The sequence below is a fragment of the Loxodonta africana genome, unplaced genomic scaffold, assembly GCF_030014295.1.
Source record: "Loxodonta africana isolate mLoxAfr1 unplaced genomic scaffold, mLoxAfr1.hap2 scaffold_57, whole genome shotgun sequence".
Classification (NCBI taxonomy): domain Eukaryota; kingdom Metazoa; phylum Chordata; class Mammalia; order Proboscidea; family Elephantidae; genus Loxodonta; species Loxodonta africana.
In genome coordinates, this window is record NW_026975294.1 from 819449 (window position 1) to 890720 (window position 71272).

Below are 71272 nucleotides of genomic sequence, written 5' to 3' on the forward strand. Positions count from 1 at the left end.
GGAAGGAAGGCCTGGTGACTGTACCCAGGGGTAACTCGGAAGGAAGGCCTGGCGACTGTACACAGAAGCACCTCGGAAGAAAGGCCTGGTGACTGTACCCAGTGGTACCTCGGAAGGAAGGCCTAGTGACTGTACCCAGAGCTAACTCAGAAGGAGCGCCTGGTGATTGTACCCAGAGGTACTTCGGAAGGAAAGCCTGGTGGCTTAACTCAGAAGTGCCTCGGAAGGAAGGCCTGGTGACCGTACCCAGAGGTACCTCGAAAGAAATGCTTGGTGACGGTACTTAGAAGTACCTGGGAAGGAAGGCCTGGTGACAGTACTCGGAGGTACCGCAGAAGGAAGGCCTGGTGACTGTACCCAGGGGTATCTCAGAAGGAAGGCCTGGTGACTGTACCCAGAGGTACCTGAGAAGGAATGCCTGGTGACTGTACTCAGAGGTATCGCGGAAAAAAGGCCTGGTGAGTGTACCCAGAGGTACCTCGGAAGGATGGCCTGGTGACTATACCCAGAGGTACCTCCGAAGGAAGGACTGGTGACTGTACCCAGAGGTATCTCGGAGGGAGGGCATAGTGACTTTACCCAGATGTACCTCGGAAGGAAGGTCCAGAGACTGTACCCAAAGGTACCTCGGAAGAAAGGCCCCGTGACTGTACACAGAGGCACCACGGAAGGAAGGCCTGGTGACTCTACCCAGAGGTACCTTGGAAGGAAGGCCTGGTGACTACCCAGACGTACCTCCGAAGAAAGGCCTGGTGACTGTACTCAGAGGTACCCCAGAAGAAAAACCTCGTGACTCTACCCAGTGGTACCTCAGAAGGAAGGCATGATGACTGTACTCAGAGGTACCTCGGAAGGAAGGCCTGGTCACTGTACCCAGAGCTAACTCTGAAGGAATGCCTGGTGACTGTACCCAGAGGTACCTCGTGAGAAAGGCCTGGTGACTGTACCCAGAGGTACCTCAGAAGAAAGGCCTAGAGACTGTTCCCAGAGGGACCTCAGAAAGAAGGCCGTGTGACTGTACCCAGAGATACCTCTGAAGGAAGGCCTGTTGACTCTACCCGTAAGTACTCAGAAGGAAAGCCTGGTGACTGTACCCGCAGGTACGTCGTAAGAAAGGTCTGGTGAGGGTACACAGACTTACCTCGGAAACAAGGGCTGGTGACTGTATCCAAAGGTACCTCAGAGGGAAGGTCTGGTGACTGTACCCAGAGGTAGATCGGAAGAAAAGCCTGGTGACTGTACCTAGAGGGACCTCAGAAATAATCCCGGGTGACTGTACCCAGAGGTACCTCAGAAGGAAGGGCGGTGACTGTACCCAGAGGTACCTCCTAAGAAAGGCCTGGTGACTGTACCCAGAGGGACCTCAGAAATAAGCCCGGGTGCTGTACCCAGAGGTACCTCAGAAGGAAGGCCGTTGACTGTACCCAGAGGGACCTCGGAAGAAAGGCCTGCTGACTGTACCCAGAGGGAACTGAGAAAAAAGGCAGGGTGACTGTACCCAGAGGTACCTCAGAAGGAAGGCCTTTCACTGTACCCAGAGGTACCTCTGAAGGAACGCCTGGTGACTGTACCCAGAGGTACCTCAGAAGGAACGACTGGAGACTGTAACCAGAGGTACCTCGCAAAACGGCCTGGTGAGTGTACCCAGAGGTACCTCGGAAACTAGTCCTGATGACAGTACCAACAGGTACTTCGGAAGGAAGGCCTGGAGACTCTACCCAGACGTACCTCGGAAGAAAGGCCTGGTGACTGTAGTCAGAGGTACCTCGGAAGGAAGGCCTGGTGACTGTACCCAGAGGTACCTGGGAAGAAATGCCTGATGACACTACCCAGAGGTACCTCGGAAAGAAGCCCTGCTGACTGTACCCAGAGGTACCTGGAAAGGAAGTCCTGGTGACTGTACTCAGAGGTACCTCAGAATAAATACCTCGTGACTGTACCCAGAGGTACCTGAGAAGGAAGGCCTGGTGACTGTATTCAGAGGTACCTCGGAAGAAAGGCCTGGGGACTTTACCCAGGGATACCTTAGAAGGAATGCCTGGTTACTGTACCCAGATGTACCTCGGAAAGAAGCCCTGCTGACTGTACCCAGAGGTACCTGGAAAGGAAGGCCTGGTGACTGTCCTCAGAGTTACCTCAGAAGAAATACCTCGTGACTGTACCCAGACGTACCTGAGAAGGATGGCCTGGTGACTGTACCCAGGGGTACCTCGGAAGGAAGGCCTGGTGAATGTACCTAGAGGTAACTCCGAAAGAGGCGTGGTGACTGTACCCAGGGTATCTCCCAAGGAAAGCCAGGTGACTGCAGCCAGAGGTACCTCGGAAGAAAGGCCTGCTGACTGTTCCAAGAAGTACCTCAGAAGGAAGGCCTGATGACTCTACCCAGACGTACCCCTTCAGAAAGACCGGGTGACTGTACTCAGAGGTACCTCGGAAGGAAGGCCTGGTGACTGTACCTAGAGATAACTCGGAAGAAAGGAGTGGTGACTGTACCCAGGGTAACTCCCAAGGAAAGCCTGGTGACTGTAACCAGAGGTACCTCGGAAGGAAGGCCTGCTGACTGTAGCCAGAGTTACCTCCGAAGGAAGGCCTGGTGACTGTACCCAGAGGTAACTCGGAAGAAATGCCTGGTGACTCTAAACAGAGGTACCTCGGGAGGAATCCCTGGTGACTGTACCCAGAGGTACCTCAGAAGGAAGGCCTGGTGATTGTTCCTAGAGATACCTCCGAAAGGAAGGCCTGGTGACTGTACACAGAAGTACCTCGGAAGAAAGGCCTGGTGACTGTACCCAGAGCTAACTCAGAAGAAAGACCTCGTGACTGTACCCAGAGGTACCTCAGAAGGAAGGCCTGGTGATTGTACCTAGAGGTACCTCGGAAGGAAGGCCTGGTGACTGTACCCAGAGGGACCTCAGAAATAAGCCCGGGTGCTGTACCCAGAGGTACCTCAGAAGGAAGGCCGTTGACTGTACCCAGAGGGACCTCGGAAGAAAGGCCTGCTGACTGTACCCAGAGGGAACTGAGAAAGAAGGCAGAGTGACTGTACCCAGAGGGACCTCAGAAGGAAGGCCTTAGACTGTACCCAGAGGTACCCCTGAAGGTAACGCCTGGTGATTGTACCCATAGGTACCTCAGAAGGAACGACTGGAGACTGTAACCAGAGGTACCTCTTAAGAACGGCCTGGTGAGTGTACCCAGAGGTACCTCGGAAACTAGTCCTGATGACTGTACCCACAGGTACTTCGGAAGGAAGGCCTGGAGACTGTACCCAGACGTACCTCGGAAGAAAGGCCTGGTGACTGTAGTCAGAGGTACCTCGGAAGGAAGGCCTGGTGACTGTACCCAGGGGTACCTGGGAAGGAAGGCCTGGCGACTGTACACAGAAGCACCTCGGAAGAAAGGCCTGGTGACTGTACCCAGTGGTACCTCGGAAGGAAGGCCTAGTGACTGTACCCAGAGCTAACTCAGAAGGAGCGCCTGGTGATTGTACCCAGAGGTACTTGGGAAGGAAAGCCTGGTGGCTTAACTCAGAAGTGCCTCGGAAGGAAGGCCTGGTGACCGTACCCAGAGGTACCTCGAAAGAAATGCTTGGTGACGGTACTTAGAAGTACCTGGGAAGGAAGGCCTGGTGACAGTACTCGGAGGTACCGCAGAAGGAAGGCCTGGTGACTGTACCCAGGGGTATCTCAGAAGGAAGGCCTGGTGACTGTACCCAGAGGTACCTGAGAAGGAATGCCTGGTGACTGTTCTCAGAGGTACCGCGGAAAAAAGGCCTGGTGAGTGTACCCAGAGGTACCTCGGAAGGATGGCCTGGTGACTATACCCAGAGGTACCTCCGAAGGAAGGACTGGTGACTGTACCCAGAGGTATCTCGGAGGGAGGGCATAGTGACTTTACCCAGAGGTACCTCGGAAGGAAGGTCCAGAGACTGTACCCAAAGGTACCTCGGAAGAAAGGCCCCGTGACTGTACACAGAGGCACCACGGAAGGAAGGCCTGGTGACTCTACCCAGAGGTACCTTGGAAGGAAGGCCTGGTGACTACCCAGACGTACCTCCGAAGAAAGGCCTGGTGACTGTACTCAGAGGTACCCCAGAAGAAAAACCTCGTGACTGTACCCAGTGGTACCTCAGAAGGAAGGCATGATGACTGTACTCAGAGGTACCTCGGAAGGAAGGCCTGGTCACTGTACCCAGAGCTAACTCTGAAGGAATGCCTGGTGACTGTACCCAGAGTTACTTCGTGAGAAAGGCCTGGTGACTGTACCCAGAGGTACCTCAGAAGAAAGGCCTAGAGACTGTTCCCAGAGGGACCTCAGAAAGAAGGCCGTGTGACTGTACCCAGAGATACCTCTGAAGGAAGGCCTGTTGACTCTACCCGTACGTACTCAGAAGGAAAGCCTGGTGACTGTACCCGCAGGTACCTCGTAAGAAAGGTCTGGTGAGGGTACACAGACTTACCTCGGAAACAAGGGCTGGTGAATGTATCCAAAGGTACCTCAGAGGGAAGGTCTGGTGACTGTACCCAGAGGTAGATCGGAAGAAAAGCCTGGTGACTGTACCTAGAGGGACCTCAGAAATAATCCCGGGTGACTGTACCCAGAGGTACCTCAGAAGGAAGGGCGGTGACTGTACCCAGAGGTACCTCCTAAGAAAGGCCTGGTGACTGTACCCAGAGGGACCTCAGAAATAAGCCCGGGTGCTGTACCCAGAGGTACCTCAGAAGGAAGGCCGTTGACTGTACCCAGAGGGAACTGAGAAAAAAGGCAGGGTGACTGTACCCAGAGGTACCTCAGAAGGAAGGCCTTTCACTGTACCCAGAGGTACCTCTGAAGGAACGCCTGGTGATTGTACCCAGAGGTACCTCAGAAGGAACGACTGGAGACTGTAACCAGAGGTACCTCGCAAAACGGCCTGGTGAGTGTACCCAGAGGTACCTCGGAAACTAGTCCTGATGACAGTACCAACAGGTACTTCGGAAGGAAGGCCTGGAGACTCTACCCAGACGTACCTCGGAAGGAAGGCCTGGTGACTGTACCCAGAGGTACCTGGGAAGAAATGCCTGATGACACTACCCAGAGGTACCTCGGAAAGAAACCCTGCTGACTGTACCCAGAGGTACCTGGAAGGAAGTCCTGGTGACTGTACTCAGAGGTACCTCAGAAGAAATACCTCGTGACTGTACCCAGAGGTACCTGAGAAGGAAGGCCTGGTGACTGTACCCAGAGGTACCTCGGAAGGAAGGCCTGGTGACTGTACCCAGAGCTAATTCTGAAGGAATGCCTGGTGACTGTACCCAGAGGTACCTCGTAAGAAAGGCCTGGTGACTGTACCCAGAGGTACCTCAGAAGCAAGGCCTGGTGACTGTACCAAGAGGTAACTCGTAGGGAAGGCGTGGTGAGTGTACCCAGGGTAATTCCCACGGAAAGCCTGGTGACTGTAACCAGAGTTACCTCGGGAGGAAGGCCTGGTGACTGTAACGAGAAGTTCCTCAGAAGGAAAGCCTGATGACTCTACCCAAACGTACCCCTTAATAAAGGCCGGATGACTGTACTCAGAGGTACCTCGGAAGGAAGGCCTGCTGACTCTACCCAGAGGGACCTCGGAAGGAAGGCCAGGTGACTGTACCCAGAGGTACCTGGAAAGGAAGGCCCGGTGATTGTACCCAGAGGTACCTCGGAAGGAAGGCCTGCTGACTCTACCCTGACGCACTTCGGAAGAAAGTCCTGGTGACTGTATTCAGAGGTACCTCGGAAGGAAGGCCTGGTGACTGTACTCAGAGGTACCTCGGAAGGAAGGCCTGGGGACTTTACCCAGGGATACCTTAGAAGGAATGCCTGGTTACTGTACCCAGATGTACCTCGGAAGGAAGGCCTGGTGACTGTACCCAGAGATACCTGGGAAGAAATGCCTGATGACACTACCCAGAGGTACCTCGGAAGGAAGCCCTGCTGACTGTACCCAGAGGTACCTGGAAAGGAAGGCCTGGTGACTGTCCTCAGAGGTACCTCAGAAGAAATACCTCGTGACTGTACCCAGACGTACCTGAGAAGGAAGGCCTGGTGACTGTACCCAGGGGTACCTCGGAACGAAGGCCTGGTGACTGTACCTAGAGGTAACTCTGAAAGAGGCGTGGTGACTGTACCCAGGGTATCTCCCAAGGAAAGCCAGGTGACTGCAGCCAGAGGTACCTCGGAAGAAAGGCCTGCTGACTGTTCCGAGAAGTACCTCAGAAGGAAGGCATGATGACTCTACCCAGACGTACCCCTTCAGAAAGGCAGGGTGACTGTACTCAGAGGTTCCTCGGAAGGAAGGCCTGGTGACTGTACCCAGAGGTACGTCGGAAGGAAGGCCTGGTGACTGTACCTAGAGATAACTCGGAAGAAAGGAGTGGTGACTGTACCCAGGGTAACTCCCAGGAAAGCCTGGTGACTGTAACCAGAGGTACCTCGGAAGGAAGGCCTGCTGACTGTAGCCAGAGTTACCTCCGAAGGAAGGCCTGGTGACTGTACCCAGAGGTAACTCGGAAGAAATGCCTGGTGACTCTAAACAGAGGTACCGCGGGAGGAATCCCTGGTGACTGTACCCAGAGGTACCTCAGAAGGAAGGCCTGGTGATTGTTCCTAGAGATACCTCCGAAAGGAAGGCCTGGTGACTGTACACAGAAGTACCTCGGAAGAAAGGCCTGGTGACTGTACCCAGAGCTAACTCAGAAGAAAGACCTCGTGACTGTACCCAGAGGTACCTCAGAAGCAAGGCCTGGTGATTGTACCTAGAGGTACCTCGGAAGGAAGGCCTGGTGACTGTACCCAGAGGGACCTCAGAAATAAGCCCGGGTGCTGTACCCAGAGGTACCTCAGAAGGAAGGCCGTTGACTGTACCCAGAGGGACCTCGGAAGAAAGGCCTGCTGACTGTACCGAGAGGGAACTGATAAAGAAGGCAAAGTGACTGTACCCAGAGGGACCTCAGAAGGAAGGCCTTTGACTGTACCCAGAGGTACCCCTGAAGGAACGCCTGGTGATTGTACCCATAGGTACCTCAGAAGGAACGACTGGAGACTGTAACCAGAGGTACCTCGTAAAAACGGCCTGGTGAGTGTACCCAGAGGTACCTCGGAAACTAGTCCTGATGACTGTACCCACAGGTACTTCGGAAGGAAGGCCTGGAGACTGTACCCAGACGTACCTCGGAAGAAAGGCCTGGTGACTGTAGTCAGAGGTACCTCGGAAGGAAGGCCTAGTGACTGTACCCAGAGCTAACTCAGAAGGAGCGCCTGGTGATTGTACCCAGAGGTACATCGGAAGGAAAGCCTAGTGGCTTAACTCAGAAGTGCCTCGGTAGGAAGGCCTGGTGACCGTACCCAGAGATACCTCGAAAGAAACGCTTGGTGACGGTACTTAGAAGTACCTGGGAAGGAAGGCCTGGTGACAGTACTCGGAGGTACCGCAGAAGGAAGGCCTGGTGACTGTACCCAGGGGTATCTCAGAAGGAAGGCCTGGTGACTGTACCCAGAGGTACCTCACAAGGAATTCCTGGTGACTGTACTCAGAGGTACCGCGGAAAAAAGGCCTGGTGAGTGTACCCAGAGGTACCTCGGAAGGATGGCCTGGTGACTATACCCAGAGGTACCTCCGAAGGAAAGACTGGAGACTGTACCCAGAGGTATCTCGGAGGGAGGGCATAGTGACTTTACCCAGAGGTACCTCAGAAGGAAGGTCCAGAGACTGTACCCAAAGGTACCTCGGAAGAAAGGCCCCGTGACTGTACACAGAGGCACCACGGAAGGAAGGCCTGGTGACTCTACCCAGAGGTACCTTGGAAGGAAGGCCTGGTGACTACCCAGACGTACCTCCGAAGAAAGGCCTGGTGACTGTACTCAGAGGTACCCCAGAAGAAAAACCTCGTGACTGTACCCAGTGGTACCTCAGAAGGAAGGCATGATGACTGTACCCAGAGGTACCTCGGAAGGAAGGCCTGGTCACTGTACCCAGAGCTAACTCTGAAGGAATGCCTGGTGACTGTACCCAGAGGTACCTCAGAAGAAAGGCCTAGAGACTGTTCCCAGAGGGACCTCAGAAAGAAGGCCGTGTGACTGTACCCAGAGATACCTCTGAAGGAAGGCCTGTTGACTCTACCCATAGGTACCTCAGAAGGAAAGCCTGGTGACTGTACCCGCAGGTACCTCGTAAGAAAGGCCTGGTGAGGGTACACAGACATACCTCGGAAACAAGGGCTGGTGACTGTATCCAAAGGTACCTCAGAGGGAAGGTCTGGTGACTGTACCCAGAGGTAGATCGGAAGAAAAGCCTGGTGACTGTACCTAGAGGGACCTCAGAAATAATCCCGGGTGACTGTACCCAGAGGTACCTCAGAAGGAAGGGCGGTGACTGTACCCAGAGGTACCTCCTAAGAAAGGCCTGGTGACTGTACCCAGAGAGACCTCAGAAATAAGCCCGGGTGCTGTACCCAGAGGTACCTCAGAAGGAAGGCCGTTGACTGTACCCAGAGGGACCTCGGAAGAAAGGCCTGCTGACTGTACCCAGAGGGAACTGAGAAAAAAGGCAGGGTGACTGTACCCAGAGGTACCTCAGAAGGAAGGCCTTTCACTGTACCCAGAGGTACCTCTGAAGGAACGCCTGGTGACTGTACCCAGAGGTACCTCAGAAGGAACGACTTGAGACTGTAACCAGAGGTACCTCGCAAAACGGCCTGGTGAGTGTACCCAGAGGTACCTCGGAAACTAGTCCTGATGACAGTACCAACAGGTACTTCGGAAGGAAGGCCTGGAGACTCTACCCAGACGTACCTCGGAAGAAAGGCCTGGTGACTGTAGTCAGAGGTACCTCGGAAGGAAGGCCTGGTGATTGTACCCAGAGGTACCTGGGAAGAAATGCCTGATGACACTACCCAGAGGTACCTCGGAAAGAAGCCTTGCTGACTGTACCCAGAGGTACCTGGAAAGGAAGTCCTGGTGACTGTACTCAGAGGTACCTCGGAATGAAGGCCTGGTGACTGTACCCAGAGCTAATTCTGAAGGAATGCCTGGTGAGTGTACCCAGAGGTACCTCGTAAGAAAGGCCTGGTGACTGTACCCAGAGGTACCTCAGAAGCAAGGCCTGGTGACTGTACCAAGAGGTAACTCGTAGGAAAGGCGTGGTGAGTGTACCCAGGGTAATTCCCACGGAAAGCCTGGTGACTGTAACCAGAGTTACCTCGGGAGGAAGGCCTGGTGACTGTAACGAGAAGTTCCTCAGAAGGAAAGCCTGATGACTCTACCCAAACGTACCCCTTAATAAAGGCCGGATGACTGTACTCAGAGGTACCTCGGAAGGAAGGCCTGCTGACTCTACCCAGAGGGACCTCGGAAGGAAGGCCAGGTGACTGTACCCAGAGGTACCTGGAAAGGAAGGCCCGGTGATTGTACCCAGAGGTACCTCGGAAGGAAGGCCTGGTGACTGTACCCAGACGCACTTCGGAAGAAAGTCCTGGTGACTGTATTCAGAGGTACCTCGAAAGGAAGGCCTGGGGACTTTACCCAGGGATACCTTAGAAGGAATGCCTGGTTACTGTACCCAGATGTACCTCGGAAGGAAGGCCTGGTGACTGTACCCAGAGATACCTGGGAAGAAATGCCTGATGACACTACCCAGAGGTACCTCGGAAGGAAGCCCTGCTGACTGTACCCAGAGGTACCTGGAAAGGAAGGCCTGGTGACTGTCCTCAGAGGTACCTCAGAAGAAATACCTCGTGACTGTACCCAGACGTACCTGAGAAGGAAGGCCTGGTGACTGTACCCAGGGGTACCTCGGAACGAAGGCCTGGTGACTGTACCTAGAGGTAACTCCGAAAAAGGCGTGGTGACTGTACCCAGGGTATCTCCCAAGGAAAGCCAGGTGACTGCAGCCAGAGGTACCTCGGAAGAAAGGCCTGCTGACTGTTCCGAGAAGTACCTCAGAATGAAGGCCTGATGACTCTACCCAGACTTACCCCTTCAGAAAGGCCGGGTGACTGTATTCAGAGGTACCTCGGAAGAAAGGCCTGGTGACTGTACCCAGAGGTACGTCGGAAGGAAGGCCTGGTGACTGTACCTAGAGATAACTCGGAAGAAAGGGGTGGTGACTGTACCCAGGGTAACTCCCAAGGAAAGCCTGGTGACTGTAACCAGAGGTACCTCGGAAGGAAGGCCTGCTGACTGTAGCCAGAGTTACCTCCGAAGGAAGGCCTGGTGACTGTACCCAGAGGTAACTCGGAAGAAATGCCTGGTGACTCTAAACAGAGGTACCTCGGGAGGAATCCCTGGTGACTGTACCCAGACGTACCTCAGAAGGAAGGCCTGGTGATTGTTCCTAGAGATACCTCCGAAAGGAAGGCCTGGTGACTGTACACAGAAGTACCTCGGAAGAAAGGCCTGGTGACTGTACCCAGAGCTAACTCAGAAGAAAGACCTCGTGACTGTACCCAGAGGTACCTCAGAAGGAAGGCCTGGTGATTGTACCTAGAGGTACCTCGGAAGGAAGGCCTGGTGACTGTACGCATAGGTACCTCAGAAGGAACGACTGGAGACTGTAACCAGAGGTACCTCGTAAGAACGGCCTGGTGAGTGTACCCAGAGGTACCTCGGAAACTAGTCCTGATGACTGTACCCACAGGTACTTCGGAAGGAAGGCCTGGAGACTGTACCCAGACGTACCTCGGAAGAAAGGCCTGGTGACTGTAGTCAGAGGTACCTTGGAAGGAAGGCCTGGTGACTGTAGTCAGAGGTACCTCGGAAGAAAGGCCTGGTGACTGTAGTCAGAGGTACCTCGGAAGGAAGGCCTGGTGACTGTACCCAGGGGTAGCTGGGAAGGAAGGCCTGGCGACTGTACACAGAAGCACCTCGGAAGAAAGACCTGGTGACTGTACCCAGAGGTACCTCGGAAGGAAGGCCTAGTGACTGTACCCAGAGCTAACTCAGAAAGAGGGCCTGGTGATTGTACCCAGAGGTATTTCGGAAGGAAAGCCTGGTGGCTTAACTCAGAAGTGCCTCGGAAGGAAGGCCTGGTGACCGTACCCAGAGGTACCTCGAAAGAAATGCTTGGTGACGGTACTTAGAAGTACCTGGGAAGGAAGGACTGGTGACAGTACTCGGAGGTACCGCAGAAGGAAGGCCTGGTGACTGTACCCAGGGGTATCTCAGAAGGAAGGCCTGGTGACTGTACCCAGAGGTAACTCGTAAGGAAGGCCTGGTGACTGTACCCAGAGGTACCTGAGAAGGAATGCCTGGTGACTGTACTCAGAGGTACCGCGGAAAAAAGGCCTGGTGAGTGTACCCAGAGGTACCTCGGAAGGATGGCCTGGTGACTATACCCAGAGGTACCTCCGAAGGAAGGACTGGTGACTGTACCCAGAGGTATCTCGGAGGGAGGGCATAGAGACTTTACCCAGAGGTACCTCGGAAGGAAGGTCCAGAGACTGTACCCAAAGGTACCTCGGAAGGAAGGCCCGGTGACTGTACCCAGAGGTATCTCAGAAGCAAGACCTGGTGACTGTACCCAGAGGTACCTCAGTAGGAATGCCTGGTGACTGTACTCAGAGGTACCGCGCAAAAAAGGCCTGGTGAGTGTACCCAGAGTTACCTCGAAAGGAAGGCCTGGTGACTCTACCCAGAGGTACCATGGAAGGAAGGCCTGGTGACTACCCAGACGTACCTCCGAAGAAAGGCCTGGTGACTGTACTCAGAGGTACCCCAGAAGAAAAACCTCGTGACTGTACTCAGTGGTACCTCAGAAGGAAGGCATGATGACTGTACTCAGAGGTACCTCGGAAGGAAGGCCTGGTCACTGTACCCAGAGCTAACTCTGAAGGAATGCGTGGTGACTGTACCCAGAGTTACTTCGTGAGAAAGGCCTGGTGACTGTACCCAGAGGTACCTCAGAAGAAAGGCCTAGAGACTGTTCCCAGAGGGACCTCAGAAAGAAGGCCGTGTGACTGTACCCAGAGATACCTCTGAAGGAAGGCCTGTTGACTCTACCCGTACGTACTCAGAAGGAAAGCCTGGTGACTGTACCCGCAGGTACGTCGTAAGAAAGGTCTGGTGAGGGTACACAGACTTACCTCGGAAACAAGGGCTGGTGACTGTATCCAAAGGTACCTCAGAGGGAAGGTCTGGTGACTGTACCCAGAGGTAGATCGGAAGAAAAGCCTGGTGACTGTACCTAGAGGGACCTCAGAAATAATCCCGGGTGACTGTACCCAGAGGTACCTCAGAAGGAAGGGCGGTGACTGTACCCAGAGGTACCTCCTAAGAAAGGCCTGGTGACTGTACCCAGAGGGACCTCAGAAATAAGCCCGGGTGCTGTACCCAGAGGTACCTCCGAAGGAAGGCCGTTGACTGTTCCCAGAGGGACCTCGGAAGAAAGGCCTGCTGACTGTACCCAGAGGGAACTGAGAAAAAAGGCAGGGTGACTGTACCCAGAGGTACCTCAGAAGCAAGGCCTTTGACTGTACCCAGAGGTAGCTCAGAAGGAATGCCTGGCGACTGTACTCAGAGGTACCGCGGAAAAAAGGCCTGGTGTGTGTACCCAGAGGTACCTCGAAAGGATGGCCTGGTGACTATACCCAGACGTACCTCCGAAGGAAGGACTGGTGACTCTACCCAGAGGTATCTCGGAGGGAGGGCATAGTGACTTTACCCAGAGGTACTTTGGAAGGAAGGTCCAGAGACTGTACCCAAAGGTACCTCGGAAGAAAGGCCCGGTGACTGTACCCAGAGGTATCTCAGAAGCAAGACCTGGTGACTCTACACAGAGGTACCTCAGAAGGAAGGCCTGGTGACTCCACCCAGAGGTACCTTGGAAGGAAGGCCTGGTGACTACCCAGACGTACCTCCAAAGAAAGGCCTGGTGACTGTACTCAGAGGTACCCCAGAAGAAAAACCTCGTGACTGTACCCAGTGGTACCTCAGAAGGAAGGCATGATGACTGTACCCAGAGGTACCTCAAAAGGAATGCATGATGACTGTACCAGAGGTACCTCGGAAGGAAGGCCTGGTCACTGTACCCAGAGCTAACTCTGAAGGAATGCCTGGTGACTGTACCCAGAGGTACCTCGTGAGGAAGGCCTGATGACTGTACCCAGAGGTACCTCAGAAGAAAGGCCTAGAGACTGTTCCCAGAGGGACCTCAGAAAGAAGGCCGTGTGACTGTACCCAGAGATACCTCTGAAGGAAGGCCTGTTGACTCTACCCGTACGTACTCAGAAGGAAAGCCTGGTGACTGTACCCGCAGGTACGTCGTAAGAAAGGTCTGGTGAGGGTACACAGACTTACCTCGGAAAGAAGGCCTGGTGACTGTCCTCAGAGTTACCTCAGAAGAAATACCTCGTGACTGTACCCAGAGGTGCCTGAGAAGGAAGGCCTGGTGACTGTACCCAGGGGTACCTCGGAAGGAAGGCCTGGTGACTGTACCTAGAGGTAAGTCCGAATGAGGCGTGGTGACTGTACCCAGGGCATCTCCCAAGGAAAGCCAGGTGACTGCAGCCAGAGGTACCTCGGAAGAAAGGCCTGCTGACTGTTCCGAGAAGTACCTCAGAAGGAAGGCCTGATGACTCTACCCAGACGTACCCCTTCAGAAAGGCCGGGTGACTGTACTCAGAGGTACCTCGGAAGGAAGGCCTGGTGACTGTACCCAGAGGTACGTCGGAAGGAAGGCCTGGTGACTGTACCTAGAGATAACTCGGAAGAAAGGAGTGGTGACTGTACCCAGGGTAACTCCCAGGAAAGCCTGGTGACTGTAACCAGAGGTACCTCGGAAGGAAGGCCTGCTGACTGTAGCCAGAGTTACCTCCGAAGGAAGGCCTGGTGACTGTACCCAGAGGTAACTTGGAAGAAATGCCTGGTGACTCTAAACAGAGGTACCTCGGGAGGAATCCCTGGTGACTGTACCCAGAGGTACCTCAGAAGGAAGGCCTGGTGATTGTTCCTAGAGATACCTCCGAAAGGAAGGCCTGGTGACTGTACACAGAAGTACCTCGGAAGAAAGGCCTGGTGACTGTACCCAGAGCTAACTCAGAAGAAAGACCTCGTGACTGTACCCAGAGGTACCTCAGAAGGAAGGCCTGGTGATTGTACCTAGAGGTACCTCGGAAGGAAGGCCTGGTGACTGTACCCAGAGGGACCTCAGAAATAAGCCCGGGTGCTGTACCCAGAGGTACCTCAGAAGGAAGGCCGTTGACTGTACCCAGAGGGACCTCGGAAGACAGGCCTGCTGACTGTACCCAGAGGGAACTGAGAAAGAAGGCAGAGTGACTGTACCCAGAGGGACCTCAGAAGGAAGGCCTTTGACTGTACCCAGAGGTACCCCTGAAGGAACGCCTGGTGATTGTACCCATAGGTACCTCAGAAGGAACGACTGGAGACTGTAACCAGAGGTACCTCGTAAGAACGGCCTGGTGAGTGTACCCAGAGGTACCTCGGAAACTAGTCCTGATGACTGTACCCACAGGTACTTCGGAAGGAAGGCCTGGAGACTGTACCTAGACGTACCTCGGAAGAAAGGCCTGGTGACTGTAGTCAGAGGTACCTCGGAAGGAAGGCCTGGTGTCTGTACCCAGGGGTACCTCGGAACGAAGGCCTGGTGACTGTACCCAGAGGTACCTCGGAAGGAAGGCCTAGTGACTGTACCCAGAGCTAACTCAGAAGGAGCGCCTGGTGATTGTACCCAGAGGTACTTCGGAAGGAAAGCCTGGTGGCTTAACTGAGAAGTGCTTCGGAAGGAAGGCCTCGTGACCGTACCCAGAGGTACCTTGAAAGAAATGCTTGGTGACGGTACTTAGAAGTACCTGGGAAGGAAGGCCTGGTGACAGTACTCGGAGGTACCGCAGAAGGAAGGCCTGGTGACTGTACCCAGGGGTATCTCAGAAGGAAGGCCTGGTGACTGTACCCAGAGGTAACTCGTAAGGAAGGCCTGGTGACTGTACCCAGAGGTACCTGAGAAGGAATGCCTGGTGACTGTACTCAGAGGTACCGCGGAAAAAAGGCCTGGTGAGTGTACCCAGAGGTACCTCGGAAGGATGGCCTCGTGACTGTAGTCACAGGTACCTCGGAAGGAAGGCCTGGTGACTATACCCAGGGGTACCTCGGAAGGAAGGCCTGGTGAGTGTACCCAGACGCACCTCGGAAGAAAGTCCTGGTGACTGTACTCAGAGGTACCGCAGAAGGAAGGCCTGGGGACTTTACCCAGAGATAACTTAGAAGGAATGCCTGGTGACTGTACACAGATGTACCTTGGAAGGAAGGCCTGGTGACCGCGCCCAGAGGTACGTCGGAAGGAAGGTCTGGGGACCGTACCCAGAGGGACCTCGGAAGAAATGCTTGGTGACGGTACTCAGAAGTACCTGGGAAGGAAGGCCTGGTGACTGTAGTCGGAAGTACCGCAGAAGGAAGTCCTGTTGACTGTACCCAGAGGTATCTCAGAAGGAAGGCGTGGTGACTGTATCCAGAGGTACCTCGGAAGGAAGGCCTGGTGACTGTACCCAGAGGTACCTCAGAAGGAATGCCTGGTGACTGTACTCAGAGGTACCGCGGAAAAAGGTCTGGTGAGTGTACCCAGATGTACCTCGGAAGGATGGTCTGGTGACTATACCCGGAGGTACCTCCGAACGAAAGACTGGTGACTGTACCCAGAGGAATCTCGGAGGGAAGGCCTAGTGACTTTACCCAGAGGTACCTCGGAAGGAAGACTTGGTGACAGCACTCAGAGGTACCTCGGAAGGAAGGCCTGGTGACTGTACCCAGAGGGACCTCAGAAATAAGCCCGGGTGCTGTACCCAGAGGTACCTCAGAAGGAAGGCCGTTGACTGTACCCAGAGGGACCTCGGAAGAAAGGCCTGCTGACTGTACCCAGAGAGAACTGAGAAAAAAGGCAGAGTGACTGTACCCAGAGCTACCTCAGAAGGAAGGCCTTTCACTGTACCCAGAGGTACCTCTGAAGGAACGCCTGGTGACTGTACCCATAGGTACCTCAGAAGGAACGACTGGAGACTGTAACCAGAGGTACCTCGCAAAACGGCCTGGTGAGTGTACCCAGAGGTACCTCGGAAACTAGTCCGGATGACAGTACCAACAGGTACTTCGGAAGGAAGGCCTAGAGACTCTACCCAGACGTACCTCGGAAGAAAGGCCTGGTGACTGTAGTCAGAGGTACCTCGGAAGGAAGGCCTGGTGACTGTACCCAGAGGTACCTGGGAAGAAATGCCTGATGACACTACCCAGAGGTACCTCGGAAAGAAGCCCTGCTGACTGTACCCAGAGGTACCTGGAAAGGAAGTCCTGGTGACTGTACTCATAGGTACCTCAGAAGAAATACCTCGTGACTGTACCCAGAGGTACCTGAGAAGGAAGGCCTGGTGACTGTACCCAGAGGTACCTCGGAAGGAAGGCCTGGTCACTGTACCCAGAGCTAATTCTGAAGGAATGCCTGGTGACTGTACCCAGAGGTACCTCGTAAGAAAGGCCTGGTGACTGTACCCAGAGGTACCTCAGAAGCAAGGCCTGGTGACTGTACCAAGAGGTAACTCGTACGAAAGGTGTGGTGAGTGTACCCAGGGTAATTCCCACGGAAAGCCTGGTGACTGTAACCAGAGTTACCTCGGGAGGAAGGCCTGGTGAGTGTAACGAGAAGTACCTCAGAAGGAAAGCCTGATGACTCTACCCAAACGTACGCCTTAATAAAGGCCGGATGACTGTACTCAGAGGTACCTCGGAAGGAAGGCCTGCTGACTCTACCCAGAGGGACCTCGGAAGGAAGGCCAGGTGACTGTACCCAGAGGTACCTGGAAAGGAAGGCCCGGTGATTGTACCCAGAGGTACCTCGGAAGGAAGGCCTGGTGACTGTACCCAGACGCATTCGGAAGAAAGTCCTGGTGACTGTACTCAGAGGTACCTCGAAAGGAAGGCCTGGGGACTTTACCCAGGGATACCTTAGAAGGAATGCCTGGTTACTGTACCCAGATGTACCTCGGAAGGAAGGCCTGGTGACTGTGCCCAGAGATACCTGGGAAGAAATGCCTGATGACACTACCCAGAGGTACCTCGGAAGGAAGCCCTGCTGACTGTACCCAGAGGTACCTGGAAAGGAAGGCCTGGTTACTGTACCCAGAGGTACCTCGGAAGGAAGGCCTGGTGACTATACCTAGAGGTAACTCCGAAAGAGGCGTGGTGAATGTACCCAGGGTATCTCCCAAGGAAAGCCAGGTGACTGCAGCCAGAGGTACCTCGGAAGAAAGGCCTGGTGACTGTTGCGAGAAGTACCTCAGAAGGAAGGCCTGATGACTCTACCCAGACGTACCCCTTAGGAAAGGCCGGGTGACTGTACTCAGAGGTACCTCGGAAGGAAGGCCTGGTGACTGTACCCAGAGGTACGTCGGAAGGAAGGCCTGGTGACTGTACCTAGAGGTAACTCCGAAAGAGACGTGGTGACTGTACCCAGGGTATCTCCCAGGGAAAGCCAGGTGACTGCAGCCAGAGGTACCTCGGAAGAAAGGCCTTGTGACTGTTCCGAGAAGTACCTCAGAAGGAAGGCCTGATGACTCTAGCCAGACGTACCCCTTCAGAAAGGCCGGGTGACTCTACTCAGAGGTACCTCGGAAGGAAGGCCTGGTGACTGTACCCAGAGGTACGTCGGAAGGAAGGCCTGGTGACTGTACCTAGAGATAATTCGGAAGAAAGGAGTGGTGACTGTACCCAGGGTAACTCCCAAGGAAAGCCTGTTGACTGTAACCAGAGGTACCTCGGAAGGAAGGCCTGCTGACTGTAGCCAGAGTTACCTCCGAAGGAAGGCCTGGTGACTGTACCCAGAGGTAACTCGGAAGAAATGCCTGGTGACTCTAAACAGAGGTACCTCGGGAGGAATCCCTGGTGACTGTACCCAGAGGTACCTCAGAAGGAAGGCCTGGTGATTGTTCCTAGAGATACCTCCGAAAGGAAGGCCTGGTGACTGTACACAGAAGTACCTCGGAAGAAAGGCCTGGTGACTGTACCCAGAGCTAACTCAGAAGAAAGACCTCGTGACTGTACCCAGAGGTACCTCAGAAGGAAGGCCTGGTGATTGTACCTAGAGGTACCTCGGAAGGAAGGCCTGGTGACTGTACCCAGAGGGACCTCAGAAATAAGCCCGGGTGCTGTACCCAGAGGTACCTCAGAAGGAAGGCCGTTGACTGTACCCAGAGGGACCTCGGAAGAAAGGCCTGCTGACTGTACCCAGAGGGAACTGAGAAAGAAGGCAGAGTGACTGTACCCAGAGGGACCTCAGAAGGAAGGCCTTTGACTGTACGCAGAGGTACCCCTGAAGGAACGCCTGGTGATTGTACCCATAGGTACCTCAGAAGGAATGACTGGAGACTGTAACCACAGGTACCTCGTAAGAACGGCCTGGTGAGTGTACCCAGAGGTACCTCGGAAACTAGTCCTGATGACTGTACCCACAGGTACTTCGGAAGGAAGGCCTGGAGACTGTACCCAGACGTACCTCGGAAGAAAGGCCTGGTGACTGTAGTCAGAGGTACCTCGGAAGGAAGGCCTGGTGTCTGTACCCAGGGGTACCTCGGAAGGAAGGCCTGGTGACTGTACACAGAAGCACCTCGGAAGAAAGGCCTGGTGACTGTACCCAGAGGTACCTCGGAAGGAAGTCCTAGTGACTGTACACAGAGCTAAGTCAGAAGGAGCGCCTGGTGATTGTACCCAGAGGTACTTCGGAAGGAAAGCCTTGTGGCTTAACCCAGAAGTGCCTCGGAAGGAAGGCCTGGTGATCGTACCCAGAGGTACCTCGAAAGAAATGCTTGGCGACGGTACTTAGAAGTACCTGGGAAGGAAGGCCTGTGACAGTACTCGGAGGTACCGCAGAAGGAAGGCCTGGTGACTGTACCCAGAGGTAACTCGTAAGGAAGGCCTGGTGACTGTACCCAGCGGTACCTCAGAAGGAATGCCTGGTGACTGTACTCAGAGGTACCACGGAAAAAAGGCCTGGTGAGTGTACCCAGAGGTACTTCGGAAGGATGGCCTGGTGACTATACCCAGAGGTACCTCCGAAGGAAGGACTGGTGACTGTACCCAGAGGTATCTCGGAGGGAGGGCATAGTAACTTTACCCAGAGGTACCTCGGAAGGAAGGTCCAGAGACTGCACCCAAAGGTACCTCGGAAGGAAGGCCCGGTGACTGTACCCAGAGGTATCTCAGAAGCAAGACCTGGTGACTCTACACAGAGGTACCTCAGAAGGAAGGCCTGGTGACTCTACCCAGAGGTACCTTGGAAGGAAGGCCTGGTGACTACCCAGACGTACCTCCGAAGAAAGGCCTGGTGACTGTACTCAGAGGTACCCCAGAAGAAAAACCTCGTGACTGTACCCAGTGGTACCTCAGAAGGAAGGCATGATGACTGTACCCAGAGGTACCTCGGAAGGAAGGCCTGGTCACTGTACCCAGAGCTAACTCTGAAGGAATGCCTGGTGACTGTACCCAGAGGTACCTCAGAAGAAAGGCCTAGAGACTGTTCCCAGAGGGACCTCAGAAAGAAGGCCGTGTGACTGTACCCAGAGATACCTCTGAAGGAAGGCCTGTTGACTCTACCCATAGGTACCTCAGAAGGAAAGCCTGGTGACTGTACCCGGAGGTACCTCGTAAGAAAGGCCTGGTGAGGGTACACAGACTTACCTCGGAAACAAGGGCTGGTGACTGTATCCAAAGGTACCTCAGAGGGAAGGTCTGGTGACTGTACCCAGAGGTAGATCGGAAGAAAAGCCTGGTGACTGTACCTAGAGGGACCTCAGAAATAATCCCGGGTGACTGTACCCGGAGGTACCTCCTAAGAAAGGCCTGGTGACTGTACCCAAAGGGACCTCGGAAGAAAGGCCTGGTGACTGTACCCAGAGGGAACTGAGAAAGAAGGCCGGGTGACTGTACCCAGAGGTACCTGAGAAGGAAGGCCTTTGACTGTACCCAGAGGTACCTCTGAAGGAACGCCTGGTGACTGTACCCAAAGGTATCTCAGAAGGAAAGCCTGGTGACTGTACGCAGTGGTACCTCAGAAGGATGGCCTGGTGAGTCTACCCAGAGGTACTTTAGAAGGAAGGCCTGGTGACTCTACCCAGAGGTACCTCGGAAACAAAGCCTGATGACTGTACTCAGAGGTACCTCGGAAGGAAGGCCTGGGGACTATACCCAGAGGTACATCGGAAGGAAGGCCTGGTGACCATTCCCAGAGGTACCTCGGAAGGAAGGCCTGGTGACCGTACCCAGACGTACCTTGGAAGAAAGGCCTGGTGACTGTACCCAGAAGTACCTCGGAAGGAAGGCCTGGTAACTATACCCAGACGTATCTCTGAAGAAAGGCCTGGTGACTGTATTAAGAGTGGCCACGGAAGGAAGGCCTGGTTACTGTACCCAGAGTTGCCTGAGAAGGAAGACCTGGTGGGTGTACCCACAGGAACCTCAGATGGAAGGCCTGGTGACTGTACCCGGCGGTACCTCAGAATGAAAACCTGGTGATTGTACCCAGAGTTCCCTCTTAAGAAATGCCTGGTGACTGTACACAGAGATACCTCGGAAGGAAGAGCTGGTGACTGTACCCGGCGATATTTCAGAAGAAAGACCTGGTGACTGTACCAAGAAGCACCTCAGAAGAAAGGCATGGTGACTATACCCAGAGGTACTTCGGAAGGAATGCCTGGTGACTGTACCCACAGGTAACTCGGAAGGAAGGCCTCGGGATTGTACCCAGAGGTACATCGGAAGGAAGGCCTGTTGAGCGTACCCAGAGATACCTCGGAAGGAAGGCTTGGTGACAGCACTCAGAGGTACCTGGGAAGGAAGGCCTGGTGACTGTACTCCGAGGTACCGCAGAAGGAATGCCTGGTGACAGTACCCAGACGTACCTCGGAAGAAAGTCCTGGTGAGTGTACTCAGAGGTACCTCGGAGGGAAGGTCTTGTGACTGTACCCAGAGTTACCTCGGAAGGAAGGCCTGGTGACTACACCGAGAGGTTCCTCGGAAGGAAGGCCTGGTGAGTGTACCCAGACGCACCTCGGAAGAAAGTTCTGGTGACTGTACTCAGAGGTACCGCAGAAGGAAGGCCTGGGGACTTTACCCAGAGATAACTTAGAAGGAATGCCTGGTGACTGTACACAGATGTACCTCGGAAGGAAGGCCTGGTGACCGCGCCCAGAGGTACGTCGGAAGGAAGGTCTGGGGACCGTACCCAGAGGGACCTCGGAAGAAATGCTCGGTGACGGTACTCAGAAGTACCTGGGAAGGAAGGCCTGGTGACTGTACTCGGAGGTACCGCAGAAGGAAGCCCTGTTGACTGTACCCAGAAGTATCTCAGAAGGAAGGCATGGTGACTGTACCCAGAGGTACCTCGGAAGGAAGGCCTAGTGACTGTACCCAGAGGTACCTCAGAAGGAATGCCTGGTGACTGTACTCAGAGGTACCGCGGAAAAAGGTCTGGTGAGTGTACCCAGATGTACCTCGGAAGGATGGTCTGGTGACTATACCCGGAGGTACCTCCGAAGGAAGGCCTGGTGACTGTACTCAGAGGTACCTCAGAAGAAATACCTCGTGACTGTACCCAGAGGTACCTGAGAAGGAAGGCCTGGTGACTGTACCCAGGGGAACCTCGGAAGGAAGGCCTGGTGACTGTACCTAGAGGTAAGTCCGAATGAGGAGTGGTGACTGTACCCAGGGCATCTCCCAAGGAAAGCCAGGTGACTGCAGCCAGAGGTAACTCGGAAGAAAGGCCTGCTGACTGTTCCGAGAAGTACCTCAGAAGGAAGGCCTGCTGACTCTACCCAGAGGGACCTCGGAAGGAAGGCCAGGTGACTGTACCCAGAGGTACCTGGAAAGGAAGGCCCGGTGATTGTACCCAGAGGTACCTCGGAAGGAAGGCCTGGTGACTGTACCCAGACGCATTCGGAAGAAAGTCCTGGTGACTGTACTCAGAGATACCTCGAAAGGAAACCCTGGGGACTTTACCCAGGGATACCTTAGAAGGAATGCCTGGTTACTGTACCCAGACGTACCTCGGAAGGAAGCCCTGCTGACTGTACCCAGAGATACCTGGGAAGAAATGCCTAATGACACTACCCAGAGGTACCTCGGAAGGAAGCCCTGCTGACTGTACCCAGAGGTACCTGGAAAGGAAGGCCTGGTTACTGTACCCAGAGGTACCTCGGAAGGAAAGCCTGGTGACTATACCTAGAGGTAACTCCGAAAGAGGCGTGGTGACTGTACCCAGGGTTTCTCCCAAGGAAAGCCAGGTGACTGCAGCCAGAGGTACCTCGGAAGAAAGGCCTGCTGACTGTTCCGAGAAGTACCTCAGAAGGAAGGCCTGATGACTCTACCCAGACGTACCCCTTAAGAAAGGCCGGGTGACTGTACTCAGAGGTACCTCGGAAGGAAGGCCTGGTGACTGTACCCAGAGGTACGTCGGAAGGAAGGCCTGGTGACTGTACCTAGAGGTAACTCCGAAAGAGGCGTGGTGACTGTACCGATGGTATCTCCCAGGGAAAGCCAGGTGACTGCAGCCAGAGGTACCTCGGAAGAAAGGCCTTGTGACTGTTCCGAGAAGTACCTCAGAAGGAAGGCCTGATGACTCTACCCAGACGTACCCCTTCAGAAAGGCCGGGTGACTCTACTCAGAGGTACCTCGGAAGGAAGGCCTGGTGACTGTACCCAGAGGTACGTCGGAAGGAAGGCCTGGTGACTGTACCTAGAGATAATTCGGAAGAAAGGAGTGGTGACTGTACCCAGGGTAACTCCCAAGGAAAGCCTGGTGACTGTAACCAGAGGTACCTCGGAAGGAAGGCCTGCTGACTGTAGCCAGAGTTACCTCCGAAGGAAGGCCTGGTGACTGTACCCAGAGGTAACTCGGAAGAAATGCCTGGTGACTCTAAACAGAGGTACCTCGGGAGGAATCCCTGGTGACTGTACCCAGAGGTACCTCAGAAGGAAGGCCTGGTGATTGTTCCTAGAGATACCTCCGAAAGGAAGGCCTGGTGACTGTACACAGAAGTACCTCGGAAGAAAGGCCTGGTGACTGTACCCAGAGCTAACTCAGAAGAAAGACCTCGTGACTGTACCCAGAGGTACCTCAGAAGGAAGGCCTGGTGATTGTACCTAGAGGTACCTCGGAAGGAAGTCCTGGTGACTGTACCCAGAGGGACCTCAGAAATAAGCCCGGGTGCTGTACCCAGAGGTACCTCAGAAGGAAGGCCGTTGACTGTACCCAGAGGGACCTCGGAAGAAAGGCCTGCTGACTGTACCCAGAGGGAACTGAGAAAGAAGGCAGAGTGACTGTACCCAGAGGGACCTCAGAAGGAAGGCCTTTGACTGTACCCAGAGGTACCCCTGAAGGAACGCCTGGTGATTGTACCCATAGGTACCTCAGAAGGAATGACTGGAGACTGTAACCAGAGGTACCTGGTAAGAACGGCCTGGTGAGTGTACCCAGAGGTACCTCGGAAACTAGTCCTGATGACTGTACCCACAGGTACTTCGGGAGGAAGGCCTGGAGACTGTACCCAGAGGTACCTCAGAAGAAAGGCCTAGAGACTGTTCCCAGAGGGACCTCAGAAAGAAGGCCGTGTGACTGTACCCAGAGATACCTCTGAAGGAAGGCCTGTTGACTCTACCCATAGGTACCTCAGAAGGAAAGCCTGGTGACTGTACCCGGAGGTACCTCGTAAGAAAGGCCTGGTGAGGGTACACAGACTTACCTCGGAAACAAGGGCTGGTGACTGTATCCAAAGGTACCTCAGAGGGAAGGTCTGGTGACTGTACCCAGAGGTAGATCGGAAGAAAAGCCTGGTGACTGTACCTAGAGGGACCTCAGAAATAATCCCGGGTGACTGTACCCGGAGGTACCTCCTAAGAAAGGCCTGGTGACTGTACCCAAAGGGACCTCGGAAGAAAGGCCTGGTGACTGTACCCAGAGGGAACTGAGAAAGAAGGCCGGGTGACTGTACCCAGAGGTACCTGAGAAGGAAGGCCTTTGACTGTACCCAGAGGTACCTCTGAAGGAACGCCTGGTGACTGTACCCAAAGGTATCTCAGAAGGAAAGCCTGGTGACTGTACGCAGTGGTACCTCAGAAGGATGGCCTGGTGAGTCTACCCAGAGGTACTTTAGAAGGAAGGCCTGGTGACTCTACCCAGAGGTACCTCGGAAACAAAGCCTGATGACTGTACTCAGAGGTACCTCGGAAGGAAGGCCTGGGGACTATACCCAGAGGTACATCGGAAGGAAGGCCTGGTGACCATTCCCAGAGGTACCTCGGAAGGAAGGCCTGGTGACTGTACCCAGACGTACCTTGGAAGAAAGGCCTGGTGACTGTACCCAGAAGTACCTCGGAAGGAAGGCCTGGTAACTATACCCAGACGTATCTCTGAAGAAAGGCCTGGTGACTGTATTAAGAGTGGCCACGGAAGGAAGGCCTGGTTACTGTACCCAGAGTTACCTGAGAAGGAAGGCCTGGTGGGTGTACCCACAGGAACCTCAGATGGAAGGCCTGGTGACTGTACCCAGCGGTACCTCAGAATGAAAACCTGGTGATTGTACCCAGAGTTCCCTCTTAAGAAATGCCTGGTGACTGTACACAGAGATACCTCGGAAGGAAGAGCTGGTGACTGTACCCGGCGATATTTCAGAAGAAAGACCTGGTGACTGTACCAAGAAGCACCTCAGAAGAAAGGCATGGTGACTATACCCAGAGGTACTTCGGAAGGAATGCCTGGTGACTGTACCCACAGGTACCTCGGAAGGAAGGCCTGGTGACTGTACCCAGAGGTACGTCGGAAGGAAGGCCTGGTGACTGTACCTAGAGATAACTCGGAAGAAAGGAGTGGTGACTGTACCCAGGGTAACTCCCAAGGAAAGCCTGGTGACTGTAACCAGAGGTACCTCGGAAGGAAGGCCTGCTGACTGTAGCCAGAGCTACCTCCGAAGGAAGGCCTGGTGACTGTACCCAGAGGTAACTCGGAAGAAATGCCTGGTGACTCTAAACAGAGGTACCGCGGGAGGAATCCCTGGTGACTGTACCCAGAGGTACCTCAGAAGGAAGGCCTGGTGATTGTTCCTAGAGATACCTCCGAAAGGAAGGCCTGGTGACTGTACACAGAAGTACCTCGGAAGAAAGGCCTGGTGACTGTACCCAGAGCTAACTCAGAAGAAAGACCTCGTGACTGTACCCAGAGGTACCTCAGAAGGAAGGCCTGGTGATTGTACCTAGAGGTACCTCGGAAGGAAGGCCTGGTGACTGTACCCAGAGGGACCTCAGAAATAAGCCCGGGTGCTGTACCCAGAGGTACCTCAGAAGGAAGGCCGTTGACTGTACCCAGAGGGACCTCGGAAGAAAGGCCTGCTGACTGTACCCAGAGGGAACTGAGAAAGAAGGCAGAGTGACTGTACCCAGAGGGACCTCAGAAGGAAGGCCTTTGACTGTACCCAGAGGTACCCCTGAAGGAATGCCTGGTGATTGTACCCATAGGTACCTCAGAAGGATCGACTGGAGACTGTAACCAGAGGTACCTCGTAAGAACGGCCTGGTGAGTGTACCCAGAGGTACCTAGGAAACTAGTCCTGATGACTGTACCCACAGGTACTTCGGAAGGAAGGCCTGGAGACTGTACCTAGACGTACCTCGGAAGAAAGGCCTGGTGACTGTAGTCAGAGGTACCTCGGAAGGAAGGCCTGGTGTCTGTACCCAGGGGTACCTCGGAAGGAAGGCCTGGTGACTGTACCCAGAGGTACCTCGGAAGGAAGGCCTAGTGACTGTACCCAGAGCTAACTCAGAAGGAGCGCCTGGTGATTGTACCCAGAGGTACTTCGGAAGGAAAGCCTGGTGGCTTAACTGAGAAGTGCTTCGGAAGGAAGGCCTGGTGACCGTACCCAGAGGTACCTTGAAAGAAATGCTTGGTGACGGTACTTAGAAGTACCTGGGAAGGAAGGCCTGGTGACAGTACTCGGAGGTACCGCAGAAGGAAGGCCTGGTGACTGTACCCAGGGGTATCTCAGAAGGAAGGCCTGGTGACTGTACCCAGAGGTAACTCGTAAGGAAGGCCTGGTGACTGTACCCAGAGTTACCGCGGAAAAAAGGCCTGGTGAGTGTACCCAGAGGTACCTCGGAAGGATGGCCTGGTGACTATAGTCACAGGTACCTCGGAAGGAAGGCCTGGTGACTGTAGTCAGAGGTACCGCGGAAAAAAGGCCTGGTGAGTGTACCCAGAGGTACCTCGGAAGGATGGCCTGGTGACTGTAGTCACAGGTACCTCGGAAGGAAGGCCTGGTGACTGTAGTCAGAGGTACCTCGTAAGGAAGGCCTGGTGACTATACCCAGGGGTACCTCGGAAGGAAGGCCTGGTGAGTGTACCCAGACGCACCTCGGAAGAAAGTCCTGGTGACTGTACTCAGAGGTACCGCAGAAGGAAGGCCTGGGGACTTTACCCAGAGATAACTTAGAAGGAATGCCTGGTGACTGTACACAGATGTACCTCGGAAGGAAGGCCTGGTGACCGCGCCCAGAGGTACGTCGGAAGGAAGGTCTGGGGACCGTACCCAGAGGGACCTCGGAAGAAATGCTTGGTGACGGTACTCAGAAGTACCTGGGAAGGAAGGCCTGGTGACTGTAGTCGGAAGTACCGCAGAAGGAAGTCCTGTTGACTGTACCCAGAGGTATCTCAGAAGGAAGGCGTGGTGACTGTACCCAGAGGTACCTCGGAAGGAAGGCCTGGTGACTGTACCCAGAGGTACCTCAGAAGGAATGCCTGGTGACTGTACTCAGAGGTACCGCGGAAAAAGGTCTGGTGAGTGTACCCAGATGTACCTCGGAAGGATGGTCTGGTGACTATACCCGGAGGTAACTCCGAACGAAGGACTGGTGACTGTACCCAGAGGAATCTCGGAGGGAAGGCCCAGTGACTTTACCCAGAGGTACCTCGGAAGGAAGACTTGGTGACAGCACTCAGAGGTACCTCGGAAGAAAGGCCTGGTGACTGTACCCAGAGGTACCTGGGAAGAAATGCCTGATGACCCTACCCAGAGGTACCTCGGAAAGAAGCCCTGCTGACTGTACCCAGAGGTACCTGGAAAGGAAGTCCTGGTGACTGTACTCAGAGATACCTCAGAAGAAATACCTCGTGACTGTACCCAGAGGTACCTGAGAAGGAAGGCCTGGTGACTGTACCCAGAGGTACCTCGGAAGGAAGGCCTGGTCACTGTACCCAGAGCTAATTCTGAAGGAATGCCTGGTGACTGTACCCAGAGGTACCTCGTAAGAAAGGCCTGGTGACTGTACCCAGAGGTACCTCAGAAGCAAGGCCTGGTGACTGTACCAAGAGGTAACTCGTAGGAAAGGTGTGGTGAGTGTACCCAGGGTAATTCCCACGGAAAGCCTGGTGACCTTAACCAGAGTTACCTCGGAAGGAAGGCCTGGTGAGTGTAGCGAGAAGTACCTCAGAAGGAAAGCCTGATGACTCTACCCAAACGTACCCCTTAATAAAGGCCGGATGACTGTACTCAGAGGTACCTCGGAAGGAAGGCCTGCTGACTCTACCCAGAGGGACCTCGGAAGGAAGGCCAGGTGACTGTACCCAGAGATACCTGGGAAGAAATGCCTGATGACACTACCCAGAGGTACCTCGGAAGGAAACCCTGCTGACTGTACCCAGAGGTACCTGGAAAGGAAGGCCTGGTGACTGTACCCAGAGGTACCTCGGAAGGAAGGCCTGGTGACTATACCTAGAGGTAACTCCGAAAGAGGCGTGGTGACTGTACCCAGGGTATCTCCCAAGGAAAGCCAGGTGACTGCAGCCAGAGGTACCTCGGAAGAAAGGCCTGGTGACTGTTCCGAGAAGTACCTCAGAAGGAAGGCCTGATGACTCTACCCAGACGTACCCCTTAAGAAAGGCCGGGTGACTGTACTCAGAGGTACCTCGGAAGGAAGGCCTGGTGACTGTACCCAGAGGTACGTCGGAAGGAAGGCCTGGTGACTGTACCTAGAGGTAACTCCGAAAGAGGCGTGGTGACTGTACCCAGGGTATCTCCCAGGGAAAGCCAGGTGACTGCAGCCAGAGGTACCTCGGAAGAAAGGCCTTGTGACTGTTCCGAGAAGTACCTCAGAAGGAAGGCCTGATGACTCTACCCAGACGTACCCCTTCAGAAAGGCCGGGTGACTCTACTCAGAGGTACCTCGGAAGGAAGGCCTGGTGACTGTACCCAGAGGTACGTCGGAAGGAAGGCCTGGTGACTGTACCTAGAGATAATTCGGAAGAAAGGAGTGGTGACTGTACCTAGGGTAACTCCAAAGGAAAGCCTGGTGACTGTAACCAGAGGTACCTCGGAAGGAAGGCCTGCTGACTGTAGCCAGAGTTACCTCCGAAGGAAGGCCTGGTGACTGTACCCAGAGGTAACTCGGAAGAAATGCCTGGTGACTCTAAACAGAGGTACCTCGGGAGGAATCCCTGGTGACTGTACCCAGAGGTACCTCAGAAGGAAGGCCTGGTGATTGTTCCTAGAGATACCTCCGAAAGGAAGGCCTGGTGACTGTACACAGAAGTACCTCGGAAGAAAGGCCTGGTGACTGTACCCAGAGCTAACTCAGAAGAAAGACCTCGTGACTGTACCCAGAGGTACCTCAGAAGGAAGGCCTGGTGATTGTACCTAGAGGTACCTCGGAAGGAAGGCCTGGTGACTGTACCCAGAGGGACCTCAGAAATAAGCCCGGGTGCTGTACCCAGAGGTACCTCAGAAGGAAGGCCGTTGACTGTACCCAGAGGGACCTCGGAAGAAAGGCCTGCTGACTGTACCCAGAGGGAACTGAGAAAGAAGGCAGAGTGACTGTACCCAGAGGGACCTCAGAAGGAAGGCCTTTGACTGTACCCAGAGGTACCCCTGAAGGAACGCCTGGTGATTGTACCCATAGGTACCTCAGAAGGAATGACTGGAGACTGTAACCAGAGGTACCTCGTAAGAACGGCCTGGTGAGTGTACCCAGAGGTACCTCGGAAACTAGTCCTGATGACTGTACCCACAGGTACTTCGGAAGGAAGGCCTGGAGACTGTACCCAGAGGTACCTCAGAAGAAAGGCCTAGAGACTGTTCCCAGAGGGACCTCAGAAAGAAGGCCGTGTGACTGTACCCAGAGATACCTCTGAAGGAAGGCCTGTTGACTCTACCCATAGGTACCTCAGAAGGAAAGCCTGGTGACTGTACCCGGAGGTACCTCGTAAGAAAGGCCTGGTGAGGGTACACAGACTTACCTCGGAAACAAGGGCTGGTGACTGTATCCAAAGGTACCTCAGAGGGAAGGTCTGGTGACTGTACCCAGAGGTAGATCGGAAGAAAAGCCTGGTGACTGTACCTAGAGGGACCTCAGAAATAATCCCGGGTGACTGTACCCGGAGGTACCTCCTAAGAAAGGCCTGGTGACTGTACCCAAAGGGACCTCGGAAGAAAGGCCTGGTGACTGTACCCAGAGGGAACTGAGAAAGAAGGCCGGGTGACTGTACCCAGAGGTACCTGAGAAGGAAGGCCTTTGACTGTACCCAGAGGTACCTCTGAAGGAACGCCTGGTGACTGTACCCAAAGGTATCTCAGAAGGAAAGCCTGGTGACTGTACGCAGTGGTACCTCAGAAGGATGGCCTGGTGAGTCTACCCAGAGGTACTTTAGAAGGAAGGCCTGGTGACTCTACCCAGAGGTACCTCGGAAACAAAGCCTGATGACTGTACTCAGAGGTACCTCGGAAGGAAGGCCTGGGGACTATACCCAGAGGTACATCGGAAGGAAGGCCTGGTGACCATTCCCAGAGGTACCTCGGAAGGAAGGCCTGGTGACCGTACCCAGACGTACCTTGGAAGAAAGGCCTGGTGACTGTACCCAGAAGTACCTCGGAAGGAAGGCCTGGTAACTATACCCAGACGTATCTCTGAAGAAAGGCCTGGTGACTGTATTAAGAGTGGCCACGGAAGGAAGGCCTGGTTACTGTACCCAGAGTTACCTGAGAAGGAAGGCCTGGTGGGTGTACCCACAGGAACCTCAGATGGAAGGCGTGGTGACTGTACCCAGCGGTACCTCAGAATGAAAACCTGGTGATTGTACCCAGAGTTCCCTCTTAAGAAATGCCTGGTGACTGTACACAGAGATACCTCGGAAGGAAGAGCTGGTGACTGTACCCGGCGATATTTCAGAAGAAAGACCTGGTGACTGTACCAAGAAGCACCTCAGAAGAAAGGCATGGTGACTATACCCAGAGGTACTTCGGAAGGAATGCCTGGTGACTGTACCCACAGGTACCTCGGAAGGAAGGCCTGGGGATTGTACCCAGAGGTACATCGGAAGGAAGGCCTGTTGAGCGTACCCAGAGATACCTCGGAAGGAAGGCTTGGTGACAGCACTCAGAGGTACCTGGGAAGGAAGGCCTGGTGACTGTACTCCGAGGTACCGCAGAAGGAATGCCTGGTGACAGTACCCAGACGTACCTCGGAAGAAAGTCCTGGTGAGTGTACTCAGAGGTACCTCGGAGGGAAGGTCTTGTGACTGTACCCAGAGTTACCTCGGAAGGAAGGCCTGGTGACTGCACCGAGAGGTTCCTCGGAAGGAAGGCCTGGTGAGTGTACCCAGGCGCACCTCGGAAGAAAGTTCTGGTGACTGTACTCAGAGGTACCGCAGAAGGAAGGCCTGGGGACTTTACCCAGAGATAACTTAGAAGGAATGCCTGGTGACTGTACACAGATGTACCTCGGAAGGAAGGCCTGGTGACCGCGCCCAGAGGTACGTCGGAAGGAAGGTCTGGGGACCGTACCCAGAGGGACCTCGGAAGAAATGCTTGGTGACGGTACTCAGAAGTACCTGGGAAGGAAGGCCTGGTGACTGTACTCGGAGGTACCGCAGAAGGAAGCCCTGTTGACTGTACCCAGAGGTATCTCAGAAGGAAGGCATGGTGACTGTACCCAGAGGTACCTCGGAAGGAAGGCCTGGTGACTGTACCCAGAGGTACCTCGAAAGAAATGCTTGGTGACGGTACTTAGAAGTACCTGGGAAGGAAGGACTGGTGACAGTACTCGGAGGTACCGCAGAAGGAAGGCCTGGTGACTGTACCCAGGGGTATCTCAGAAGGAAGGCCTGATGACTGTACCCAGAGGTACCTGAGAAGGAATGCCTGGTGACTGTACTCAGAAGTACCGCGGAAAAAAGGCCTGGTGAGTGTACCCAGAGGTACCTCGGAAGGATGGCCTGGTGACTATACCCAGAGGTACCTCCGAAGGAAGGACTGGTGACTGTACCCAGAGGTATCTCGGAGGGAGGGCATAGTGACTTTACCCAGAGGTACCTCGATAGGAAGGTCCAGAGACTGTACCCAAAGGTACCTCGGAAGGAAGGCCCGGTGAGTGTACCCAGAGGTATCTCAGAAGCAAGACCTGGTGACTGTACCCAGAGGTACCTCAGAAGGAATGCCTGGTGACTGTACTCAGAGGTACCGTGGAAAAAAGGCCTGGTGAGTGTACCCAGAGGTACCTCGGAAGGAAGGTCTGGTGACTCTACCCAGAGGTACCTTGGAAGCAAGGCCTGGTGACTACCCAGACGTACCTCCGAAGAAAGGCCTGGTGACTGTACTCAGAGGTACCCCAGAAGAAAAACCTCGTGACTGTACCCAGTGGTACCTCAGAAGGAAGGCATGATGACTGTACTCAGAGGTACCTCGGAAGGAAGGCCTGGTCACTGTACCCAGAGCTAACTCTGAAGGAATGCCTGGTGACTGTACCCAGAGTTACTTCGTGAGAAAGGCCTGGTGACTGTACCCAGAGGTACCTCAGAAGAAAGGCCTAGAGACTGTTCCCAGAGGGACCTCAGAAAGAAGGCCGTGTGACTGTACCCAGAGATACCTCTGAAGGAAGGCCTGTTGACTCTACCCGTACGTACTCAGAAGGAAAGCCTGGTGACTGTACCCGCAGGTACGTCGTAAGAAAGGTCTGGTGAGGGTACACAGACTTACCTCGGAAACAAGGGCTGGTGACTGTATCCAAAGGTACCTCAGAGGGAAGGTCTGGTGACTGTACCCAGAGGTAGATCGGAAGAAAAGCCTGGTGACTGTACCTAGAGGGACCTCAGAAATAATCCCGGGTGACTGTACCCAGAGGTACCTCAGAAGGAACGGCGGTGACTGTACCCAGAGGTACCTCCTAAGAAAGGCCTGGTGACTGTATCCAGAAGGACCTCAGAAATAAGCCCGGGTGCTGTACCCAGAGGTACCTCAGAAGGAAGGCCGTTGACTGTACCCAGAGGGACCTCGGAAGAAAGGCCTGCTGACTGTACCCAGAGGGAACTGAGAAAAAAGGCAGGGTGACTGTACCCAGAGGTACCTCAGAAGGAAGGCCTTTCACTGTACCCAGAGGTACCTCTGAAGGAACGCCTGGTGACTGTACCCAGAGGTACCTCAGAAGGAACGACTTGAGACTGTAACCAGAGGTACCTCGCAAAACGGCCTGGTGAGTGTACCCAGAGGTACCTCGGAAACTAGTCCTGATGACAGTACCAACAGGTACTTCGGAAGGAAGGCCTGGAGACTCTACCCAGACGTACCTCGGAAGAAAGGCCTGGTGACTGTAGTCAGAGGTACCTCGGAAGGAAGGCCTGGTGACTGTACCCAGAGGTACCTGGGAAGAAATGCCTGATGACACTACCCAGAGGTACCTCGGAAAGAAGCCCTGCTGACTGTACCCAGAGGTACCTGGAAAGGAAGTCCTGGTGACTGTACTCAGAGGTACCTCAGAAGAAATACCTCGTGACTGTACCCAGAGGTACCTGAGAAGGAAGGCCTGGTGACTGTACCCAGAGGTACCTCGGAAGGAAGGCCTGGTCACTGTACCCAGAGCTAATTCTGAAGGAATGCCTGGTGACTGTACCCAGAGGTACCTCGTAAGAAAGGCCTGGTGACTGTACCCAGAGGTACCTCAGAAGCAAGGCCTGGTGACTGTACCAAGAGGTAACTCGTAGGAAAGGCGTGGTGAGTGTACCCAGGGTAATTCCCACGGAAAGCCTGGTGACTGTAACCAGAGTTACCTCGGGAGGAAGGCCTGGTGACTGTAACGAGAAGTTCCTCAGAAGGAAAGCCTGATGACTCTACCCAAACGTACCCCTTAATAAAGGCCGGATGACTGTACTCAGAGGTACCTCGGAAGGAAGGCCTGCTGACTCTACCCAGAGGGACCTCGGAAGGAAGGCCAGGTGACCGTACCCAGAGGTACCTGGAAAGGAAGGCCCGGTGATTGTACCCAGAGGTACCTCGGAAGGAAGGCCTGGTGACTGTACCCAGACGCACTTCGGAAGAAAGTCCTGGTGACTGTATTCAGAGGTACCTCGAAAGGAAGGCCTGGGGAATTTACCCAGGGATACCTTAGAAGGAATGCCTGGTTACTGTACCCAGATGTACCTCGGAAGGAAGGCCTGGTGACTGTACCCAGAGATACCTGGGAAGAAATGCCTGATGACACTACCCAGAGGTACCTCGGAAGGAAGCCCTGCTGACTGTACCCAGAGGTACCTGGAAAGGAAGGCCTGGTGACTGTCCTCAGAGGTACCTCAGAAGAAATACCTCGTGACTGTACCCAGACGTACCTGAGAAGGAAGGCCTGGTGACTGTACCCAGGGGTACCTCGGAACGAAGGCCTGGTGACTGTACCTAGAGGTGACTCCGAAAGAGGCGTGGTGACTGTACCCAGGGTATCTCCCAAGGAAAGCCAGGTGACTGCAGCCAGAGGTACCTCGGAAGAAAGGCCTGCTGACTGTTCCGAGAAGCACCTCAGAAGGAAGGCCTGATGACTCTACCCAGACGTACGCCTTCAGAAAGACCGGGTGACTGTACTCAGAGGTACCTCGGAAGGAAGGCCTGGTGACTGTACCCAGAGGTACGTCGGAAGGAAGGCCTGGTGACTGTACCTAGAGATAACTCGGAAGAAAGGGGTGGTGACTGTACCCAGGGTAACTCCCAAGGAAAGCCTGGTGACTGTAACCAGAGGTACCTCGGAAGGAAGGCCTGCTGACTGTAGCCAGAGTTACCTCCGAAGGAAGGCCTGGTGACTGTACCCAGAGGTAACTCGGAAGAAATGCCTGGTGACTCTAAACAGAGGTACCTCGGGAGGAATCCCTGGTGACTGTACCCAGAGGTACCTCAGAAGGAAGGCCTGGTGATTGTTCCTAGAGATACCTCAGAAAGGAAGGCCTGGTGACTGTACACAGAAGTACCTCGGAAGAAAGGCCTGGTGACTGTACCCAGAGCTAACTCAGAAGAAAGACCTCGTGACTGTACCCAGAGGTACCTCAGAAGGAAGGCCTGGTGATTGTACCTAGAGGTACCTCGGAAGGAAGTCCTGGTGACTGTACCCAGAGGGACCTCAGAAATAAGCCCGGGTGCTGTACCCAGAGGTACCTCAGAAGGAAGGCCGTTGACTGTACCCAGAGGGACCTCGGAAGAAAGGCCTGCTGACTGTACCCAGAGGGAACTGAGAAAGAAGGCAGAGTGACTGTACCCAGAGGGACCTCAGAAGGAAGGCCTTTGACTGTACCCAGAGGTACCCCTGAAGGAACGCCTTGTGATTGTACCAATAGGTACCTCAGAAGGAACGACTGGAGACTGTAACCAGAGGTACCTCTTAAGAACGGCCTGGTGAGTGTATCCAGAGGTACCTCGGAAACTAGTCCTGATGACTGTACCCACAGGTACTTCGGAAGGAAGGCCTGGAGACTGTACCCAGACGTACCTCGGAAGAAAGGCCTGGTGACTGTAGTCAGAGGTACCTCGGAAGGAAGGCCTGGTGACTGTACCCAGGGGTACCTGGGAAGGAAGGCCTGGCGACTGTACACAGAAGCACCTCGGAAGAAAGGCCTGGTGACTGTACCCAGTGGTACCTCGGAAGGAAGGCCTAGTGACTGTACCCAGAGCTAACTCAGAAGGAGCGCCTGGTGATTGTACCCAGAGGTACTTCGGAAGGAAAGCCTGGTGGCTTAACTCAGAAGTGCCTCGGAAGGAAGGCCTGGTGACCGTACCCAGAGGTACCTCGAAAGAAATGCTTGGTGACGGTACTTAGAAGTACCTGGGAAGGAAGGACTGGTGACAGTACTCGGAGGTACCGCAGAAGGAAGGCCTGGTGACTGTACCCAGGGGTATCTCAGAAGGAAGGCCTGGTGACTGTACCCAGAGGTAACTCGTAAGGAATGCCTGGTGACTGTACCCAGAGGTACCTGAGAAGGAATGCCTGGTGACTGTACTCAGACGTAACGCGGAAAAAAGGCCTGGTGAGTGTACCCAGAGGTACCTCGGAAAGATGGCCTGGTGACTATACCCAGAGGTACCTCCGAAGGAAGGACTGGTGACTGTACCCAGAGGTATCTCGGAGGGAGGGCATAGTGACTTTACCCAGAGGTACCTCGGAAGGAAGGTCCAGAGACTGTACCCAAAGGTACCTCGGAAGAAAGGCCCGGGGACTGTACCCAGAGGTATCTCAGAAGCAAGACCTGGTGACTGTACCCAGAGGTACCTCAGAAGGAATGCCTGGTGACTGTACTCAGAGGTACCGTGGAAAAAAGGCCTGGTGAGTGTACCCAGAGGTACCTCGGAAGGAAGGTCTGGTGACTCTACCCAGAGGTACCTTGGAAGGAAGGCCTGGTGACTACCCAGACGTACCTCCGAAGAAAGGCCTGGTGACTGTACTCAGAGGTACCCCAGAAGAAAAACCTCGTGACTGTACCCAGTGGTACCTCAGAAGGAAGGCATGATGACTGTACTCAGAGGTACCTCGGAAGGAAGGCCTGGTCACTGTACCCAGAGCTAACTCTGAAGGAATGCCTGGTGACTGTACCCAGAGTTACTTCGTGAGAAAGGCCTGGTGACTGTACCCAGAGGTACCTCAGAAGAAAGGCCTAGAGACTGTTCCCAGAGGGACCTCAGAAAGAAGGCCGTGTGACTGTACCCAGAGATACCTCTGAAGGAAGGCCTGTTGACTCTACCCGTACGTACTCAGAAGGAAAGCCTGGTGACTGTACCCGCAGGTACCTCGTAAGAAAGGTCTGGTGAGGGTACACAGACTTACCTCGGAAACAAGGGCTGGTGACTGTATCCAAAGGTACCTCAGAGGGAAGGTCTGGTGACTGTACCCAGAGGTAGATCGGAAGAAAAGCCTGGTGACTGTACCTAGAGGGACCTCAGAAATAATCCCGGGTGACTGTACCCAGAGGTACCTCAGAAGGAAGGGCGGTGACTGTACCCAGAGGTACCTCCTAAGAAAGGCCTGGTGACTGTACCCAGAGGGACCTCAGAAATAAGCCCGGGTGCTGTACCCAGAGGTACCTCAGAAGGAAGGCCGTTGACTGTACCCAGAGGGACCTCGGAAGAAAGGCCTGCTGACTGTACCCAGAGGGAACTGAGAAAAAAGGCAGGGTGACTGTACCCAGAGGTACCTCAGAAGGAAGGCCTTTCACTGTACCCAGAGGTACCTCTGAAGGAACGCCTGGTGACTGTACCCAGAGGTACCTCAGAAGGAACGACTTGAGACTGTAACCAGAGGTACCTCGCAAAACGGCCTGGTGAGTGTACCCAGAGGTACCTCGGAAACTAGTCCTGATGACAGTACCAACAGGTACTTCGGAAGGAAGGCCTGGAGACTCTACCCAGACGTACCTCGGAAGAAAGGCCTGGTGACTGTAGTCAGAGGTACCTCGGAAGGAAGGCCTGGTGACTGTACCCAGAGGTACCTGGGAAGAAATGCCTGATGACACTACCCAGAGGTACCTCGGAAAGAAGCCCTGCTGACTGTACCCAGAGGTACCTGGAAAGGAAGTCCTGGTGACTGTACTCAGAGGTACCTCAGAAGAAATACCTCGTGACTGTACCCAGAGGTACCTGAGAAGGAAGGCCTGGTGACTGTACCCAGAGGTACCTCGGAAGGAAGGCCTGGTCACTGTACCCAGAGCTAATTCTGAAGGAATGCCTGGTGACTGTACCCAGAGGTACCTCGTAAGAAAGGCCTGGTGACTGTACCCAGAGGTACCTCAGAAGCAAGGCCTGGTGACTGTACCCAGACGCACTTCGGAAGAAAGTCCTGGTGACTGTATTCAGAGGTACCTCGAAAGGAAGGCCTGGGGACTTTACCCAGGGATACCTTAGAAGGAATGCCTGGTTACTGTACCCAGATGTACCTCGGAAGGAAGGCCTGGTGACTGTGCCCAGAGATACCTGGGAAGAAATGCCTGATGACACTACCTAGAGGTACCTCGGAAGGAAGCCCTGCTGACTGTACCCAGAGGTACCTGGAAAGGAAGGCCTGGTGACTGTCCTCAGAGGTACCTCAGAAGAAATACCTCGTGACTGTACCCAGACGTACCTGAGAAGGAAGGCCTGGTGACTGTACCCAGGGGTACCTCGGAAGGAAGGCCTGGTGACTGTACCTAGAGGTAACTCCGAAAGAGGCGTGGTGACTGTACCCAGGGTATCTCCCAAGGAAAGCCAGGTGACTGCAGCCAGAGGTACCTCGGAAGAAAGGCCTGCTGACTGTTCCGAGAAGTACCTCAGAAGGAAGGCCTGATGACTCTACCCAAACGTACCCCTTCAGAAAGACCGGGTGACTGTACTCAGAGGTACCTCGGAAGGAAGGCCTGGTGACTGTACCCAGAGGTACGTCGGAAGGAAGGCCTGGTGACTGTACCTAGAGATAACTCGGAAGAAAGGAGTGGTGACTGTACCCAGGGTAACTCCCAAGGAAAGCCTGGTGACTGTAACCAGAGGTACCTCGGAAGGAAGGCCTGCTGACTGTAGCCAGAGTTACCTCCGAAGGAAGGCCTGGTGACTGTACCCAGAGGTAACTCGGAAGAAATGCCTGGTGACTCTAAACAGAGGTACCTCGGGAGGAATCCCTGGTGACTGTACCCAGAGGTACCTCAGAAGGAAGGCCTGGTGATTGTTCCTAGAGATACCTCCGAAAGGAAGGCCTGGTGACTGTACACAGAAGTACCTCGGAAGAAAGGCCTGGTGACTGTACCCAGAGCTAACTCAGAAGAAAGACCTCGTGACTGTACCCAGAGGTACCTCAGAAGGAAGGCCTGGTGATTGTACCTAGAGGTACCTCGGAAGGAAGGCCTGGTGACTGTACCCAGAGGGACCTCAGAAATAAGCCCGGGTGCTGTACCCAGAGGTACCTCAGAAGGAAGGCCGTTGACTGTACCCAGAGGGACCTCGGAAGAAAGGCCTGCTGACTGTACCCAGAGGGAACTGAGAAAGAAGGCAGAGTGACTGTACCCAGAGGGACCTCAGAAGGAAGGCCTTTGACTGTACCCAGAGGTACCCCTGAAGGAACGCCTGGTGATTGTACCCATAGGTACCTCAGAGGGAACGACTGGAGACTGTAACCAGAGGTACCTCGTAAGAACGGCCTGGTGAGTGTACCCAGAGGTACCTCGGAAACTAGTCCTGATGACTGTACCCACAGGTACTTCGGAAGGAAGGCCTGGAGACTGTACCCAGACGTACCTCGGAAGAAAGGCCTGGTGACTGTAGTCAGAGGTACCTCGGAAGGAAGGCCTGGTGACTGTACCCAGGGGTACCTGGGAAGGAAGGCCTGGCGACTGTACACAGAAGCACCTCGGAAGAAATGCCTGGTGACTGTACCCAGTGGTACCTCGGAAGGAAGGCCTAGTGACTGTACCCAGAGCTAACTCAGAAGGAGCGCCTGGTGATTGTACCCAGAGGTACTTCGGAAGGAAAGCCTGGTGGCTTAACTCAGAAGTGCCTCGGAAGGAAGGCCTGGTGACCGTAACCAGAGGTACCTCGAAAGAAATGCTTGGTGACGGTACTTAGAAGTACCTGGGAAGGAAGGCCTGGTGACAGTACTCGGAGGTACCGCAGAAGGAAGGCCTGGTGACTGTACCCAGGGGTATCTCAGAAGGAAGGCCTGGTGACTGTACCCAGAGGTACCTGAGAAGGAATGCCTGGTGACTGTACTCAGACGTAACGCGGAAAAAAGGCCTGGTGAGTGTACCCAGAGGTACCTCGGAAGGATGGCCTGGTGACTATACCCAGAGGTACCTCCGAAGGAAGGACTGGTGACTGTACCCAGAGGTATCTCGGAGGGAGGGCATAGTGACTTTACCCAGAGGTACCTCGGAAGGAAGGTCCAGAGACTGTACCCAAAGGTACCTCGGAAGAAAGGCCCGGGGACTGTACCCAGAGGTATCTCAGAAGCAAGACCTGGTGACTGTACCCAGAGGTACCTCAGAAGGAATGCCTGGTGACTGTACTCAGAGGTACCGTGGAAAAAAGGCCTGGTGAGTGTACACAGAGGTACCTCGGAAGGAAGGTCTGGTGACTCTACCCAGAGGTACCTTGGAAGGAAGGCCTGGTGACTACCAAGACGTACCTCCGAAGAAAGGCCTGGTGACTGTACTCAGAGGTACCCCAGAAGAAAAACCTTGTGACTGTACCCAGTGGTACCTCAGAAGGAAGGCATGATGACTGTACTCAGAGGTACCTCGGAAGGAAGGCCTGGTCACTGTACCCAGAGCTAACTCTGAAGGAATGCCTGGTGACTGTACCCAGAGTTACTTCGTGAGAAAGGCCTGGTGACTGTACCCAGAGGTACCTCAGAAGAAAGGCCTAGAGACTGTTCCCAGAGGGACCTCAGAAAGAAGGCCGTGTGACTGTACCCAGAGATACCTCTGAAGGAAGGCCTGTTGACTCTACCCGTACGTACTCAGAAGGAAAGCCTGGTGACTGTACCCGCAGGTACGTCGTAAGAAAGGTCTGGTGAGGGTACACAGACTTACCTCGGAAACAAGGGCTGGTGACTGTATCCAAAGGTACCTCAGAGGGAAGGTCTGGTGACTGTACCCAGAGGTAGATCGGAAGAAAAGCCTGGTGACTGTACCTAGAGGGACCTCAGAAATAATCCCGGGTGACTGTACCCAGAGGTACCTCAGAAGGAAGGGCGGTGACTGCACCCAGAGGTACCTCCTAAGAAAGGCCTGGTGACTGTACCCAGAGGGACCTCAGAAATAAGCCCGGGTGCTGTACCCAGAGGTACCTCAGAAGGAAGGCCGTTGACTGTACCCAGAGGGACCTCGGAAGAAAGGCCTGCTGACTGTACCCAGAGGGAACTGAGAAAAAAGGCAGGGTGACTGTACCCAGAGGTACCTCAGAAGGAAGGCCTTTCACTGTACCCAGAGGTACCTCTGAAGGAACGCCTGGTGACTGTACCCAGAGGTACCTCAGAAGGAACGACTGGAGACTGTAACCAGAGGTACCTCGCAAAACGGCCTGGTGAGTGTACCCAGAGGTACCTCGGAAACTAGTCCTGATGACAGTACCAACAGGTACTTCAGAAGGAAGGCCTGGAGACTCTACCCAGACGTACCTCGGAAGAAAGGCCTGGTGACTGTAGTCAGAGGTACCTCGGAAGGAAGGCCTGGTGACTGTACCCAGAGGTACCTGGGAAGAAATGCCTGATGACACTACCCAGAGGTACCTCGGAAAGAAGCCCTGCTGACTGTACCCAGAGGTACCTGGAAAGAAAGTCCTGGTGACTGTACTCAGAGGTACCTCAGAAGAAATACCTCGTGACTGTACCCAGAGGTACCTGAGAAGGAAGGCCTGGTGACTGTACCCAGAGGTACCTCGGAAGGAAGGCCTGGTCACTGTACCCAGAGCTAATTCTGAAGGAATGCCAGGTGACTGTACCCAGAGGTACCTCGTAAGAAAGGCCTGGTGACTGTACCCAGAGGTACCTCAGAAGCAAGGCCTGGTGACTGTACCAAGAGGTAACTCGTAGGAAAGGCGTGGTGAGTGTACCCAGGGTAATTCCCACGGAAAGCCTGGTGACTGTAACCAGAGTTACCTCGGGAGGAAGGCCTGGTGACTGTAACGAGAAGTTCCTCAGAAGGAAAGCCTGATGACTCTACCCAAACGTACCCCTTAATAAAGGCCGGATGACTGTACTCAGAGGTACCTCGGAAGGAAGGCCTGCTGACTCTACCCAGAGGGACCTCGGAAGGAAGGCCAGGTGACTGTACCCAGAGGTACCTGGAAAGGAAGGCCCGGTGATTGTACCCAGAGGTACCTCGGAAGGAAGGCCTGGTGACTGTACCCAGACGCACTTCGGAAGAAAGTCCTGGTGACTGTATTCAGAGGTACCTCGGAAGGAAGGCCTGGGGACTTTACCCAGGGATACCTTAGAAGGAATGCCTGGTTACTGTACCCAGATGTACCTCGGAAGGAAGCCCTGCTGACTGTACCCAGAGGTACCTGGAAAGGAAGGCCTGATGACTGTCCTCAGAGGTACCTCAGAAGAAATACCTCGTGACTGTACCCAGACGTACCTGAGAAGGATGGCCTGGTGACTGTACCCAGGGGTACCTCGGAAGGAAGGCCTGGTGACTGTACCTAGAGGTAACTCCGAAAGAGGCGTGGTGACTGTACCCAGGGTATCTCCCAAGGAAAGCCAGGTGACTGCAGCCAGAGGTACCTCGGAAGAAAGGCCTGCTGACTGTTCCGAGAAGTACCTCAGAAGGAAGGCCTGATGACTCTACCCAGACGTACCCCTTCAGAAAGGCCGGGTTACTGTACTCAGAGGTACCTCGGAAGGAAGGCCTGGTGACTGTACCCAGAGGTACGTCGGAAGGAAGGCCTGGTGACTGTACCTAGAGATAACTCGGAAGAAAGGGGTGGTGACTGTACCCAGGGTAACTCCCAAGGAAAGCCTGGTGACTGTAACCAGAGGTACCTCGGAAGGAAGGCCTGCTGACTGTAGCCAGAGTTACCTCCGAAGGAAGGCCTGGTGACTGTACCCAGACGTAACTCGGAAGAAATGCCTGGTGACTCTAAACAGAGGTACCTCGGGAGGAATCCCTGGTGACTGTACCCAGAGGTACCTCAGAAGGAAGGCCTGGTGATTGTTCCTAGAGATACCTCCGAAAGGAAGGCCTGGTGACTGTACACAGAAGTACCTCGGAAGAAAGGCCTGGTGACTGTACCCAGAGCTAACTCAGAAGAAAGACCTCGTGACTGTACCCAGAGGTACCTCAGAAGGAAGGCCTGGTGATTGTACCTAGAGGTACCTCGGAAGGAAGGCCTGGTGACTGTACCCAGAGGGACCTCAGAAATAAGCCCGGGTGCTGTACCCAGAGGTACCTCAGAAGGAAGGCCGTTGACTGTACCCAGAGGGACCTCGGAAGAAAGGCCTGCTGACTGTACCCAGAGGGAACTGAGAAAGAAGGCAGAGTGACTGTACCCAGAGGGACCTCAGAAGGAAGGCCTTTGACTGTACCCAGAGGTACCCCTGAAGGAACGCCTGGTGATTGTACCCATAGGTACCTCAGAAGGAACGACTGGAGACTGTAACCAGAGGTACCTCGTAAGAACGGCCTGGTGAGTGTACCCAGAGGTACCTCGGAAACTAGTCCTGATGACTGTACCCACAGGTACTTCGGAAGGAAGGCCTGGAGACTCTACCCAGACGTACCTCGGAAGAAAGGCCTGGTGACTGTAGTCAGAGGTACCTCGGAAGGAAGGCCTGGTGACTGTACCCAGGGGTAACTCGGAAGGAAGGCCTGGCGACTGTACACAGAAGCACCTCGGAAGAAAGGCCTGGTGACTGTACCCAGTGGTACCTCGGAAGGAAGGCCTAGTGACTGTACCCAGAGCTAACTCAGAAGGAGCGCCTGGTGATTGTACCCAGAGGTACTTCGGAAGGAAAGCCTGGTGGCTTAACTCAGAAGAGCCTCGGAAGGAAGGCCTGGTGACCGTACCCAGAGGTACCTCGAAAGAAATGCTTAGTGACGGTACTTAGAAGTACCTGGGAAGGAAGGCCTGGTGACAGTACTCGGAGGTACCGCAGAAGGAAGGCCTGGTGACTGTACCCAGGGGTATCTCAGAAGGAAGGCCTGGTGACTGTACCCAGAGGTACCTGAGAAGGAATGCCTGGTGACTGTACTCAGAGGTACCGCGGAAAAAAGGCCTGGTGAGTGTACCCAGAGGTACCTCGGAAGGATGGCCTGGTGACTATACCCAGAGGTACCTCCGAAGGAAGGACTGGTGACTGTACCCAGAGGTATCTCGGAGGGAGGGCATAGTGACTTTACCCAGAGGTACCTCGATAGGAAGGTCCAGAGACTGTACCCAAAGGTACCTCGGAAGGAAGGCCCGGTGACTGTACCCAGAGGTATCTCAGAAGCAAGACCTGGTGACTGTACCCAGAGGTACCTGTGAAGGAATGCCTGGTGACTGTACTCACAGGTAACGCGGAAAAAATTAAATCAAATTTAATTTTTTCCGCGGTGAGTGTACCCAGAGTTACCTCGGAAGGATGGCCTGGTGACTATACTCAGAGGTACCTCCGAAGGAAAGACTGGTGACTGTACCCAGAGGTATCTCGGAGGGAGGGCATAGTGACTTTACCCAGAGGTACCTCGGAAGGAAGGTCCAGAGACTGTACCCAAAGGTACCTCGGAAGAAAGGCCCCGTGACTGTACACAGAGACACCACGGAAGGAAGGCCTGGTGACTGTACCCAGAGGTACCTTGGAAGGAAGGCCTGGTGACTACCCAGACGTACCTCCGAAGAAAGGCCTGGTGACTGTACTCAGAGGTACCCCAGAAGAAAAACCTCGTGACTGTACCCAGTGGTACCTCAGAAGGAAGGCATGATGACTGTACTCAGAGGTACCTCGGAAGGAAGGCCTGGTCACTGTACCCAGAGCTAACTCTGAAGGAATGCCTGGTGACTGTACCCAGAGTTACTTCGTGAGAAAGGCCTGGTGACTGTACCCAGAGGTACCTCAGAAGAAAGGCCTAGAGACTGTTCCCAGAGGGACCTCAGAAAGAAGGCCGTGTGACTGTACCCAGAGATACCTCTGAAGGAAGGCCTGTTGACTCTACCCGTACGTACTCAGAAGGAAAGCCTGGTGACTGTACCCGCAGGTACGTCGTAAGAAAGGTCTGGTGAGGGTACACAGACTTACCTCGGAAACAAGGGCTGGTGACTGTATCCAAAGGTACCTCAGAGGGAAGGTCTGGTGACTGTACCCAGAGGTAGATCGGAAGAAAAGCCTGGTGACTGTACCTAGAGGGACCTCAGAAATAATCCCGGGTGACTGTACCCAGAGGTACCTCAGAAGGAAGGGCGGTGACTGTAACCAGAGGTACCTCCTAAGAAAGGCCTGGTGACTGTACCCAGAGGGACCTCAGAAATAAGCCCGGGTGCTGTACCCAGAGGTACCTCAGAAGGAAGGCCGTTGACTGTACCCAGAGGGACCTCGGAAGAAAGGCCTGCTGACTGTACCCAGAGGGAACTGAGAAAAAAGGCAGGGTGACTGTACCCAGAGGTACCTCAGAAGGAAGGCCTTTCACTGTACCCAGAGGTACCTCTGAAGGAACGCCTGGTGACTGTACCCAGAGGTACCTCAGAAGGAACGACTGGAGACTGTAACCAGAGGTACCTCGCAAAACGGCCTGGTGAGTGTACCCAGAGGTACCTCGGAAAGTAGTCCTGATGACAGTACCAACAGGTACTTCGGAAGGAAGGCCTGGAGACTCTACCCAGACGTACCTCGGAAGAAAGGCCTGGTGACTGTAGTCAGAGGTACCTCGGAAGGAAGGCCTGGTGACTGTACCCAGAGGTACCTGGGAAGAAATGCCTGATGACACTACCCAGAGGTACCTCGGAAAGAAGCCCTGCTGACTGTACCCAGAGGTACCTGGAAGGAAGTCCTGGTGACTGTACTCAGAGGTACCTCAGAAGAAATACCTCGTGACTGTACCCAGAGGTACCTGAGAAGGAAGGCCTGGTGACTGTACCCAGAGGTACCTCGGAAGGAAGGCCTGGTCACTGTACCCAGAGCTAATTCTGAAGGAATGCCTGGTGACTGTACCCAGAGGTACCTCGTAAGAAAGGCCTGGTGACTGTACCCAGAGGTACCTCAGAAGCAAGGCCTGGTGACTGTACCAAGAGGTAAGTCGTAGGAAAGGCGTGGTGAGTGTACCCAGGGTAATTCCCACGGAAAGCCTGGTGACTGTAACCAGAGTTACCTCGGGAGGAAGGCCTGGTGACTGTAACGAGAAGTTCCTCAGAAGGAAAGCCTGATGACTCTACCCAAACGTACCCCTTAATAAAGGCCGGATGACTGTACTCAGAGGTACCTCGGAAGGAAGGCCTGCTGACTCTACCCAGAGGGACCTCGGAAGGAAGGCCAGGTGACTGTACCCAGAGGTACCTGGAAAGGAAGGCCCGGTGATTGTACCCAGAGGTACCTCGGAAGGAAGGCCTGGTGACTGTACCCAGACGCACTTCGGAAGAAAGTCCTGGTGACTGTATTCAGAGGTACCTCGAAAGGAAGGCCTGGGGACTTTACCCAGGGATACCTTAGAAGGAATGCCTGGTTACTGTACCCAGATGTACCTCGGAAGGAAGGCCTGGTGACTGTACCCAGAGATACCTGGGAAGAAATGCCTGATGACACTACCCAGAGGTACCTCGGAAAGAAGCCCTGCTGACTGTACCCAGAGGTACCTGGAAAGGAAGGCCTGGTGACTGTCCTCAGAGGTACCTCAGAAGAAATACCTCGTGACTGTACCCAGAGGTACCTGAGAAGGAAGGCCTGGTGACTGTACCCAGGGGTACCTCGGAACGAAGGCCTGGTGACTGTACCTAGAGGTAACTCCGAAAGAGGCGTGGTGACTGTACCCAGGGTATCTCCCAAGGAAAGCCAGGTGACTGCAGCCAGAGGTACCTCGGAAGAAAGGCCTGTTGACTGTTCCGAGAAGTACCTCAGAAGGAAGGCCTGATGACTCTACCCAGACGTACCCCTTCAGAAAGGCCGGGTGACTGTACTCAGAGGTACCTCGGAAGGAAGGCCTGGTGACTGTACCTAGAGATAACTCGGAAGAAAGGAGTGGTGACTGTACCCAGGGTAACTCCCAAGGAAAGCCTGGTGACTGTAACCAGAGGTACCTCGGAAGGAAGGCCTGCTGACTGTAGCCAGAGTTACCTCCGAAGGAAGGCCTGGTGACTGTACCCAGAGGTAACTCGTAAGGAAGGCCTGGTGACTGTACTCAGAGGTACCTCGGAAGGAAGGCCTGGTGACTGTACCCAGAGGTACGTCGGAAGGAAGGCCTGGTGACTGTACCTAGAGATAACTCGGAAGAAAGGAGTGGTGACTGTACCCAGGGTAACTCCCAGGAAAGCCTGGTGACTGTAACCAGAGGTACCTCGGAAGGAAGGCCTGCTGACTGTAGCCAGAGTTACCTCCGAAGGAAGGCCTGGTGACTGTACCCAGAGGTAACTCGGAAGAAATGCCTGGTGACTCTAAACAGAGGTACCGCGGGAGGAATCCCTGGTGACTGTACCCAGAGGTACCTCAGAAGGAAGGCCTGGTGATTGTTCCTAGAGATACCTCCGAAAGGAAGGCCTGGTGACTGTACACAGAAGCACCTCGGAAGAAAGGCCTGGTGACTGTACCCAGAGCTAACTCAGAAGAAAGACCTCGTGACTGTACCCAGAGGTACCTCAGAAGGAAGGCCTGGTGATTGTACCTAGAGGTACCTCGGAAGGAAGGCCTGGTGACTGTACCCAGAGGGACCTCAGAAATAAGCCCGGGTGCTGTACCCAGAGGTACCTCAGAAGGAAGGCCGTTGACTGTACCCAGAGGGACCTCGGAAGAAAGGCCTTTCACTGTACCCAGAGGTACCTCTGAAGGAACGCCTGGTGACTGTACCCAGAGGGAACTGAGAAAAAAGGCAGGGTGACTGTACCCAGAGGTACCTCAGAAGGAAGGCCTTTCACTGTACCCAGAGGTACCTCTGAAGGAACGCCTGGTGACTGTACCCAGAGGTACCTCAGAAGGAACGACTGGAGACTGTAACCAGAGGTACCTCGCAAAACGGCCTGGTGAGTGTACCCAGAGGTACCTCGGAAACTAGTCCTGATGACAGTACCAACAGGTACTTCGGAAGGAAGGCCTGGAGACTGTACCCAGACGTACCTCGGAAGAAAGGCCTGGTGACTGTAGTCAGAGGTACCTCGGAAGGAAGGCCTGCTGACTCTACCCAGAGGGACCTCGGAAGGAAGGCCAGGTGACTGTACCCAGAGATACCTGGGAAGAAATGCCTGATGACACTACCCAGAAGTACCTCGGAAGGAAGCCCTGCTGACTGTACCCAGAGGTACCTGGAAAGGAAGGCCTGGTGACTGTCCTCAGAGGTACCTCACAAGAAATACCTCGTGACTGTACCCAGACGTACCTGAGAAGGAAGGCCTGGTGACTGTATTCAGAGGTACCTCGGAAGGAAGGCCTGGGGACTTTACCCAGGGATACCTTAGAAGGAATGCCTGGTTACTGTACCCAGATGTACCTCGGAAGGAAGGCCTGGTGACTGTACCCAGAGATACCTGGGAAGAAATGCCTGATGACACTACCCAGAGGTACCTCGGAAGGAAGCCCTGCTGACTGTACCCAGAGGTACCTGGAAAGGAAGGCCTGGTGACTGTCCTCAGAGGTACCTGAGAAGAAATACCTCGTGACTGTACCCAGACGTACCTGAGAAGGAAGGCCTGGTGACTGTACCCAGGGGTACCTCGGAAGGAAGGCCTGGTGACTGTACCTAGAGGTAACTCCGAAAGAGGCGTGGTGACTGTACCCAGGGTATCTCCCAAGGAAAGCCAGGTGACTGCAGCCAGAGGTACCTCGGAAGAAAGGCCTGCTGACTGTTCCGAGAAGTACCTCAGAAGGAAGGCCTGATGACTCTACCCAAACATACCCCTTCAGAAAGACCGGGTGACTGTACTCAGAGGTACCTCGGAAGGAAGGCCTGGTGACTGTACCCAGAGGTACGTCGGAAGGAAGGCCTGGTGACTGTACCTAGAGATAACTCGGAAGAAAGGAGTGGTGACTGTACCCAGGGTAACTCCCAAGGAAAGCCTGGTGACTGTAACCAGAGGTACCTCGGAAGGAAGGCCTGCTGACTGTAGCCAGAGTTACCTCCGAAGGAAGGCCTGGTGACTGTACCCAGAGGTAACTCGGAAGAAATGCCTGGTGACTCTAAACAGAGGTACCTCGGGAGGAATCCCTGGTGACTGTACCCAGAGGTACCTCAGAAGGAAGGCCTGGTGATTGTTCCTAGAGATACCTCCGAAAGGAAGGCATGGTGACTGTACACAGAAGTACCTCGGAAGAAAGGCCTGGTGACTGTACCCAGAGCTAACTCAGAAGAAAGATCTCGTGACTGTACCCAGAGGTACCTCAGAAGGAAGGCCTGGTGATTGTACCTAGAGGTACCTCGGAAGGAAGGCCTGGTGACTGTACCCAGAGAGACCTCAGAAATAAGCCCGGGTGCTGTACCCAGAGGTACCTCAGAAGGAAGGCCGTTGACTGTACCCAGAGGGACCTCGGAAGAAAGGCCTGCTGACTGTACCCAGAGGGAACTGAGAAAGAAGGCAGAGTGACTGTACCCAGAGGGACCTCAGAAGGAAGGCCTTTGACTGTACCCAGAGGTACCCCTGAAGGAACGCCTGGTGATTGTACCCATAGGTACCTCAGAAGGAACGACTGGAGACTGTAACCAGAGGTACCTCTTAAGAACGGCCTGGTGAGTGTATCCAGAGGTACCTCGGAAACTAGTCCTGATGACTGTACCCACAGGTACTTCGGAAGGAAGGCCTGGAGACTGTACCCAGACGTACCTCGGAAGAAAGGCCTGGTGACTGTAGTCAGAGGTACCTCGGAAGGAAGGCCTGGTGACTGTACCCAGGGGTACCTCAGAAGGAAGGCCGTTGACTGTACCCAGAGGTACCTCGGAAGAAAGGCCTGCTGACTGTACCCAGAGGGAACTGAGAAAAAAGGCAGGGTGACTGTACCCAGAGGTACCTCAGAAGGAAGGCCTTTCACTGTACCCAGATGTATCTCAGAAGCAAGACCTGGTGACTGTACCCAGAGGTACCTCAGAAGGAATGCCTGGTGACTGTACTCAGAGGTACCGTGGAAAAAAGGCCTGGTGAGTGTACCCAGAGGTACCTCGGAAGGAAGGTCTGGTGACTCTACCCAGAGGTACCTTGGAAGGAAGGCCTGGCGACTGTACACAGAAGCACCTCGGAAGAAAGGCCTGGTGAGTGTACCCAGAGGTACCTCTGAAGGAAGGCCTAGTGGCTGTACCCAGAGCTAACTCAGAAGGAGCGCCTGGTGATTGTACCCAGAGGTACTTCGGAAGGAAAGCCTGGTGGCTTAACTCAGAAGTGCCTCGGAAGGAAGGCCTGGTGACCGTACCCAGAGGTACCTCGAAAGAAATGCTTGGTGACGGTACTTAGAAGTACTTGGGAAGGAAGGCCTGGTGACAGTACTCGGAGGTACCGCAGAAGGAAGGCCTGGTGACTGTACCCAGGGGTATCTCAGAAGGAAGGCCTGGTGACTGTACCCAGAGGTACCTGAGAAGGAATGCCTGGTGACTGTACTCAGAGGTACCGCGGAAAAAAGGCCTGGTGAGTGTACCCAGAGGTACCTCGGAAGGATGGCCTGGTGACTATACCCAGAGGTACCTCCGAAGGAAGGACTGGTGACTGTACCCAGAGGTATCTCGGAAGGAGGGCATAGTGACTTTACCCAGAGGTACCTCGGAAGGAAGGTCCAGAGACTGTACCCAAAGGTACCTCGGAAGGAAGGCCCGGTGACTGTACCCAGAGGTATCTCAGAAGCAAGACCTGGTGACTGTACCCAGAGGTACCTCAGAAGGAATGCCTGGTGACTGTACTCAGAGGTACCGCGGAAAAAAGGCCTGGTGAGTGTACCCAGAGGTACCTCGGAAGGAAGGTCTGGTGACTCTACCCAGAGGTACCTTGGAAGGAAGGCCTGGTGACTGTACTCAGAGGTACCCCAGAAGAAAAACCTCGTGACTGTACCCAGTGGTACCTCAGAAGGAAGGCATGATGACTGTACTCAGAGGTACCTCGGAAGGAAGGCCTGGTCACTGTACCCAGAGCTAACTCTGAAGGAATGCCTGGTGACTGTACCCAGAGTTACTTCGTGAGAAAGGCCTGGTGACTGTACCCAGAGGTACCTCAGAAGAAAGGCCTAGAGACTGTTCCCAGAGGGACCTCAGAAAGAAGGCCGTGTGACTGTACCCAGAGATACCTCTGAAGGAAGGCCTGTTGACTCTACCCGTACGTACTCAGAAGGAAAGCCTGGTGACTGTACCCGCAGGTACCTCGTAAGAAAGGTCTGGTGAGGGTACACAGACTTACCTCGGAAACAAGGGCTGGTGACTGTATCCAAAGGTACCTCAGAGGGAAGGTCTGGTGACTGTACCCAGAGGTAGATCGGAAGAAAAGCCTGGTGACTGTACCTAGAGGGACCTCAGAAATAATCCCGGGTGACTGTACCCAGAGGTACCTCAGAAGGAAGGGCGGTGACTGTACCCAGACGTACCTCCTAAGAAAGGCCTGGTGACTGTACCCAGAGGGACCTCAGAAATAAGCCCGGGTGCTGTACCCAGAGGTACCTCAGAAGGAAGGCCGTTGACTGTACCCAGAGGGACCTCGGAAGAAAGGCCTGCTGACTGTACCCAGAGGGAACTGAGAAAAAAGGCAGGGTGACTGTACCCAGAGGTACCTCAGAAGGAAGGCCTTTCACTGTACCCAGAGGTACCTCTGAAGGAACGCCTGGTGACTGTACCCAGAGGTACCTCAGAAGGAACGACTTGAGACTGTAACCAGAGGTACCTCGCAAAACGGCCTGGTGAGTGTACCCAGAGGTACCTCGGAAACTAGTCCTGATGACAGTACCTACAGGTACTTCGGAAGGAAGGCCTGGAGACTCTACCCAGACGTACCTCGGAAGAAAGGCCTGGTGACTGTAGTCAGAGGTACCTCGGAAGGAAGGCCTGGTGACTGTACCCAGAGGTACCTGGGAAGAAATGCCTGATGACACTACCCAGAGGTACCTCGGAAAGAAGCCCTGCTGACTGTACCCAGAGGTACCTGGAAGGAAGTCCTGGTGACTGTCCTCAGAGGTACCTCAGAAGAAATACCTCGTGACTGTACCCAGAGGTACCTGAGAAGGAAGGCCTGGTGACTGTACCCAGAGGTACCTCGGAAGGAAGGCCTGGTGACTGTACCCAGAGCTAATTCTGAAGGAATGCCTGGTGACTGTACCCAGAGGTACCTCGTAAGAAAGGCCTGGTGACTGTACCCAGAGGTACCTCAGAAGCAAGGCCTGGTGACTGTACCAAGAGGTAACTCGTAGGAAAGGCGTGGTGAGAGTACCCAGGGTAATTCCCACGGAAAGCCTGGTGACTGTAACCAGAGTTACCTCGCGAGGAAGGCCTGGTGACTGTAACGAGAAGTTCCTCAGAAGGAAAGCCTGATGACTCTACCCAAACGTATCCCTTAATAAAGGCCGTATGACTGTACTCAGAGGTACCTCGGAAGGAAGGCCTGCTGACTCTACCCAGAGGGACCTCGGAAGGAAGGCCAGGTGACTGTACCCAGAGGTACCTCGGAAGGAAGGCCTGGTGACTGTACCTAGAGGTAACTCCGAAAGAGGCGTGGTGACTGTACCCAGGGTATCTCCCAAGGAAAGCCAGGTGACTGCAGCCAGAGGTACCTCGGAAGAAAGGCCTGCTGACTGTTCCGAGAAGTACCTCAGAAGGAAGGCCTGATGACTCTACCCAGACGTACCCCTTCAAAAAGGCCGGGTGACTGTACTCAGAGGTACCTCGGAAGGAAGGCCTGGTGACTGTACCCAGAGGTACGTCGGAAGGAAGGCCTGGTGACTGTACCTAGAGATAACTCGGAAGAAAGGGGTGGTGACTGTACCCAGGGTAACTCCCAAGGAAAGCCTGGTGACTGTAACCAGAGGTACCTCGGAAGGAAGGCCTGCTGACTGTAGCCAGAGTTACCTCCGAAGGAAGGCCTGGTGACTGTACCCAGACGTAACTCGGAAGAAATGCCTGGTGACTCTAAACAGAGGTACCTCGGGAGGAATCCCTGGTGACTGTACCCAGAGGTACCTCAGAAGGAAGGCCTGGTGATTGTTCCTAGAGATACCTCCGAAAGGAAGGCCTGGTGACTGTACACAGAAGTACCTCGGAAGAAAGGCCTGGTGACTGTACCCAGAGCTAACTCAGAAGAAAGACCTCGTGACTGTACCCAGAGGTACCTCAGAAGGAAGGCCTGGTGATTGTACCTAGAGGTACCTCGGAAGGAAGGCCTGGTGACTGTACCCAGAGGGACCTCAGAAATAAGCCCGGGTGCTGTACCCAGAGGTACCTCAGAAGGAAGGCCGTTGACTGTACCCAGAGGGACCTCGGAAGAAAGGCCTGCTGACTGTACCCAGAGGGAACTGAGAAAGAAGGCAGAGTGACTGTACCCAGAGGGACCTCAGAAGGAAGGCCTTTGACTGTACCCAGAGGTACCCCTGAAGGAACGCCTGGTGATTGTACCCATAGGTACCTCAGAAGGAACGACTGGAGACTGTAACCAGAGGTACCTCGTAAGAACGGCCTGGTGAGTGTACCCAGAGGTACCTCGGAAACTAGTCCTGATGACTGTACCCACAGGTACTTCGGAAGGAAGGCCTGGAGACTGTACCCAGACGTACCTCGGAAGAAAGGCCTGGTGACTGTAGTCAGAGGTACCTCGGAAGGAAGGCCTGGTGACTGTACCCAGGGGTACCTGGGAAGGAAGGCCTGGCGACTGTACACAGAAGCACCTCGGAAGAAATGCCTGGTGACTGTACCCAGTGGTACCTCGGAAGGAAGGCCTAGTGACTGTACCCAGAGCTAAGTCAGAAGGAGCGCCTGGTGATTGTACCCAGAGGTACTTCGGAAGGAAAGCCTGGTGGCTTAACTCAGAAGTGCCTCGGAAGGAAGGCCTGGTGACCGTACCCAGAGGTACCTCGAAAGAAATGCTTGGTGACGGTACTTAGAAGTACCTGGGAAGGAAGGCCTGGTGACAGTACTCGGAGGTACCGCAGAAGGAAGGCCTGGTGACTGTACCCAGGGGTATCTCAGAAGGAAGGCCTGGTGACTGTACCCAGAGGTACCTGAGAAGGAATGCCTGGTGACTGTACTCAGAAGTACCGCGGAAAAAAGGCCTGGTGAGTGTACCCAGAGGTACCTCGGAAGGATGGCCTGGTGACTATACCCAGAGGTACCTCCGAAGGAAGGACTGGTGACTGTACCCAGAGGTATCTCGGAGGGAGGGCATAGTGACTTTACCCAGAGGTACCTCGGAAGGAAGGTCCAGAGACTGTACCCAAAGGTACCTCGGAAGGAAGGCCCGGTGACTGTACCCAGAGGTATCTCAGAAGCAAGACCTGGTGACTGTACCCAGAGGTACCTCAGAAGGAATGCCTGGTGACTGTACTCAGAGGTACCGTGGAAAAAAGGCCTGGTGAGTGTACCCAGAGGTACCTCGGAAGGAAGTTCTGGTGACTGTACTCAGAGGTACCCCAGAAGAAAAACCTCGTGACTGTACCCAGTGGTACCTCAGAAGGAAGGCATGATGACTGTACTCAGAGGTACCTCGGAAGGAAGGCCTGGTCACTGTACCCAGAGCTAACTCTGAAGGAATGCCTGGTGACTGTACCCAGAGTTACTTCGTGAGAAAGGCCTGGTGACTGTACCCAGAGGTACCTCAGAAGAAAGGCCTAGAGACTGTTCCCAGAGGGACCTCAGAAAGAAGGCCGTGTGACTGTACCCAGAGATACCTCTGAAGGAAGGCCTGTTGACTCTACCCGTACGTACTCAGAAGGAAAGCCTGGTGACTGTACCCGCAGGTACGTCGTAAGAAAGGTCTGGTGAGGGTACACAGACTTACCTCGGAAACAAGGGCTGGTGACTGTATCCAAAGGTACCTCAGAGGGAAGGTCTGGTGACTGTACCCAGAGGTAGATCGGAAGAAAAGCCTGGTGACTGTACCTAGAGGGACCTCAGAAATAATCCCGGGTGACTGTACCCAGAGGTACCTCAGAAGGAAGGGCGGTGACTGTACCCAGAGGTACCTCCTAAGAAAGGCCTGGTGACTGTACCCAGAGGGACCTCAGAAATAAGCCCGGGTGCTGTACCCAGAGGTACCTCAGAAGGAAGGCCGTTGACTGTACCCAGAGGGACCTCGGAAGAAAGGCCTGCTGACTGTACCCAGAGGGAACTGAGAAAAAAGGCAGGGTGACTGTACCCAGAGGTACCTCAGAAGGAAGGCCTTTCACTGTACCCAGAGGTACCTCTGAAGGAACGCCTGGTGACTGTACCCAGAGGTACCTCAGAAGGAACGACTGGAGACTGTAACCAGAGGTACCTCGCAAAACGGCCTGGTGAGTGTACCCAGAGGTACCTCGGAAACTAGTCCTGATGACAGTACCAATAGGTACTTCGGAAGGAAGGCCTGGAGACTGTACCCAGACGTACCTCGGAAGAAAGGCCTGGTGACTGTAGTCAGAGGTACCTCGGAAGGAAGGCCTGGTGACTGTACCCAGAGGTACCTGGGAAGAAATGCCTGATGACACTACCCAGAGGTACCTCGGAAAGAAGCCCTGCTGACTGTACCCAGAGGTACCTGGAAGGAAGTCCTGGTGACTGTACTCAGAGGTACCTCAGAAGAAATACCTCGTGACTGTACCAAGAGGTACCTGAGAAGGAAGGCTTGGTGACTGTACCCAGAGGTACCTCGGAAGGAAGGCCTGGTGACTGTGCCCAGAGATACCTGGGAAGAAATGCCTGATGACACTACCCAGAGGTACCTCGGAAGGAAGCCCTGCTGTCTGTACCCAGAGGTACCTGGAAAGGAAGGCCTGGTGACTGTCCTCAGATGTACCTCAGAAGAAATACCTCGTGACTGTACCCAGACCTACCTGAGAAGGAAGGCCTGGTGACTGTACCCAGGGGTACCTCGGAAGGAAGGCCTGGGGACTTTACCCAGGGATACCTTAGAAGGAATGCCTGGTTACTGTACCCAGATGTACCTCGGAAGGAAGGCCTGGTGACTGTGCCCAGAGATACCTGGGAAGAAATGCCTGATGACACTACCCAGAGGTACCTCGGAAGGAAGCCCTGCTGACTGTACCCAGAGGTACCTGGAAAGGAAGGCCTGGTGACTGTCCTCAGAGGTACCTCAGAAGAAATACCTCGTGACTGTACCCAGACGTACCTGAGAAGGAAGGCCTGGTGACTGTACCCAGGGGTACCTCGGAACGAAGGCCTGGTGACTGTACCTAGAGGTAACTCCGAAAGAGGCGTGGTGACTGTACCCAGGGTATCTCCCAAGGAAAGCCAGGTGACTGCAGCCAGAGGTACCTCGGAAGAAAGGCCTGCTGACTGTTCCGAGAAGTACCTCAGAAGGAAGGCCTGATGACTCTACCCAGACGTACCCCTTCAGAAAGGCCGGGTGACTGTACTCAGAGGTACCTCGGAAGGAAGGCCTGGTGACTGTACCCAGAGGTACGTCGGAAGGAAGGCCTGGTGACTGTACCTAGAGATAACTCGGAAGAAAGGGGTGGTGACTGTACCCAGGGTAACTCCCAAGGAAAGCCTGGTGACTGTAACCAGAGGTACCTCGGAAGGAAGGCCTGCTGACTGTAGCCAGAGTTACCTCCGAAGGAAGGCCTGGTGACTGTACCCAGACGTAACTCGGAAGAAATGCCTGGTGACTCTAAACAGAGGTACCTCGGGAGGAATCCCTGGTGACTGTACCCAGAGGTACCTCAGAAGGAAGGCCTGGTGATTGTTCCTAGAGATACCTCCGAAAGGAAGGCCTGGTGACTGTACACAGAAGTACCTCGGAAGAAAGGCCTGGTGACTGTACCCAGAGCTAACTCAGAAGAAAGACCTCGTGACGGTACCCACAGGTACCTCAGAAGGAAGGCCTGGTGATTGTACCTAGAGGTACCTCGGAAGGAAGGCCTGGTGACTGTACACAGAGGGACCTCAGAAGGAAGGCCGTTGACTGTACCCAGAGGGAACTGAGAAAGAAGGCAGAGTGACTGTACCCAGAGGGACCCCAGAAGGAAGGCTTTTGACTGTACCCAGAGGTACCCCTGAAGGAACGCCTGGTGATTGTACCCATAGGTACCTCAGAAGGAACGACTGGAGACTGTAACCAGAGGTACCTCGTAAGAACGGCCTGGTGAGTGTACCCAGAGGTACCTCGGAAACTAGTCCTGATGACTGTACCCACAGGTACTTCGGAAGGAAGGCCTGGAGACTGTACCCAGACGTACCTCTGAAGAAAGGCCTGGTGACTGTAGTCAGAGGTACCTCGGAAGGAAGGCCTGGTGACTGTACCCAGGGGTACCTCGGAAGGAAGGCCTGGCGACTGTACACAGACGCACCTCGGAAGAAAGGCCTGGTGGCTGTACCCAGTGGTACCTCGGAAGGAAGGCCTAGTGACTGTACCCAGAGCTAACTCAGAAGGAGCGCCTGGTGATTGTACCCAGAGGTACTTCGGAAGGAAAGTCTGGTGGCTTAACTCAGAAGTGCCTCGGAAGGAAGGCCTGGTGACAGTACTCGGAGGTACCGCAGAAGGAAGGCCTGGTGACTGTACCCAGGTGTATCTCAGAAGGAAGGCCTGGTGACTGTACCCAGAGGTAACTCGTAAGGAAGGCCTGGTGACTGTACCCAGAGGTACCTGAGAAGGAATGCCTGGTGACTGTACTCAGAGGTACCGCGGAAAAAAGGCCTGGTGAGTGTACCCAGAGGTTCCTCGGAAGGATGGCCTGGTGACTATACCCAGAGGTACCTCCGAAGGAAGGACTGGTGACTGTACCCAGAGGTATCTCGGAGGGAGGGCATAGTGACTTTACCCAGAGGTACCTCGGAAGGAAGGTCCAGAGACTGTACCCAAAGGTACCTCGGAAGGAAGGCCCGGTGACTGTACCCAGAGGTATCTCAGAAGCAAGACCTGGTGACTGTACCCAGAGGTACCTCAGAAGGAATGCCTGGTGACTGTACTCAGAGGTACCGTGGAAAAAAGGCCTGGTGAGTGTACCCAGAGGTACCTCGGAAGGAAGGTCTGGTGACTCTACCCAGAGGTACCTTGGAAGGAAGGCCTGGTGACTACCCAGACGTACCTCCGAAGAAAGGCCTGGTGACTGTACTCAGAGGTACCCCAGAAGAAAAACCTCGTGACTGTACCCAGTGGTACCTCAGAAGGAAGGCATGATGACTGTACTCAGAGGTACCTCGGAAGGAAGGCCTGGTCACTGTACCCAGAGCTAACTCTGAAGGAATGCCTGGTGACTGTACCCAGAGTTACTTCGTGAGAAAGGCCTGGTGACTGTACCCAGAGGTACCTCAGAAGAAAGGCCTAGAGACTGTTCCCAGAGGGACCTCAGAAAGAAGGCCGTGTGACTGTACCCAGAGATACCTCTGAAGGAAGGCCTGTTGACTCTACCCGTAAGTACTCAGAAGGAAAGCCTGGTGACTGTACCCGCAGGTACGTCGTAAGAAAGGTCTGGTGAGGGTACACAGACTTACCTCGGAAACAAGGGCTGGTGACTGTATCCAAAGGTACCTCAGAGGGAAGGTCTGGTGACTGTACCCAGAGGTAGATCGGAAGAAAAGCCTGGTGACTGTACCTAGAGGGACCTCAGAAATAATCCCGGGTGACTGTACCCAGAGGTACCTCAGAGGGAAGGGCGGTGACTGTACCCAGAGGTACCTCCTAAGAAAGGCCTGGTGACTGTACCCAGAGGGACCTCAGAAATAAGCCCGGGTGCTGTACCCAGAGGTACCTCAGAAGGAAGGCCGTTGACTGTACCCAGAGGGACCTCGGAAGAAAGGCCTGCTGACTGTACCCAGAGGGAACTGAGAAAAAAGGCAGGGTGACTGTACCCAGAGGTACCTCAGAAGGAAGGCCTTTCACTGTACCCAGAGGTACCTCTGAAAGAACGCCTGGTGACTGTACCCATAGGTACCTCAGAAGGAACGACTGGAGACTGTAACCAGAGGTACCTCGCAAAACGGCCTGGTGAGTGTACCCAGAGGTACCTCGGAAACTAGTCCTGATGACAGTACCAACAGGTACTTCGGAAGGAAGGCCTGGAGACTCTACCCAGAAGTACCTCGGAAGAAAGGCCTGGTGACTGTAGTCAGAGGTACCTCGGAAGGAAGGCCTGGTGACTGTACTCAGAGGTACCTGGGAAGAAATGCCTGATGACACTACCCAGAGGTACCTCGGAAAGAAGCCCTGCTGACTGTACCCAGAGGTACCTGGAAAGGAAGTCCTGGTGACTGTACTCAGAGGTACCTCAGAAGAAATACCTCGTGACTGTACCCAGAGGTACCTGAGAAGGAAGGCCTGGTGACTGTACCCAGGGGTACCTCGGAACGAAGGCCTGGTGACTGTACCTAGAGGTAACTCCGAAAGAGGCGTGGTGACTGTACCCAGGGTATCTCCCAAGGAAAGCCAGGTGACTGCAGCCAGAGGTACCTCGGAAGAAAGGCCTGCTGACTGTTCCGAGAAGTACCTCAGAAGGAAGGCCTGATGACTCTACCCAGACGTACCCCTTCAGAAAGGCCGGGTGACTGTACTCAGAGGTACCTCGGAAGGAAGGCCTGGTGACTGTACCTAGAGATAACTCGGAAGAAAGGGGTGGTGACTGTACCCAGGGTAACTCCCAAGGAAAGCCTGGTGATTGTAACCAGAGGTACCTCGGAAGGAAGGCCTGCTGACTGTAGCCAGAGTTACCTCCGAAGGAAGGCCTGGTGACTGTACCCAGAGGTAACTCGGAAGAAATGCCTGGTGACTCCAAACAGAGGTACCTCGGGAGGAATCCCTGGTGACTGTACCCAGAGGTACCTCAGAAGGAAGGCCTGGTGATTGTTCCTAGAGATACCTCCGAAAGGAAGGCCTGGTGACTGTACACAGAAGTACCTCGGAAGAAAGGCCTGGTGACTGTACCCAGAGCTAACTCAGAAGAAAGACCTCGTGACTGTACCCAGAGGTACCTCAGAAGGAAGGCCTGGTGATTGTACCTAGAGGTACCTCGGAAGGAAGGCCTGGTGACTGTACCCAGAGGGACCTCAGAAATAAGCCCGGGTGCTGTACCCAGAGGTACCTCAGAAGGAAGGCCGTTGACTGTACCCAGAGGGACCTCGGAAGAAAGGCCTGCTGACTGTACCCAGAGGGAACTGAGAAAGAAGGCAGAGTGACTGTACCCAGAGGGACCTCAGAAGGAAGGCCTTTGACTGTACCCAGAGGTACCCCTGAAGGAACGCCTGGTGATTGTACCCATAGGTACCTCAGAAGGAACGACTGGAGACTGTAACCAGAGGTACCTCGTAAGAACGGCCTGGTGAGTGTACCCAGAGGTACCTCGGAAACTAGTCCTGATGACTGTACCCACAGGTACTTCGGAAGGAAGGCCTGGAGACTGTACCCAGACGTACCTCGGAAGAAAGGCCTGGTGACTGTAGTCAGAGGTACCTCGGAAGGAAGGCCTGGTGACTGTACCCAGGGGTAGCTGGGAAGGAAGGCCTAGTGACTGTACCCAGAGCTAACTCAGAAGGAGGGCCTGGTGATTGTACCCAGAGTTACTTCGGAAGGAAAGCCTGGTGGCTTAACTCAGAAGTGCCTCGGAAGGAAGGCCTGGTGACCGTAACCAGAGGTACCTCGAAAGAAATGCTTGGTGACGGTACTTAGAAGTACCTGGGAAGGAAGGCCTGGTGACAGTACTCAGAGGTACCGCAGAAGGAAGGCCTGGTGACTGTACCCAGGGGTATCTCAGAAGGAAGGCCTGGTGACTGTACCCAGAGGTAACTCGGAAGGAAGTCCTGGTGCTTGTACCCAGAGGTACCTGAGAAGGAATGCCTGGTGACTGTACTCAGAGGTACCGCGAAAAAAAGGCCTGGTGAGTGTACCCAGAGGTACCTCGGAAGGATGGCCTGGTGACTATACCCAGAGGTACCTCCGAAGGAAGGACTGGTGACTGTATCCAGAGGTATCTCGGAGGGAGGGCATAGAGACTTTACCCAGAGGTACCTCGGAAGGAAGGTCCAGAGACTGTACCCAAAGGTACCTCGGAAGGAAGGCCCGGTGACTGTACCCAGAGGTATCTCAGAAGCAAGACCTGGTGACTGTACCCAGAGGTACCTCAGAAGGAATGCCTGGTGACTGTACTCAGAGGTACCGCGGAAAAAAGGCCTGGTGAGTGTACCCAGAGGTACCTCGGAAGGAAGGTCTGGTGACTCTACCCAGAGGTACCATGGAAGGAAGGCCTGGTGACTACCCAGACGTACCTCCGAAGAAAGGCCTGGTGACTGTACTCAGAGGTACCCCAGAAGAAAAACCTCGTGACTGTACCCAGTGGTACCTCAGAAGGAAGGCATGATGACTGTACTCAGAGGTACCTCGGAAGGAAGGCCTGGTCACTGTACCCAGAGCTAACTCTGAAGGAATGCCTGGTGACTGTACCCAGAGTTATTTCGTGAGAAAGGCCTGGTGACTGTACCCAGAGGTACCTCAGAAGAAAGGCCTAGAGACTGTTCCCAGAGGGACCTCAGAAAGAAGGCCGTGTGACTGTACCCAGAGATACCTCTGAAGGAAGGCCTGTTGACTCTACCCGTAAGTACTCAGAAGGAAAGCCTGGTGACTGTACCCGCAGGTACGTCGTAAGAAAGGTCTGGTGAGGGTACACAGACTTACCTCGGAAACAAGGGCTGGTGACTGTATCCAAAGGTACCTCAGAGGGAAGGTCTGGTGACTGTACCCAGAGGTAGATCGGAAGAAAAGCCTGGTGACTGTACCTAGAGGGACCTCAGAAATAATCCCGGGTGACTGTACCCAGAGGTACCTCAGAAGGAAGGGCGGTGACTGTACCCAGAGGTACCTCCTAAGAAAGGCCTGGTGACTGTACCCAGAGGGACCTCAGAAATAAGCCCGGGTGCTGTACCCAGAGGTACCTCAGAAGGAAGGCCGTTGACTGTACCCAGAGGGACCTCGGAAGAAAGGCCTGCTGACTGTACCCAGAGGGAACTGAGAAAAAAGGCAGGGTGACTGTACCCAGAGGTACCTCAGAAGGAAGGCCTTTCACTGTACCCAGAGGTACCTCTGAAGGAACGCCTGGTGACTGTACCCAGAGGTACCTCAGAAGGAACGACTGGAGAGTGTAACCAGAGGTACCTCGCAAAACGGCCTGGTGAGTGTACCCAGAGGTACCTCGGAAACTAGTCCTGATGACAGTACCAACAGGTACTTCGGAAGGAAGGCCTGGAGACTCTACCCAGACGTACCTCGGAAGAAAGGCCTGGTGACTGTAGTCAGAGGTACCTCGGAAGAAAGGCCTGGTGACTGTACCCAGAGCTAACTCAGAAGAAAGACCTCGTGACTGTACCCAGAGGTAGCTCAGAAGGAATGCCTGGCGACTGTACTCAGAGGTACCGCGGAAAAAAGGCCTGGTGTGTGTACCCAGAGGTACCTCGAAAGGATGGCCTGGTGACTATACCCAGACGTACCTCCGAAGGAAGGACTGGTGACTGTACCCAGAGATATCTCGGAGGGAGGGCATAGTGACTTTACCCAGAGGTACTTTGGAAGGAAGGTCCAGAGAGTGTACCCAAAGGTATCTCGGAAGAAAGGCCCGGTGACTGTACCCAGATGTATCTCAGAAGCAAGACCTGGTGACTCTACACAGAGGTACCTCAGAAGGAAGGCCTGGTGACTCAACCCAGAGGTACCTTGGAAGGAAGGCCTGGTGACTACCCAGACGTACCTCCGAAGAAAGGCCTGGTGACTGTACTCAGAGGTACCCCAGAAGAAAAACCTCGTGACTGTACCCAGTGGTACCTCAGAAGGAAGGCATGATGACTGTACTCAGAGGTACCTCGGAAGGAAGGCCTGGTCACTGTACCCAGAGCTAACTCTGAAGGAATGCCTGGTGACTGTACCCAGAGTTACTTCGTGAGAAAGGCCTGGTGACTGTACCCAGAGGTACATCAGAAGAAAGGCCTAGAGACTGTTCCCAGAGGGACCTCAGAAAGAAGGCCGTGTGACTGTACCCAGAGATACCTCTGAAGGAAGGCCTGTTGACTCTACCCGTAAGTACTCAGAAGGAAAGCCTGGTGACTGTACCCGCAGGTACGTCGTAAGAAAGGTCTGGTGAGGGTACACAGACTTACCTCGGAAACAAAGGCTGGTGACTGTATCCAAAGGTACCTCAGAGGGAAGGTCTGGTGACTGTACCCAGAGGTAGATCGGAAGAAAAGCCTGGTGACTGTACCTAGAGGGACCTCAGAAATAATCCCGGGTGACTGTACCCAGAGGTACCTCAGAAGGAAGGGCGGTGACTGTACCCAGACGTACCTCCTAAGAAAGGCCTGGTGACTGTACCCAGAGGGACCTCAGAAATAAGCCCGGGTGCTGTACCCAGAGGTACCTCAGAAGGAAGGCCGTTGACTGTACCCAGAGGGACCTCGGAAGAAAGGCCTGCTGACTGTACCCAGAGGGAACTGAGAAAAAAGGCAGGGTGACTGTACCCAGAGGTACCTCAGAAGGAAGGCCTTTCACTGTACCCAGAGGTACCTCTGAAGGAACGCCTGGTGACTGTACCCAGAGGTACCTCAGAAGGAACGACTGGAGACTGTAACCAGAGGTACCTCGCAAAACGGCCTGGTGAGTGTACCCAGAGGTACCTCGGAAACTAGTCCTGATGACAGTACCAACAGGTACTTCGGAAGGAAGGCCTGGAGACTGTACCCAGACGTACCTCGGAAGAAAGGCCTGGTGACTGTAGTCAGAGGTACCTCGGAAGAAAGGCCTGGTGACTGTACCCAGAGCTAACTCAGAAGAAAGACCTCGTGACTGTACCCAGAGGTAGCTCAGAAGGAATGCCTGGCGACTGTACTCAGAGGTACCGCGGAAAAAAGGCCTGGTGTGTGTACCCAGCGGTACCTCGAAAGGATGGCCTGGTGACTATACCCAGACGTACCTCCGAAGGAAGGACTGGTGACTGTACCCAGAGGTATCTCGGAGGGAGGGCATAGTGACTTTACCCAGAGGTACTTTGGAAGGAAGGTCCAGAGACTGTACCCAAAGGTACCTCGGAAGAAAGGCCCGGTGACTGTACCCAGAGGTATCTCAGAAGCAAGACCTGGTGACTCTACACAGAGGTACCTCAGAAGGAAGGCCTGGTGACTCCACCCAGAGGTACCTTGGAAGGAAGGCCTGGTGACTACCCAGACGTACCTCCAAAGAAAGGCCTGGTGACTGTACTCAGAGGTACCCCAGAAGAAAAACCTCGTGACTGTACCCTGTGGTACCTCAGAAGGAAGGCATGATGACTGTACCCAGAGGTACCTCAAAAGGAATGCATGATGACTGTACCAGAGGTACCTCGGAAGGAAGGCCTGGTCACTGTACCCAGAGCTAACTCTGAAGGAATGCCTGGTGACTGTACCCAGAGGTACCTCGTGAGGAAGGCCTGATGACTGTACCCAGAGGTACCTCAGAAGAAAGGCCTAGAGACTGTTCCCAGAGGGACCTCAGAAAGAAGGCCGTGTGACTGTACCCAGAGATACCTCTGAAGGAAGGCCTGTTGACTCTACCCATAGGTACCTCAGAAGGAAAGCCTGATGAATGTACGCACAGGTACGTCGTAAGAAAGGTCTGGTGAGGGTACACAGACTTACCTCGGAAACAAGGCCTGGTGACTGTACTCAGAGGTACCTCAGAAGGAATGCCTGGTGACTGTACTCAGAGGTACCGCGGAAAAAGGTCTGGTGAGTGTACCCAGATGTACCTCGGAAGGATGGTCTGGTGACTATACCCGGAGGTACCTCCGAAGGAAGGCCTGGTGACTGTACTCAGAGGTACCTCAGAAGAAATACCTCGTGACTGTACCCAGAGGTACCTGAGAAGGAAGGCCTGGTGACTGTACCCAGGGGAACCTCGGAAGGAAGGCCTGGTGACTGTACCTAGAGGTAAGTCCGAATGAGGAGTGGTGACTGTACCCAGGGCATCTCCCAAGGAAAGCCAGGTGACTGCAGCCAGAGGTACCTCGGAAGAAAGGCCTGCTGACTGTTCCGTGAAGTACCTCAAAAGGAAGGCCTGATGACTCTACCCAGACGTACCCCTTCAGAAAGGCCGGGTGACTGTACTCAGAGGTACCTCGGAAGGAAGGCCTGGTGACTGTACCCAGAGGTACGTCGGAAGGAAGGCCTGGTGACTGTACCTAGAGATAACTCGGAAGAAAGGAGTGGTGACTGTACCCAGGGTAACTCCCAGGAAAGCCTGGTGACTGTAACCAGAGGTACCTCGGAAGGAAGGCCTGCTGACTGTAGCCAGAGTTACCTCCGAAGGAAGGCCTGGTGAGTGTACCCAGAGGTAACTCGGAAGAAATGCCTGGTGACTCTAAACAGAGGTACCTCGGGAGGAATCCCTGGTGACTGTACCCAGAGGTACCTCAGAAGGAAGGCCTGGTGATTGTTCCTAGAGATACCTCCGAAAGGAAGGCCTGGTGACTGTACACAGAAGTACCTCGGAAGAAAGGCCTGGTGACTGTACCCAGAGCTAACTCAGAAGAAAGACCTCGTGACTGTACCCAGAGGTACCTCAGAAGGAAGGCCTGGTGATTGTACCTAGAGGTACCTCGGAAGGAAGGCCTGGTGACTGTACCCAGAGGGACCTCAGAAATAAGCCCGGGTGCTGTACCCAGAGGTACCTCAGAAGGAAGGCCGTTGACTGTACCCAGAGGGACCTCGGAAGAAAGGCCTGCTGACTGTACCCAGAGGGAACTGAGAAAGAAGGCAGAGTGACTGTACCCAGAGGGACCTCAGAAGGAAGGCCTTTGACTGTACCCAGAGGTACCCCTGAAGGAACGCCTGGTGATTGTACCCATAGGTACCTCAGAAGGAACGACTGGAGACTGTAACCAGAGGTACCTCGTAAGAACGGCCTGGTGAGTGTACCCAGAGGTACCTCGGAAACTAGTCCTGATGACTGTACCCACAGGTACTTCGGAAGGAAGGCCTGGAGACTGTACCCAGACGTACCTCGGAAGAAAGGCCTGGTGACTGTAGTCAGAGGTACCTCGGAAGGAAGGCCTGGTGACTGTACCCAGGGGTACCTCGGAAGGAAGGCCTGGCGACTGTACACAGAAGCACCTCGGAAGGAAGGCCTGGTGACTGTACACAGAAGTACCTCAGAAGAAAGTCCTGGTGACTGTACCCAGAGGGAACTGAGAAAGAAGGCCGGGTAACTGTACCCAGAGTTACCTGAGAAAGAAGGCCTTTGACTGTACCCAGAGGTACCTCTGAAGGAACGCCTGGTGACTGTACCCAAAGGTATCTCAGAAGGAAAGCCTGGTGACTGTACGCAGAGGTACCTCAGAAGGATGGCCTGGTGAGTCTACCCAGAGGTACCTCGGAAACAAAGCCTAATGACTGTACTCAGAGGTACCTCGGAAGGAAGGCCTGGGGACTATACCCAGAGGTACATCGGAAGGAAGGCCTGGTGACCATTCCCAGAGGTACCTCGGAAGGAAGGCCTGGTGACCGTACCCAGACGTACCTTGGAAGAAAGGCCTGGTGACTGTACCCAGAAGTACCTCGGAAGGAAGGCCTGGTAACTATACCCAGACGTATCTCTGAAGAAAGGCCTGGTGACTGTATTAAGAGTGGCCACGGAAGGAAGGCCTGGTTACTGTACCCAGAGGTACCTGAGAAGGAAGGCCTGGTGGGTGTACCCACAGGAACCTCAGATGGAAGGCCTGGTGACTGTACCCAGCGGTACCTCAGAATGAAAACCTGGTGATTGTACCCAGAGTTCCCTCTTAAGAAATGCCTGGTGACTGTACACAGAGATACCTCGGAAGGAAGAGCTGGTGACTGTACCGGGCGATATTTCAGAAGAAAGACCTGGTGACTGTACCAAGAAGCACCTCAGAAGAAAGGCATGGTGACTACACCCAGAGGTACTTCGGAAGGAATGTCTGGTGACTGTACCCACAGGTATCTCGGAAGGAAGGCCTGGGGATTGTACCCAGAGGTACATCGGAAGGAAGGCCTGTTGAGCGTACCCAGAGATACCTCGGAAGGAAGGCTTGGTGACAGCACTCAGAGGTACCTGGGAAGGAAGGCCTGGTGACTGTACTCCGAGGTACCGCAGAAGGAATGCCTGGTGACAGTACCCAGACGTACCTCGGAAGAAAGGCCTGGTGAGTGTACCCAGAGGTACCTCTGAAGGAAGGCCTAGTGGCTGTACCCAGAGCTAACTCAGAAGGAGCGCCTGGTGATTGTACCCAGAGGTACTTGGGAAGGAAAGCCTGGTGGCTTAACTCAGAAGTGCCTCGGAAGGAAGGCCTGTTGACCGTACCCAGAGGTACCTCGAAAGAAATGCTTGGTGACGGTACTTAGAAGTACCTGGGAAGGAAGGCCTGGTGACAGTACTCGGAGGTACCGCAGAAGGAAGGCCTGGTGACTGTACCCAGGGGTATCTCAGAAGGAAGGCCTGGTGACTGTACCCAGAGGTACCTGAGAAGGAATGCCTGGTGACTGTACTCAGAGGTACCGCGGAAAAAAGGCCTGGTGAGTGTACCCAGAGGTACCTCGGAAGGATGGCCTGGTGACTATACCCAGAGGTACCTCCGAAGGAAGGACTGGTGACTGTACCCAGAGGTATCTCGGAGGGAGGGCATAGTGACTTTACCCAGAGGTACCTCGGAAGGAAGGTCCAGAGACTGTACCCAAAGTTACCTCGGAAGAAAGGCCCGGTGACTGTACCCAGAGGTATCTCAGAAGCAAGACCTGGTGACTGTACCCAGAGGTACCTCAGAAGGAATGCCTGGTGACTGTACTCAGAGGTACCGTGGAAAAAAGGCCTGGTGAGTGTACCCAGAGGTACCTCGGAAAGAAGGCCTGGTGACTGTACCCAGAGGTACCTTGGAAGGAAGGCCTGGTGACTACCCAGACGTACCTCCGAAGAAAGGCCTGGTGACTGTACTCAGAGGTACCCCAGAAGAAAAACCTCGTGACTGTACCCAGTGGTACCTCAGAAGGAAGGCATGATGACTGTACTCAGAGGTACCTCGGAAGGAAGGCCTGGTCACTGTACCCAGAGCTAACTCTGAAGGAATGCCTGGTGACTGTACCCAGAGTTACTTCGTGAGAAAGGCCTGGTGACTGTACCCAGAGGTACCTCAGAAGAAAGGCCTAGAGACTGTTCCCAGAGGGACCTCAGAAAGAAGGCCGTGTGACTGTACCCAGAGATACCTCTGAAGGAAGGCCTGTTGACTCTACCCGTAAGTACTCAGAAGGAAAGCCTGGTGACTGTACCCGCAGGTACCTCGTAAGAAAGGTCTGGTGAGGGTACACAGACTTACCTCGGAAACAAGGGCTGGTGACTGTATCCAAAGGTACCTCAGAGGGAAGGTCTGGTGACTGTACCCAGAGGTAGATCGGAAGAAAAGCCTGGTGACTGTACCTAGAGGGACCTCAGAAATAATCCCGGGTGACTGTACCCAGAGGTACCTCAGAAGGAAGGGCGGTGACTGTACCCAGAGGTACCTCCTAAGAAAGGCCTGGTGACTGTACCCAGAGGGACCTCAGAAATAAGCCCGGGTGCTGTACCCAGAGGTACCTCAGAAGGAAGGCCGTTGACTGTACCCAGAGGGACCTCGGAAGAAAGGCCTGCTGACTGTACCCAGAGGGAACTGAGAAAAAAGGCAGGGTGACTGTACCCAGAGGTACCTCAGAAGGAAGGCCTTTCACTGTACCCAGAGGTACCTCTGAAGGAACGCCTGGTGACTGTACCCAGAGGTACCTCAGAAGGAACGACTGGAGACTGTAACCAGAGGTACCTCGCAAAACGGCCTGGTGAGTGTACCCAGAGGTACCTCGGAAAGTAGTCCTGATGACAGTACCAACAGGTACTTCGGAAGGAAGGCCTGGAGACTCTACCCAGACGTACCTCGGAAGAAAGGCCTGGTGACTGTAGTCAGAGGTACCTCGGAAGGAAGGCCTGGTGACTGTACCCAGAGGTACCTGGGAAGAAATGCCTGATGACACTACCCAGAGGTACCTCGGAAAGAAGCCCTGCTGACTGTACCCAGAGGTACCTGGAAGGAAGTCCTGGTGACTGTACTCAGAGGTACCTCAGAAGAAATACCTCGTGACTGTACCCAGAGGTACCTGAGAAGGAAGGCCTGGTGACTGTACCCAGAGGTACCTCGGAAGGAAGGCCTGGTGACTGTACCCAGAGCTAATTCTGAAGGAATGCCTGGTGACTGTACCCAGAGGTACCTCGTAAGAAAGGCCTGGTGACTGTACCCAGAGGTACCTCAGAAGCAAGGCCTGGTGACTGTACCAAGAGGTAACTCGTAGGAAAGGCGTGGTGAGAGTACCCAGGGTAATTCCCACGGAAAGCCTGGTGACTGTAACCAGAGTTACCTCGCGAGGAAGGCCTGGTGACTGTAATGAGAAGTTCCTCAGAAGGAAAGCCTGATGACTCTACCCAAACGTATCCCTTAATAAAGGCCGTATGACTGTACTCAGAGGTACCTCGGAAGGAAGGCCTGCTGACTCTACCCAGAGGGACCTCGGAAGGAAGGCCAGGTGACTGTACCCAGAGGTACCTCGGAAGAAAGGCCTGCTGACTGTTCCGAGAAGTACCTCAGAAGGAAGGCCTGATGACTCTACCCAGACGTACCCCTTCAAAAAGGCCGGGTGACTGTACTCAGAGGTACCTCGGAAGGAAGGCCTGGTGACTGTACCCAGAGGTACGTCGGAAGGAAGGCCTGGTGACTGTACCTAGAGATAACTCGGAAGAAAGGGGTGGTGACTGTACCCAGGGTAACTCCCAAGGAAAGCCTGGTGACTGTAACCAGAGGTACCTCGGAAGGAAGGCCTGCTGACTGTAGCCAGAGTTACCTCCGAAGGAAGGCCTGGTGACTGTACCCAGACGTAACTCGGAAGAAATGCCTGGTGACTCTAAACAGAGGTACCTCGGGAGGAATCCCTGGTGACTGTACCCAGAGGTACCTCAGAAGGAAGGCCTGGTGATTGTTCCTAGAGATACCTCCGAAAGGAAGGCCTGGTGACTGTACACAGAAGTACCTCGGAAGAAAGGCCTGGTGACTGTACCCAGAGCTAACTCAGAAGAAAGACCTCGTGACTGTACCCAGAGGTACCTCAGAAGGAAGGCCTGGTGATTGTACCTAGAGGTACCTCGGAAGGAAGGCCTGGTGACTGTACCCAGAGGGACCTCAGAAATAAGCCCGGGTGCTGTACCCAGAGGTACCTCAGAAGGAAGGCCGTTGACTGTACCCAGAGGGACCTCGGAAGAAAGGCCTGCTGACTGTACCCAGAGGGAACTGAGAAAGAAGGCAGAGTGACTGTACCCAGAGGGACCTCAGAAGGAAGGCCTTTGACTGTACCCAGAGGTACCCCTGAAGGAACGCCTGGTGATTGTACCCATAGGTACCTGAGAAGGAACGACTGGAGACTGTAACCAGAGGTACCTCGTAAGAACGGCCTGGTGAGTGTACCCAGAGGTACCTCGGAAACTAGTCCTGATGACTGTACCCACAGGTACTTCGGAAGGAAGGCCTGGAGACTGTACCCAGACGTACCTCGGAAGAAAGGCCTGGTGACTGTAGTCAGAGGTACCTCGGAAGGAAGGCCTGGTGACTGTACCCAGGGGTACCTGGGAAGGAAGGCCTGGCGACTGTACACAGAAGCACCTCGGAAGAAATGCCTGGTGACTGTACCCAGTGGTACCTCGGAAGGAAGGCCTAGTGACTGTACCCAGAGCTAACTCAGAAGGAGCGCCTGGTGATTGTACCCAGAGGTACTTCGGAAGGAAAGCCTGGTGGCTTAACTCAGAAGGGTCTCGGAAGGAAGGCCTGGTGACCGTAACCAGAGGTACCTCGAAAGAAATGCTTGGTGACGGTACTTAGAAGTACCTGGGAAGGAAAGCCTGGTGACAGTACTCGGAGGTACTGCAGAAGGAAGGCCTGGTGACTGTACCCAGGGGTATCTCAGAAGGAAGGCCTGGTGACTGTACCCAGAGGTACCTGAGAAGGAATGCCTGGTGACTGTACTCAGAAGTACCGCGGAAAAAAGGCCTGGTGAGTGTACCCAGAGGTAACTCGGAAGGATGGCCTGGTGACTATACTCAGAGGTACCTCCGAAGGAAGGACTGGTGACTGTACCCAGAGGTATCTCGGAGGGAGGGCATAGTGACTTTACCCAGAGGTACCTCGGAAGGAAGGTCCAGAGACTGTACCCAAAGGTACCTCGGAAGGAAGGCCCGGTGACTGTACCCAGAGGTATCTCAGAAGCAAGACCTGGTGACTGTACCCAGAGGTACCTCAGAAGGAATGCCTGGTGACTGTACTCAGAGGTACCGTGGAAAAAAGGCCTGGTGAGTGTACCCAGAGGTACCTCGGAAGGAAGGTCTGGTGACTGTACTCAGAGGTACCCCAGAAGAAAAACCTCGTGACTGTACCCAGTGGTACCTCAGAAGGAAGGCATGATGACTGTACTCAGAGGTACCTCGGAAGGAAGGCCTGGTCACTGTACCCAGAGCTAACTCTGAAGGAATGCCTGGTGACTGTACCCAGAGTTACTTCGTGAGAAAGGCCTGGTGACTGTACCCAGAGGTACCTCAGAAGAAAGGCCTAGAGACTGTTCCCAGAGGGACCTCAGAAAGAAGGCCGTGTGACTGTACCCAGAGATACCTCTGAAGGAAGGCCTGTTGACTCTACCCGTACGTACTCAGAAGGAAAGCCTGGTGACTGTACCCGCAGGTACGTCGTAAGAAAGGTCTGGTGAGGGTACACAGACTTACCTCGGAAACAAGGGCTGGTGACTGTATCCAAAGGTACCTCAGAGGGAAGGTCTGGTGACTGTACCCAGAGGTAGATCGGAAGAAAAGCCTGGTGACTGTACCTAGAGGGACCTCAGAAATAATCCCGGGTGACTGTACCCAGAGGTACCTCAGAAGGAAGGGCGGTGACTGTACCCAGAGGTACCTCCTAAGAAAGGCCTGGTGACTGTACCCAGAGGGACCTCAGAAATAAGCCCGGGTGCTGTACCCAGAGGTACCTCAGAAGGAAGGCCGTTGACTGTACCCAGAGGGACCTCGGAAGAAAGGCCTGCTGACTGTACCCAGAGGGAACTGAGAAAAAAGGCAGGGTGACTGTACCCAGAGGTACCTCAGAAGGAAGGCCTTTCACTGTACCCAGAGGTACCTCTGAAGGAACGCCTGGTGACTGTACCCATAGGTACCTCAGAAGGAACGACTGG